The 58,033-nt window shown below is 37.8% G+C and overlaps 3 protein-coding genes across 3 annotated transcripts; 2 read left to right on the forward strand and 1 right to left on the reverse strand.

Moving 5' to 3' along the window:
• The first annotated feature begins 11,716 nt into the window (after positions 1 to 11,716).
• On the forward strand, positions 11,717 to 12,226 carry LOC147512111 (uncharacterized). Its single transcript, XM_086598651.1, has one exon. The coding sequence runs from the start codon at positions 11,717 to 11,719 to the stop codon at positions 12,224 to 12,226; it is 510 nt and encodes a 169-aa protein (XP_086454777.1).
• A 9,139-nt stretch (positions 12,227 to 21,365) lies between these two features.
• LOC147512112 (uncharacterized) lies at positions 21,366 to 22,490 on the forward strand. The gene has a single exon (XM_086598652.1). It carries the CDS (start codon positions 21,366 to 21,368, stop codon positions 22,488 to 22,490), a length of 1,125 nt encoding a protein of 374 aa, XP_086454778.1.
• Positions 22,491 to 36,865: 14,375 nt separating this feature from the next.
• Positions 36,866 to 37,933, reverse strand: LOC147512113 (uncharacterized). Its single transcript, XM_086598653.1, has 2 exons — positions 37,254 to 37,933; positions 36,866 to 37,130 (listed from the first exon to the last, which is right to left on the reverse strand). The coding sequence occupies exons 1-2, from the start codon at positions 37,931 to 37,933 to the stop codon at positions 36,866 to 36,868; spliced, it is 945 nt and encodes a 314-aa protein (XP_086454779.1).
• Between the last annotated feature and the right edge of the window lie 20,100 nt (positions 37,934 to 58,033).

The following is a 58,033-nucleotide window of genomic DNA, read 5'->3' on the forward strand; positions in this document are numbered from 1 at the left end:
ACAACCCAAAGGTGTGTTTCCAAGACAAGCGATACCTAATCCTAAAACACCAAACACAGCCTTTGAGGTAAACGGTAATACTAGTAACGAAAATGTAAATGTAGGTGAGATAAATTCCATCACCACTCTCCGTTTAGGCAGAGTGGTGGATAACAAAGTAACTATGTCTATAGTTACCCCACCAGTAGTCCCTACACTAGATATTACACTAGATACCGAAACAGAAACTAAAGATCCTACCCATGTAGAGGTACCAGTTAAACCACAACCTAAGAAACAGAAAAGCAAGGTTAACCATCCTGTTGATCCATATGCTAAATATAGAGAGAAACCATCATTTCCTCAGAAATTAGCTATGTTAAACAAGGATACAAATTTTGATGAGATTAGGGAAGTTTTTAAAAATCTAACGATAAACTTACCTTTTCTTGAAGCGATTAAAAAGTTACCTCACCATGCTAAGTTTCTTAAAGAGTTGTGTACTACTAGGCGTAAGACAAAGATTCCTAAAGACGCCTTTTTAACTGAACAGTTTACAACTTTAACGGAACACAACAAAATCGTTAAGTACAAGGACCAATTCGCCCCATCTTTGTAATGCACCTTAGGGGATACTCACACGACCAACTGCTTTATTAGACCTCGGGGCGAGTGTTAACTTACTCCCTTATTGTTTATATAAACAAATAGGTCTACAGGAAATGCAACCTACAACAATGACGTTGCAACTAGCTGATAGGTCTATCAAGTATCCTAAGGGTGTAGTGGAAAACGTGCTTGTTAAGGTTCAGGATTTCTACTATCCTTCGCGGATTTTGTTATCCTCGATATAGAAGTCGCTAACAATTCGTTCCGATCATTTTAGGGTGCCCTTTCTTGGCAACTGCCAACGCACTTATAAACTGCCGCGATGGTTCGATGTCCTTGTCTTTTGGCCATCTTTTCGTTGCGGTTAACATTTTTAAAACGAACAAACAATTGCCCTATATGAATATCGATGGAGAGGTTAACATGATCGAGAGCTTAGCTCATGATTATTTCAAAACCATGTTTCTGAATGACCAGATGCACAAATTCCTTTCCTTTGGAAGTTCCAACTTCAACAAATACTCCTTGGACGTAGAGGAAATTGAGGAAGATTTCCTTCAAGTCTTTTGCAACACTTCCTTGCCACCTCGCGAGTCCCACCCTGCCAACCTCCATTTATCCCTTGACGCTATGACGGAATATGAATTTTTCACCCTCTACTCCCAGTGATTCTTTTGACCCACCTATTAAGGAATGTCTGGCATATCTCAAGGCTTCTAATAATCTAGACCTGAGAGCTCTAGCTAACACTCATTCATCTTCCCTCACCAATATTCCCCACCTTCCACCCTTTCAAAGGAACCTGGAGTTTGCGCTTGACCCTTTTGTTTCTTCTATACTTAATGATTTTCTAAATCCTCTTAATACAGAAATAATTCCCAAGGGAAAGGCACTTGACACCTTCATTTTCAGAATTGAGACGGTTCCCACCTACACCATGAATGAGTTTTGTGCCAAACCTACATTCTCATTTCTTCTATTTCTTACGTCTAAAATTCATTCATATCCACCATATCTTCCACAAACATCCATTTTCTCATGATCATTCAATTGGACACCCTCTCGTTCAAAGGCAAAAAAGAAGGTGCATGCGCGGTTACATTCTAGATCCATCAGACTTCGCTTTAATTTCAATAAGTTGCGTTGTAGAGAATTTTGGGGCTTGATTCTGTTTGGGAGTGCATTCCATATTATTTATTTATGGAAAGACCCTCAACTCTTTAGGTTGTTGATATATGGAAAACTAAAAGGTATATATATATATATATATATCCAGTTATTTGTTAAAGTCTCGAGTATCTGACTATAAACGGCTCATTTTGTTGTTTGGTGTCCTTCCTTATAATTTCATATATTGGTAAGTGCACCACTCAGGTAACCGAGCCCTCCTTATGGAGTGTGTGGCTATAAATACCGAATCCTAAGTCCACGTTAAACATAATTCACATTTCCCACTCTTGCATGTTTTCTCAGATTTTGAATCATGTTCTTCTATGGTGTGAATTATGCATTTATTAATTTATTATTTTTCTTATATTAAATCTTATTCATAAAAAATAAAAATTGTTAAAATTATAAAAATAGTAATTTAGGAAGTCTCGGGAATCCGACTTTAAAAGACCCGCTTTTAAACCAAATTTTCTAAACTTCATTGCCAAAAATTTGTTTGGGGGTGGGGTGTTCGTTTCTGTATTAGATTGTTCAACTTTCCATTTGTGTTGCGTAGGCCGTTTAATTGTATTTTGATTCAAGTTGACATTATCTATGAAATTAGAGTTCATTCGTTTGCAAAACTTAGGTCACGCACGCACTATGAGGTATTCCCATCTTCTTATATGTCATCCACGGACGGAATAGAATGTTTTATGGATCATTGGATTGGAAATTCTCTCTTGATCATTTCCATAGCTCATTCGCAAAAATTGGACCGGCAGCGAAGCGGAAAATTTAGTTTGAAGTTGCGCAAAAAATCGAAAAATCAAATTGGGCTTGGGCCCAATCTCGCGCACACGTGCAACACATGTGTGTCTCCATCTTCAACATAACAGTCGCGATTTCACCTTCCAAAACCGCCATTACCAAATTCAAAACCATAACCTAAAATAAATATAAAAAAAAAAAAAAAAAATACAGCCACGCCCAAATTCAAAACCTTACCCAAAACACTCCCACCACCATCCCCAACATCGAAAATTAAGAGAAAAACCAAAAAATATTTGAACTGCCGCACAACAGCTGTCCCACCACCATCGTTTTATTTAAGTAGGGTTGTTTCACATCGTTTCCTACACCACATACAAACCCCCAAATCAATTCAAAACTTTCAATGGCTCTAAGAAGAAGAATTCTTCCGGAACAAGCTTTTACGGCCGACCGCTTCGCACCATTTTTTCATGATGAGATGATTAGGAGGAATTGGAATAGGTTGTGGTACTCAACAAATAATTTCTATCACTTCGATTTGGTCGAACAATTCAATAAGAAGAGAGAGTTAGATGGTCAGAAAGTTTTCATGAAGGTGGCTGGGGTTAGGAGAGAATTATCGAGAGAGAAGTTGGTTGAGATTCTAGGCATTACGCCTGAACAACACCTCGACGCCACCATGCAGGAATCCCAGTATACTGGAGTTCCTACAATGATGAACGACACTCTCATGGAAGGTCAATATAATCCGAATTCTCATTGTGCTCGACAGTCATCTCTGCGAACCAACCAACTGGCTGTAGCTCATTGGATTGGTAAGAACGTCATTGGGAAGGAGAAAGTGAGCGATATCGGTTTGACATGTCTGCACGTTATCTGGATATTCCAAGAGAAGAGGTATGAATTCGGTATCCTCGAGTTTTTGATAAATATGATTAGAGGAGTTGGGAAGAGTATTGCACCATTCCCTGCTTTAATTACGAAGATAATGTTGTCTTGAGGGGGGGAGGGGAGGGAAACCAAGAACTGAGCGGAATATGTTGAAATTGCATTCAAATGAAATTATTTATACGGAGTGCATCCAAAAGACTTGGATGTTGCCGGAGGATAGGGTGGTTGATTCGGATGAGGAAATGGAGGACATGACATGTTTGGATGAAGATGCCTTGGAAAAGTGTACGTATGAGTCAGAACGCATGTCAATGTTGCATACTAGCGTGCGTTGCATTTATGCTATTTGTGAAGATGTACGAGATAGGCAGATTATAATTCGAAATAAACAAAAGAACCTTCAGACGAGTTTTGAAAACCTCGAAAAAGGGTCAGGAGGATCTCTTGTATAACATGGAGACACTCCTTCAGACAATGCGCAATATGTAGAGATGAATGCAGCAATGGAAGCATAACGCCTGTTCCAAGTAGAGATTCTTCGACGCATGCCACCCCTGGAAGGTTCTGTTTTAGATGAGTCTGAGAGGCATGAACATCGTCGTCAAAGGACGGATGGCTCGGGCCCTTCTTCATCCCAGGCCCAATCTCCATCTCAGGGTCCATCTTCATCACGTGGCTAGGTGTTTCAAAAATTTGGTGTTTCGATGTTATTTAGTTGTTTTTATTGTTTTTATTAGTTCGGATATTAAGTTTTTTAAAATTCAGTAGTTAAATTTAAATTCGGTAGTTAAAATGTTGTTTGAATTTCATTTTTTAATATAATATGGTTCTTTTCAAATTGTGCATTATTTTTATTGTTAATCCCACCTTCTCGAATTGTTTGGGGGTGGTATTAGTTAGTCTAACATGATTTTTATATGATCCACATTTTTATTATATAATTTTGCAATGATTGTTGGGAATATTGTCGATATGGGCATGGCTATGAATATATATTGTGATATGATGAAATCCCATGAGTTAGGGAGTTTCTATCCTAAATTCAACCTAAAAGATATTAGGTTTGTTTTGGAATAGAGAATATGGGTTGTTTCCATTTTCGGTTTTGGAAATTTTTTGTTTCCGGCAATTGCCTTAAAACTTGTTGGTAACTTCCCGATTCGTTTTAGCAACTTAAAACCTATAAAAACTTCATTCATTCTACACTCACAACCCACACTACACCTCACTTTCATCTCTCACCTTTAACTCCCATGGTTCCCATCTTTCTTATCCATTTTAGCACTATCGGCATTTCGGGCTTCGGCGCCTAATGGAGCGACTGCGACCCTAGGCAATCGCCCGATAGAATTTCAACAGAGCGCGACCCGCGCCCTACCAAGCCCTTAGTTGAGCGTGACCTGCGCCCACAACACTGAAATTCCAGTTTTCATCCTGAGCACGATCCGCACCCATCCCAGGCCCAAAGTGAGCGTGCCCTGCACCCAAGTGCCTGGAACTCGAAAATCACCAAGGCGCACCCCGCGCCTTACCCAGGCCTAGGTGGAGCGCACCTCGCACCCAGAACCCCGGGGCCAAGAAAAATTCCACTTTTTTGTGGGTTGTTCCAGGATCCTTCACAGCTATTCCAGCGAGTTTATTGGGGATGACATTCCCTCGTATCATACCGGAACAATCTTTTGAAGACTTGTTCCAAAGTGACACCTACGGTGTGTGGTTTCGCGAAGTGATCATTCTAGCAGGATGGGAGCCGCTATTGGTAAGTCCTGATGAACTTTATTCTCCCGCACTTACATCTTATTTTTATGATAATTGTAAGTTCTTTGATAGACCAGATGGAGAACAAGTGTTCTCCATCACCATTGGGGATGAACCAATGGAAATTTCCAGGTTCTTGATAGCCTTTTGTGCTTGGACTTGCTATGCCGGCCGAAATACAAGACTCATGGGCCTATTTGGTAGATAATATGTACATGTATAACTATGATGATTTGCATGAGCATTACGGGGTAGGAATCTTTAGGATAGAGGACCAAGGGGATTATAATGTCGCCCTTGGTAGCCAGTCTATGAACGTGGGCACTGTTATGTTTTGGATCATGCTAAACATTAGAGGGGAATGGCGTTATTCTTTTATGAATGACGAAACTTGTGATATTTTCCTTGCTTTAGCTGGGGGACGTACACTCTATGATATTCCCCAGACCCTAATGTCTAGTTTAGCCCGAGCCCTAGCAAGAGGCAAGAGTACCTTCTTATGCCTGTTTTAATTTGCTGTATAATGCTATGTTTCTTCCCTATTTTTTGTGCCCGTTTCACGGATTGGGTTGGGGTCGACATTGCGAGACCCACCAATTGTATTATTCGATCTTTCCGTGCAATGACTTAGCAAGGGTGGAGGATACAACCTCATCAGGTTGCGCCTTACACCCCATCCGACCAAGTGGCGTTTGACAGGTTAGCTATAGTAGACGATAAGTGGCGTGAAGCCTAGAAAATTACCATGGGAGTTAAGCTTAGTTTTTATTTCAGTTAGTGTCTGCTTATATCCCAAGCAATTTGTTTCTCATTAACCCCATAACGGGTGGAACTCTTATAGAGTTGCATCGGTTTTTCTTTTCTATATTAGTATGTTTAACCTGGTTTTGCAGATGTTCCAGAATTTCACGCGTTTCCATGGTATTTCTCTACCCTATTTATTTAAATACTTTGAGGACAAAGCATGCTTCTTGTTTGGGGGGGGCATAGAAACACATGTAATTAAAGAATCTGTTAGGATATAGATATGTATAATATGCACTTGTTTTCTAGTTTAAAAAAAAAATCTAAAATTTTAAAAATATAAATAAAAAGTATGCTATACACTTAGGAATATTGGTATTGTTTTCTTTCTCTATGCTCTCAATAATCTAGAAGTCTCACGTAGCTTTTGCATTAGAATAGTTTTTAGAAACTTAGGCTAATATATAGGTAATAATCCTTGCATCTATCTATAAATATGTTACATAAGTATCTATGATTGTTGGTAGTAAGCTTCTGAAATCTAGGCTAGAGTACTTATTCTACAAATCCTGTGAGAATATAGCCTAAAGCCTTATATGAGTAAACATTTGAGAAATGACACAAGGGAGAAGTAAAATCCGGATAGAGAAATCACACGTCCACTTGCTTGATTACTATACCATATCCTAAGCGAGAATTTAGGCCCTCTTTGGATTGATATAGCCAGAAATTCAAACCTATGAATTATTTTCCGTTAGTCGCCTCTCTGAGCCTTTTATAAACCGCAAATCCTTTACCCTGTTACAAAACAAAACAAAATAAAAAAATCAACCTACCCAATTCTTTGAATAAGTCTGAGAATAGAGATGAAGAATAGAAAAGAGAAGAACCTTTGAAATCAAGAATTCGTTAGTCTCTTCAGATGAGAAAAGTAAGTTTCCATCCAAATAAAAAATAATAATAATAATAATAAAATAAAAGAAAATAAAGAGTTAGAACTCCAAAAATAGAATCAAGGAGTCAAAAGCCAAAGAAAAAGAAAAAAAATATGGCTAAGGATGGAAACAAAGTGTAGAAGCAAAAGTAAAGAACAAGGGTTTCTCTAGTTGCATAATATGAAGCATTTATTATTCAGACTTGTCCGTTTTGAATATCCATTCCCTTCCTTCTTAAACCATCTCCTAATCCCCGCAACACCTAATAAAGACCTCTAGCTCAATTAGGAATAGGATAGTGTGATAGTAAGTGGCAGATGTGTTTGATCGACTCCGACTTCCTTGTGTGTCATTGAGATTGTAAGATAAAGTGTGCCCACTGTACACTGGAGTAGCGAAACTTAAGCGGAAAAATCAGAGTGGTTTTTGTCTTGACATTTATGTGAGGACCTACTTAAGGACGCTATTCCGAGTTTTCAGAAACGGGCCTACTAGTACATCTCATAGTATTACTCATTGTATATATGTTTATTCGTAGATGATTGATTATTATGCATATATTAGCTTACGTTTCGACTTGATTATTCTGTATTCATTGCTAGTGAGATGTATAAATAATTGAGACATAGATAAGGAAACAATAGTTTTATTTTTGAGTCGTTGTAGTATACATGAAGTTTGTGAGTACCTTCACTGGAAAACTCTCACGAGGCTATAACTCATCCACTAGGAAATTCCTAGTGGTTTAAGGCCTTGTTGCATATGGTCAATCCAATCGCACTCGGTGAAATGAGATTAGTTAGAACTCCATTTTTGGTCACTTATGCTAATTTCTCATATTTGCTTGAGGACAAGCAAAATGCTATTTGGGGGGTGGTTTGATAAGAGCCCAAAACTATAGTTTTAACCCCTTAACAATAATACTTTTAGACCAATTATGCGAGTTATAAATAAGAGTTAATTACATGCTTTTATGTATTTTAGGCATTGAAGTCAATTATGTACAGAAATGTGCCACTTTGGCAATATAAAGGAGCAAGGGTTGGTTGCTAAGAAGTTCTGTGATTAAAGACCAAGCTTCAAGGAGAAAAAGCCTTTGTAAATTCCGGTCAGAAGCTGAAAAGTCGGAGTCAACGCGGGCAGAAACAACACATAAAAATCAGCAGAACTTCCAAAGACTATATCTTTGAACTCAGGTCTCGAAATTGGGCGTACCTTATGTCAAAACGACCGGCTTGGAAAGAGCTTTCCAATGGTTCAAAAGTTGGCCCAATCAGAGGAGTAGAAGTAGATGAAAAGTCTGTTGAAGTCAAAGCCAGCTGAAAAGGGCCCTGTGGACAGAAGAAATTGGGTTTTGGGCTTGATTTTCCGACCCAAAACATGGACCCTCACCTGATGCACGAAAATGTGGATCTGGTCTCCTCTATTTCCACACACAAGACTTAGCTCTTAAGAAATAAATTAGCTTAGGATAGAAAGTAGCCATGAGAGTAGCCATTAAAGCTTAGTTCTAGATCTAGTTTTTTTCAATTAATTAATTAGTTGTTATTCTTGTTTTAATTTCAGTATTGAATCATTGTTTATCATTCATTAGATAAATAAAATAGTTAGTTCTTGATAATTTTGATTTTGTTATTTAAAATTGCTTAGATCTAATTTCAATTCTTAGTCTTTAATGATTTCTTAGTTGTTAATTTAGATTTCAATTATTGTTTAGTTGAATTTAATAAAGTTAAATTTTTTATATTATGTCTTATTCAATTTCATATGGAAATGATAGTTTGATGAATCAAGGCTAAACCTCCATTAGAGAGGTTTGATGAAGCCTTGATGAAAACTTGATTGTGTAGTATAGAATCGTTGTAAGAGTCTATTCCACTCTAGAAGGTCGTTGATTCGCCATGAGAATGGGTGGGCGGGCGTCCTCACATGCTAGTTATGAATTGGTAGAGATGTCATGTATAATTAGGGATTAGAACTACCAATTCTTATCGTAAGAACATAATAATTAGATTACAACAATCTATGCTAGTTTCTTAAGTTGGATTCAAGGTGGATTCAATCCCATCCTAATTCTTATTCTAGATTCAAACTTTAGTATTCCGTAGCATTTCGTAGTATAATTCGTAAAACTCTCATTGACTTTGGTAGGATTGATAGTCGTAGGAAACTTGAATGCTAAAGAACTAGGAGTGGAACGAATCTTCTATTCCAACTCTACTTCAATAGTATCGAGAGTAGAAATCTTTGATAATCACGAGTATAGTTCAGTTTTAGTTTTACTTGCGTTTAGAGTTTCATCGCTTTATTCATTAGTAAAACTATCAATTTTACTATTATCATTCCTCTCTAAGGCGACTTTTCATATGACATCATTAGTCATAAACATTTCTTTTCATCAAATAGGTGTGGAGAGATCTAAAGGTGTGGGGGACACATTAAATTTTCACCGGACACTTTACACCGGATTTTAACATTCAAGAATTCTCATTTATTATAATATTTTTATCATAAACTAAACATCGTCTTAGCAATAGAATCATTACTAAATATTCCAAACCCAATAACCAATCAACTCACCTCATTATCAATTATATAAATCACAAATATCAAAATTCTCAATTATGAATAACACGTTAATTAAATGCCTCATGAATACTTTTTAAACAACCACAATCACGTACACAATTAAGTACTAACATTGTTCACATATAGTTATCACAAAAACTAATATATAATATATAATATAGTGTAGTGGCTGCACTTTTGCTCAAAGCTGCCTACGTATCCAAATCTTTCAAGATTGGAATCAAGCCTTCGTAGTTCTTATCAGCCACATTGTTAAAGTCAAAGTCCATCAGTGCCAACAGATATTATTGCATGATACCACGTTAAATCTTTATTAGATAGTGACAAACATGTTTATATAGATTTTGACAACATTCTATTATTAGATTTGTCCACAAAGTTCAATATGTCAAAAGTCAAACTTGGTCAACCAGTCAAAGGGTAAATCAGTTAATCCAAAACTCATCCCATAACCCATTAATTAAACAATGAACTCATAAGTCCTAAACTGACTTGGCTAGCTTGACCCGGTTCAATAACTTAAGTCTTAACACAGCCTATAAACAGATTAAGCCCAACTAGAAATAGTTTTTATAAACCGATCCAACCCTCACAACTTTAAGCCCACAATCCAAAAACTAAGACCCAAGACCCAACTAAAAGAAACTAAAGCCCAGCCCACTTAAAATGAAGGCTTGCCCAAAGAAACCAAAACTTAAAATTTCCGGTCCAAGCCCAACTAAAAAGACTTTAGAGCCTGGTCCAATTAAGAGGTCATCTTCTACCTCCTTCTTCCTCCTCAAGTGCCTACATCACCACTGAATCAACCACCACCAATCTCACTACCCACCACACCAAAACCGTTCGGTTTTTCTCCCCCTCAAAAACCAACTTTTGACACAACCAAAACTAAATTCCATCACTCCTCAAAAATCTATTTTGACGCCATTAACGCCCCCTTCGGAGCTTCAACAACACCCATACAATTAAACAACCAAATTAACATTCAACAACCATAGTTCACCCAACAACACAATTTACCTATACAAACCCGACAATTAAACAACCGATTCTAAACCCGACATCACCCATAAACCAACAATCCACAATCAATTCAAATTGAGAAATATCGCATAATATATAGATCGACCAAGTAAATAACAATAACCCTTAATCAATTAATTACTCGCATTTTATCAATAAATCTTGTCGAGTTTTCTTGAGACCAGATTTGTTCTTCAATTATGATGATAACCTTTATTTAAACATAGTTAACACTAAATAGTCGACAATACCAAAACCAAATAATAAATCAATATGTGGACAGTTTAAATATCAAGTAAAAATAATTTTTCCACATCATCGTGAAATCTACAGCAATGTGAAATTTATCAAATCCAGAAAATATCTACTCACCTCTGTCGTGTTTACGAGTGACACGTAAATGAATATAAACTTGAGAACGAAAAACGCCACGCAACAATCGTCAGAAACCAATCCCAATAATCTTCGCCTTTCTCTCTTTTTCACTCTGTGTAAAACTCTCTGTGTGAACTCCTCTTTGTGTTTATTTTTTTTTCCAAACGGAAGAGGGTCTATCCTCCATTCCCACATTTTCTCTCTCCACTAATCTTTATCCTCTTTTTGCTTTATTTTATGGGACTGGAATTTTCCACGCTCAGTTTTCACACTTCCCCGAATCGTTAAATGACATGACCAAATTACCCTCACCTTTTGTAAGCACCAGCTGTCTACCTATTTTTCTCCTTAATACCCCACACCACCCTTCTCGGTTATAGAGGTAAACATGAACCACGAAATCGAAAAAAAAATGTTTTCTCACCTTTTTTACCATTATTTCAAGGCGGAAGACAAAAAGACTCACTTTTCTTAGTCATATACGAAAGAATTTGGTTTCCATTTTAGCTGATTTTCTCTTGAAGCAACAACATTGAAGTGGTATAAAGTTTGTGAAGGATTGAAACTTGGTAAAAGGATAGTGAATTCAAGTAGATGAAAAGGTAAGTCCTTAGTTATTCTTTCAATTTGTGTTTTGGCATTTGGAATCTTTTATTAACCGTGTAATCCTTGTTTAAATCAAGTTTTCAATTTTAACCCATTTTCTCTTTCTTGTGTACTTAAAGTAGATAACATTTTGTAGATATTGAGAATTTAATTGCACGGGATTCAATTGCACTATTTATTTTGTTCTATATTATTTTGTCATTGTAAATGTAGTCAAATTGCAGACAAGAAAAATTATTCATAAGTATCGTCAAGGATATTATTTGCGTTGTTTATGAAAGAACATGGGCATTCAAAAGGTGAGTGCGTTTACAAACCACCATGAGAATGAAATGGAACAATCTGAAAGGGTAGTTGAGTGTGAAAATCAAGAGCATCATGTACATCGGGAGATGCTTCCACCACCGCCAAAAATGTTTATTAGTCGAGAGGACCTACTTCAGTATGTGCACAATTATTCTTTTTCTCAAGGATATGCAACAAGCATTAGAGATTCTAAGAAAGATAAATATGTCAAAATTGGCTGTGACAGAGGAGGCACTTATCTAAATAGATCGAATACCACAGCTAAAGAACGGCAAATGAGAACAAGCTCTCGTCTTATCAATTGCCCCTTCGAAATAAGGGGTAACAAACAAGATGATGGGGTGTGGCAACTCCAAGTTAAAGATGGATCCCATAATCATGAACCATCAAAGGATATGTCTGGGCATCCTTCGTTTCGTCGATTGTCACATGATGAGTTCTTGAGAGTTAAAGAAATGACAACGTCGGGTATACCACCTCGCAAATGATTACTTCGCTGCGCAATGCTAATCTAGATATTCTAGCAGTATCTAGAACCATTTACACTGCAAAAGCAAAGATTCGAAAAGATGAGTTAAAAGGTCGCACGCCGATTCAAGCTTTGTTAGAAGATCTTTCGGAGAAAGGGTTTATGCATAACATTAAATGTGATGCAGAAGATCGTTTAACTCATCTGTTTTTTTCACATCCTTTCTCAGTTACATTAAGTAAGAGCTACTCATATATCTTTGTGATGGATTGCACTTATAAGTCTAACAAATTCAAGATGCTGCTGCTTGACATTATTGGAGTGACAAGTTTTAACACTTCTTTCTATTCAAGTTGCGATTTCTTGCAGAAAGAGGAAGAAAGAGATTACATTTGGGCTTTAAATATGTTCAAGGAAATTCTAGGTGATACTTGTCAGCCTCTTGTAATTGTAACAGATAGGGAATTGGCATTGATGAACGCTATTCAAGTTGTTTTCCCGATGAGTACACACCTTCTATGTATTCGGCACATTGAAAAAAATTTATTGGATAACTGTAGGCCACTCTTTGGAGAAGACCAAGATTGGGCTAATTTTTTATCTGTATGGACTAAAGTTGTCACACCCCGAATTTTGACAAAATCGAAAAACAATATTTGTTCCTGACTCTTCTATTTTCGAGGTGTGATGCACTCTCCACTTCCAAAAACCCATCATCTATTTTGATTATTCTAATAATTTGAAACCAATAAATTTTTTTAAATAAACAAAAGTCCTCTTCATTACCAAAAACTTTCAAATATGATTAAGTTATAAATCTCCTTTCAACAACTTTTTAATTATAATTACAACTGAAAATACAAAGCAACATTGTCTCAATTGAAAATCTATTTCACCTCAAGGGAAAACAAAACATATCCTATAATGAGATGCTAACGCGAACTACAAGCATCAATCAACCTTCTTTAACACTAATCATGTCAAGACTTATCAACTGGGTTCATTTAATGAACACACTCGATAAGCAAACATGCAAATCGGGTCAGCATTATAAATAATGCTGATATGAGTAGCCCTAAAATACAAATCATACTTATATATATATACACAATCAATAAGGCAGTTAGTTCCTCCACCGAGGCACCTTAACTTCCAACGAATAATACAACATTCCTAAATTACAATAATTAAGGCAGGTAGTTTCTCCACTGAGGCGCCTTAGCTTCCAATTCAATAATAATAAGGCATTTAGTTCTTCCATTGAGGCGCCTTAAGTTCAAACCGTACTAGATCAACTACATCTAATAATAATAGAACAAAACTAAAACTTACTCTATACTTACACTGGTGTAAGCATAATCACAGAGTGGGTCACACTTGCATAAATAATCAATTCAACCCAACCTTCTGTAGAACTATTGTGAATGCAACATAAATTATAATAAATCATTTATTAGAGCTTTAACGTACACTTTGTTATATCATCACAATGATTGTTTGGAGTTTCTTCAAGTGTCTCTAGAATCACGTCATCTTTATGTTTTACCTAGTTTCTCTGGCTACCACAATCGCTCCCCAATGCCGAACATGTACATCCACATGCCTCCCCTCACATAATGCACCACTCCGTGCGTAGTTACCCTAAGCGGGATATCGCATACCAGGTAACCCTCACACGATCGTCATTATGTGAGTCCTGCCACTATTCGGCATAAAATATCGCACGTCTCGTTCTAATTTTGCGAACGAGATAATCAAGCCACTATTCGGCTATGCCAGAAGGGCCATTCAGATTCATTGAAACGCCAGAAGGGCCAATCGAATCACATACGCCCTTCACATGGGCCAATCACATGAGTTGTGGTAGCTAGGTTCTAGGATTTTCGTTACGTAAATTATTCAAGTATGATACGTATGTATCTCATAACAACTTTCATTCTTTCGCGTGCCAAATAAATTATAGCACTAATCCACAATCCTATGGGAAATATCCACACATATTATATTACCTCATAATAGCATCTCACAGATTTAATAATCGAGCGTTTACATTTATTTCTCAAAGTTATTGCATTTAATAGATATCCTAACATATTATATCATTTAACATAACAACAATTACAATATACCATAAAATTTCACAATTGCTCCAAACCTATCGCATAACCTTTTTAGCGTTTTAAGAATATTATGTCTCCTAAAATTTCAATCTCGTCACGTGTCAAAATTGTACAGTATCAACGTCAAATCTTTCTTAAATAATGACCAACCAGTTTATATAGGCTTCCATAGCATGCTACCATTGGATTAATCCATAAAATAATAATATAACAATGTAACACAATAAACAGTCAACACTCAACGATCAACAGTCCAAAACCAAGGCCCAAACCTTTGTATCATGGCCCCAAAAGTCTAAACAGATTTAAATGACTCAACTTGAACCACTTTAAATCATGTGAGCCCAGCCCAAACAAAAATAGAATCGTCCTAAAGAAACAAAACTGATGTGGTCCGGCCCAAAAACAAAAGAAAGGAACTGGGCCAAAGAAACAAAACTGATGTGGTCCGACCCAAAAACAAAAGAAAGGGAACTGGGCCAAAGAAACAAAACTGATGTGGTCCGGCCCAAAAACAAAAGAAAGGGAACTGGGCCAAAGAAACAAAACTGATGTGGTCCGGCCCAAAAACAAAAGAAAAAGGAACTGGGCCAAAGAAACAAAATTGATGTGGTCCGGCCCAAAAACAAAAGAAAAAGGAACTGGCCCAACAACAAACTAATGTTTAGGCCCAAAAACAAAAGAATAGATTTTTGGCCCAAAGCCCAACTAAGGGAACAGAGTCGCTAGGGCAGGGAATCGGGTCGGGTTTGACTCAAATCCGACCGCGAATAGTTTAGGTTTGGATCGATTTTTATATCCGTTTACTTATTCGGGTCGGGTTTGGGGTCGGGTCTGTCAGATTCAGATTCGGGTTTAGATATATTTTTTGGGTTTTTTTTTTAATTTTTAGTGTTATCCGATCGGGTTAGTCGGATATAATCGGGTTCGGGTTAGGTTAGGATATTAAATTTCGGATATAATTGGGTTCAGGTTCGGGTTCGGACATTATGAAACTATTCGGATTCGGATTTGGATATAGCCATATCCGACCCGAACCCGACCCGATCCCTGCCCTAAGAGTCGCTGTCTTCCTCACCAGCGCTCTCCTCCTCCACCAACTCAAGTTTCGGCCACCAACTCTCCTCTTCCTCCCCTCTCATCCAAGCGGTTTTGACCCTCATGAAAAACCCCATCTTTTAATACCATCAAAACCCGATTCCCCCACTCCTCACAATTCACGGTCGGCGCCATTAACAAAACTTGGAAGCTTCAACAACACCATACAACCCACCAAAATAGTTGGGTTTTGATCCCCAACAAAACCCAACCCTATGCTATACTAAAAACTCGATTCCTTACATCATTCATCAATTATAGAAAAAATCTCGACCTCCATTAACACATTTACAGAGCTTCAACAGCACCACTCCTCTCCAACACTCAATCACCCAAACCAATACTATATACAAGTTCAAATATAAATTAATGGACAATTCTTTACTTTTGGGGCTTTAGCCGCCATTTAACAACCTCCAGAGTTCGAACAGTTCCAACAGTTTCAACAAATCAACTTCCAGAGTTTTAGTAATTAAGCAAAACAACACATAACATTTAACAAGTTAACCATTCAACATGATGAGAGAAAAATAACGACATAGTAAAAGCAGAACAAAAACTGAGAGGAAGAAAAACTCGGCAGTAAATGTTTTTACTCGTAGACGTAAAACTCTAGTTTGGATGAAAAAGACAAACATAACTACTCACCTGTATCGCAAAAAAGAGTACATAGAAAATGACGCAGATAATTCGATCATAAGCTAGCTACAAGATGCACAATCCGCTCTGTCTCTGTTCTTCTTTGTGTTTTAGCTGTTTAGTTCTTGTTTTAAGAAAAAAACCTTCTTTTTTTTTTCTTTCCTGAGACCTTTCTAAATAATTTACTTACCATATATTTGTTTAACCTTTTAGAAACTTCCTATTTTACCAAATATTTCTATTCCTAATATAGAATATTATTTCCTATTAAAAATATTCTATTTATTACATACCTTATATTAACATCTTTTTTGAAAACTTTCCAACTATTAAAAATCTCTACACAAAATTCAAAATTCAAAATACTTGTTTTCCCTCTTTTCTTTTTCTATCAAAAAGTCAAGCCCACATTTACTAGCCCGTTAACCCAGAAATAAATATCAAATTCCGAAATGTTAAATATTATTACAAAATAATGTAAAAATAATTTAGGGGTCTCACAAAAGTGATACAATCTCCTACAGAATCGTTGTACCTTGATGCTTGGAAAGAATTTGAGGATGTTTACTCCCATCAAGTTGTCGCTATCAACTACATCAAAAGTACATGGCTTCCTTTAAGAAAGTGGTTTGTGAAGGCATGGACTGACAAGCATTTACACTTTGGCAATCACGTTACTTCTAGAGTAGAAGGCGCATAAGCAACGTTAAAGAAATATTTGCAAGATTCTACTGGCGATCTTCGTGTGGTGACACGTAAAATTATTCTTGCCATTGAGAATAATTTTAGAGAAATCAAGACTCAACTTGCTAGTGAAAATATTTGAATCCCTCATTTTATTTTTGTCCCTTTTTTTAAAGAACTATTTCGTTGTGTGTCGGTATTTGCATTGGACAAGCTTTTGAAGCAATACAAATCAGTTACAAGTGGGGCGACATTACCTCCATGTATAGGTCATTTTTTCGCTTCAATTGGTCTTTGATAAAAGCCCAAAATTGTAGTTTTTGCCCTTTAATAGTATTATATTTACACCAATTATGTGTATAATAAATAAAAGTTAGTACGGTTTACATGCTTTTGTGTATTTCAGGTATTGGAGTCAAATATATGAAGAAACATATCACTTTTGTGAGATAAAGGAGAAAAGGTTGGTTGCTAAGAAGTTCTATGACTAAAGGCCAAGATTCAAGGAGAAAAAACATTTTTAAAGCCCGATCAAAGCTGAAAAGTTAAAGTTAATGCGGGCAGAAATAGAGTAGAAAAGTCAATAGAACTTCCGTATGCCGTATCTTTGGTCTCAGACCTCGGAATTGGGTCTATTATATGTCAAAACGATCAGCACGGAAAGAGCTTTCTAATGGTTTAGGCTTTGATCCAATATGAGAAGAAAAAGTGGACGAAAAGGCAGTTGTAGTAATTTCCAGCAGCGAATCCCTTTTTGGACTTAAGTAATTAGGTTTTGGGCTTGATTTCATGGCCTAAAACATGGCTCCAAAGCCCATGCACGAAATTGTAAACCTAGCCCTCTCTTATATAAAAAGGAATAAGGCAAAACTCTCAATTACTTAGACTTAGTTATTATTTAGTTTAGACCTAGGATTTAATTCATATCACTCTTCATTAGTTTTAAGTTAGTTGATAATTCAATACTTAGTCTTTAATATAGTTTCAATTCTTAGACTCGTTTCCATTAGATTAATAAAAGTCAAGTTATTGTTCTTCATTATGTCTTATTCTTATTTCTCTATAAATGATAGTCTAATGACTTCTAGCTAAACCTCCATTAGAGGGGTTTGATGAAGCTATGATGAAGACTTGATGTGTTAGTTATAATTATTGCATTTAAGAGTTTCACCCTAGTAGGTTAGTTGATTTGCCATGAGAATGGGTTTAACTTCCTCACATGCTAATTATTAGTTGGCAGAGATTGCCATGAATAATTAGAGATCAATTACTTAATCTTTATTGGTTAGGATTGCAATAATCTACACTAGCATATTAGGAAATCATCTAAGTGAAATCAAATCCCCCTAATCTCTTCTCCATATTCACATCTTAGTATTTAATTGTTATAGTATAAGTTAAATCATCTTAATTAGTTAAATCACCATATTAGTATAATTTCAATCCATTACTCTCATTGCTTTTGTTAGAATCGATTAAACGAGTGAAACTTACGTCTAAGAAACTAAGAGTAGAACAAATTCTCTACTCCACATATTGCACGATAGACGAAAGTAGATAACTTTGATAATTTAGTAGTAATTAGCTTTAGTTTTACTTATTCATAGCATAGCTAGTTAAGAGTAGGTAAAACTATTGTTTTATGGTTTATCAAATGGCGCCGCTGCCATCTTAGTTTTGTTTAGATTCATTTCCGTTCGTATTTTCGTTCCTACCAAAATCCCATTAAACCCACCCACCCTTGTTTGGTTCTAACTGTGTTTGTTTGGTTCAGAAATAATTTTTTTTCAGAATTCTACCTTGAACGCGCCCGCGCCCTAGGTACGCTATTTTGTGAGCACGCACGCCTTCAAGTTACTGGAATTCTTGCCAGCCCGCGTCCGTGCCCGCGCCTTTGTAGGCCTGTTTCCAAGCTTCGCCCGCCCCGCCCCGACGAAAGCCCGATTTTTCACAGGTTAGTTTCCAACTCTCTTCGTTCAAGTTATTCAGTGTTTCCAACTTCATAAATACACTGGCATTGCATATACAAGACGCTATTCAAACGTGTAGCAAGGAGGCATTCATGTACTCCTTCTACCACTCTTCACCTTTTCTGTTAGAGGAGTTTTTAATTTTAGCATATCAGGGTTGTTTTGACTGCTGTTCATGGTTTATATTTATATTGGCCTTAGCCTTGCATGAGATTAAGGTCCGGTACTAGTAAACCATCTTCTGTTATTTATCGCAAGCGTTAACGCACACGCCTATCTAGAATTCCACACACTACACTTGCAACAATGGCTGATGAAATGGACTCCTCTCTCTAACTTTTATAAGGCCCTTAACGATAGCCCTAAGTCTTGCATCGTTCTTGCAGACCTAGTGGGGTGGGGTATTTTCAAATTCCCCCGAATATATTTAATTTGTTACTGGTTTTTCATGGGTTAGACCACGAGAAACCGTATCAGCATGTGTGTAGGATTGAAAAAGTTCTTACCACATTTCATCATCCTACCGTTAGTTTAGAACAAATTAAACTTAGGGTGTTTTCTTTCATCCTAGTTGATAAGGCGACATCTTGGTTAACTGCCCAATCGCCTAATTCTGTGGACTCATGGGCCAACCTCGTTCAATTGTTCATGGAGCAGTTTTACCCACCTCTGAAGACAGATGAAATGCTTTAAAAGATTCATTTCTTCCACCAGAATCTTCATGAATCCTTTTCAGAGGCTTGGAATCGTTTCACTGATCTTCTTATCGAGTGTCCACATCATAACCTTGCAAAAGACACGCTTGGTCGTGCCTTTTTCAAAGGGCTTTTACATCACCATAAAGAGGTTCTTGACATAATGGCTGGGGGTAGTTTCTTTAGTAAAGGTGCCTCAGAGGCTTATAGGTTTTTAGAAGATCAATCTAAGTGTCAAAATAATCTGGGGTAATGACATCCCCGGTCCAAGTAATCTTCTTCCACGATTAAAGTCAAGTATGTTGAAGGTTAAATTTGATCCCAAGCTTAGATCTCTAATCGAATCTCTCACTAAAAAGGTAGAAGCCATTTCCATCCAACATAAGCCTACTCCTGTCATGAACGCCAACACTCTTCCATGTAATTTCTGTTACAGCCTTGAGCATTTCGACTCCTATTGTTCTCTCCTCTATGAACAACCACTCGCACAGCCGAATAATGTTTGTTCCGTAAATAGCGAACCTAACCCACCTTGGAGACAACACCCCAACTTCAGTTGGCAAAATAATCATAAAGTTACACCTCCAGGGTTTAATAATCAAAATGTTAGGCCAGCGACCAATTACAACCAAACTCCACCGAGACAAGGACAAGGACAAGGTAATTATAATAATTATAATAATAATTATAATGCTAATAGAGGTATCATTCCGGTTAATAATAACTATCGTAACTCACCTATTAATAATCAACATGAGATAGTTCCAGTCATACCACCTGTGGCCACTACACCTTCACAACCGGATCGCTTCAAAGCCTACATGCAGGCAAACCAGCAGATTTTACAATCCATTAATCATTCCATACAACAGTTAACCTAAGAGAAAAACCAACCGAAAGGTGTGTTTCCAGGTTAAGCCATACCTAATCATAAAATGCCAAACACAGCCTTTGAAGCAACCGGTAATCCTAGTAATGATAATATACACATAGGCGAGTTAAATGTCATCACCACTCTCCATTATGGCAGGGTGGTTGATAACGCCGTAACTATGCATGTTGTTACCCCACCAATGGTCATTACACTTGATAATTTACTAGAAACTGAAGTAGTAACTGGCGATCCTACTCCTATAGAGGTACCAGTTAAACCTCAACCCAAGAGGAAGGAGGCCAAGGTTAAAACTCCTATTAATCCATATGCTAAATATAGAGAGAACCCACCGTTTCCACAGAGACTATCCATATTACACAAGGATACAAACTTTGATGAGATTAGAGAAATTTTTAAAAATCTAACGATAAACCTACCTTTTCTTGACGCTATTAAAAAGTTACCACAACATGCTAAGTTTCTAAAAGAGTTGTGCACTACTAGGCGGAAAACAAATATACCAAAAGACACCTTTTTAACTAAACAGTTTCCAACTCTATCTAAACATAATGTAATCGTTAAGTACAAGGACCCTGGTCGTCCTACTGTACAATGCACCTTAGGGAATACCCACACGACAACTGCACTATTAGACCTGGGGGGGAGTGTTAACTTACTCCCTTATTATCTATATAAACAAATAGGTTTAAAAGAAATGCAGCCAACTAAAATGACGTTGCAATTAGTTAATCGTTCTATTAAGTATCCTAAGGGTGTGGTTAAAAATATGCTGGTTAAAGTTCAAAACTTTTACTACCCAGCCGACTTCGTTATCCTAAACACATAAGTCGTTAACGTCTCTGTTCCTATCATTTTAGGGCACCCCTTCTTGGCTACTGCCAATGCGTTCATAAACTGCCACGATGGTTCGATGTCCATGTCCTTTGGCCATCTTTCTGTTGAGATAAATGTTTTCAATACGATGAAATAGTTACCAAATACAACTATCGATGGTGAGATTATCATGATCGAGGGCTTAGCTCAAGATTATTTCAACAACACATTTCCTGAGAATCAGATGCATCATTTCCTTTATTTCGGAAGTTTCGACTCCGACGTTTTCGTCCCCACACTAGTCGATACCCTTCTTATAGACGTAGACAAAGATCATAATTTCTACTCCTTGGACAAGATTTATGACTTTCTCAAAGATGCAGAGGAATACCATAGTCATGTGGATGCAACCAGTATCCCACGACCCAACAACATGCCTTTCAAGTTCTTCAACATGTGGTGCTCCCATCCAAAGTTCAAAGATGTGGTGATGGAATCTTGGCAGGAGCCATTATCGGGACACTTTTTATACATTCTCACTCAGAAACTGAAGCGACTAAAGGCTGTTTTGAAGAAGTGGAATAAAGAGACTTTTGGTAACATCAGGTTCAAGGTAGAGGAAGAAACCAAGAGGTTGGAACTGATGCATGAGCAGTTCGAGAGTGGGGATGTTACGGAGGACTTTGTGATGAACATGGTGGACCAAGAAAATCAAGTGGAACTACTGCTACAGCAGGAACAAGATTTTTGGAAACAGAAGTCAAGAACAAAATGGCACAAGGACAATGATCGAAACACAAAATTCTTTCATGCAATGGCCAATAGAAATAAAAGTAAGTCCCTGATCACAGAAATGAGGAATGAGGAGGGTGTCACCCTTCACACTCAAGAGGAGATCGGCAGGCACATAGTCAACCATTACTCTGCCAAATTCAGGAGAGTGGAGCATACTATGGATTGGGATCTTATACATGCTATGCCTCAGGACTTGCAAGCTGAGGATAATGATCTCCTCACATCCATTCCAACACCAGAAGAAGTGAAAGTGGCTGTCTTTCATTTGAACCCAGACAGCTCCCCAGGTCCTGATGGGTTCTCCGGATATTTTTTCCACCATTGTTGGGATATAGTCGGGTATGATCTTACAAGGGCCATCTGCTATTTCTTCTTAAAATCTAGACTGCCATTTGGTATCAATACCAACTTCATTGTTCTAATCCCAAAGGAGAAAAATGACAATCGCTTAGGGCAGATTTCGCCGATATGTCTCTCGAACCGTCTTCAAGGTCATCACAAAGATTCTTGCCGCAAGGTCAAACCGATGCGAGAGCGAATCATCGACAAAGGAACAATATGGCTTCATCCCTAACAAAATTCACAACAAGCCATTGGCCTAGCATCGAACCGGTGAATGATTTGCGACTCTTAGACATGGTGGAAGCATTGGGATAAAACTTGACATCTCTCAAGCCTTTGACCGATGGACTGGGACTTTTCTACGTAGGCGGTTTGCGGCGGGTGGGGTTCAATGAAAGATGGATCAGGTGGATTCAAGCGCTATTCCAAAGCAACACAATGTCTATCATGATAAATGGTGGACCACAAGGGAATTTTTCTGCGAGAAGAGGTCTTAAACAAGGGGACCCTCTATCTCCTCTGCTCTTTGCTATAGCGGAAGATTGCCTAAGCCGAAGCATAAGTAGATTGGTCCTGGAGAACAAGATACAGCCGATGGTGATAAACTCTAAGTACTGCAGTCCCTCACACTTGATGTTTGCTGATGATATCTTTCTTTTCTGCAATGCAAATATGAGATGTCTTAAGCAAGTGGGGCAGATTCTTAACAGGTATCAAGACACCTCAGGGCAGCTCATAAATAAAGAGAAATGCAAGATTTTTCTAAGTCCGATGCAAAGCAGAAAGAAGAATTTGATTTAGGCAACTATGGGAATCAAAGAAGGGAGCTTACCGGAGAATTATCTAGGAGTGCCTTTGATCATGGGTAGGGTAACAAGGGCGGCATTGGCACCGCTGGTGGACAAGATTAGGAAAAGGGCGGCAGGATGGGCGGAGAAAATGCTATCTTTTCAAGGAAGGGTTGTTTTAGTGCGACATGTTCTAAATAGTATCCCAGTCCACAATATGGCGATCTACAGATGGCCACAGTCAGTGATCAAAGAATGTGAGTGAATCATCAGGAATTTCATTTGGAGTGGTAACCCGGCTGAGAGAAAATCTTTTACGGTGTCTTAGGAAAAAACATGCAAACCTTTAGAGGAAGGTGGTCTAGGCATTCAGAGACTTAAAGATATCAACCTATCCATGCTAATGAAACAAGCGTGGGGACTGCTCACAGAGGAGAATGACTGGTCGAAGTTTATGAGAGGAAAGTACACAAATCGATCCGGGCGCTGGACCAACTACAAGACATCGACAGTTTGGGGGCATCGGATGGGCACTTAAGGAGATGACTGAACTCCATGGATGGATAGTGGGGAATGGCTCCTCTATTAATATCCGGGCGAAAACCGGGCTCTGAAGAAACCCATTTGCGACTTCTTCCCAGAAGAAAGTGACGATATCAAGAAATTCCAAGGAAGGCTACAGGAGCGACTGGGAATTCTCAGGTAACTTTTCACAAGTGCTTCAAGCAATCGGTATCAACCTTCTCTCTCTCCAACATCCTGATGATTCCAAGGCCGATGAAAGAGTATGGCTTTCTGATGGAAAAGGAAAATTTTCGGTAGCAGCAACACATGAAGACATCAGGAAAAAAGCGGTGAAGCACATGGGTTGCAGGTTCATATGGAGCGCCAAGATACTCCCTAAAACGCAAGGAATTGCATGGAAGCTAGTAAGAGGGGCATCGCGAAAAGATGATCAGTTGCAAAAGAGGAAGATACAGCTTGCTTCGCGATGTTGTATATGTAAACAAGAAGAAGAAACCATCGATCACATCTTGTACCACTGCCCTCTAGCAAAACTAGTTTGGGATCAGATGCGGCAAATTTTCAGCATGCGATCAGGTATAGAATCCTTCAACGATATTTTGCAACAAAGCAAGCATCATAGCGCATTGATCTTGGATATGTGGAAAGCTTGCTCGCTGACTTGCATGGTCAGTTTGTGGAAAAATCTAAACAAGGTGATTTATGAAGAGAAGAAATCCAGTTTTTTGGATATTTGCTTTCTCACAAGGAGAGCCATCATCAGAGCCTACCACTGTTCATCAGGTACTATGAATAATTGCATGACGGACATGAAAGCTCTGCACAGCTTCAATCTTCCACATAAAGCGAGAAGAGCCCCCCAAATTATTGAATGCTACTGGCTTCCCCCAGCCCCGGGGATTCTTAAAGTGAACGCAGACGAGAGCTCAAGGGGAAATCCAGGTATGGCGGGATGGGGCATAGTTCTAAGGGACTACAAAGGAGATTTCTTGGGGGCAGCAGCAGGGGGGTTGGGTATTGCAACTAACTATATGGCAGAAACTATGGCAGTTGTTGAAGGAATTCAGAGAGCTTTGGACTTGGACTGGAAATACATTTGGATTGAATCAGATTCTTCCTCAGTGGTTAAAGCCTTTCAAGAGGACACAGTACATTGGGAAGTTAGAACTAAATGGAGGCAGCTGAAGGAGAAAGCCACATGGATTAATGTAACTGCAACATGGCGAGAAACTAACTTAGGAGTGGACAGTTGTTCGAGGCATGGAGCATCATTACAAAGGGGGGAAAGTAAATGGTGGGGCACAAGGCCTCCTTTCATGAGAAACCTGGAGAATCAGTTCACTACCTACTTTCGTTTCTCTAACTAATTTTGGGCTGTAATAGGTGGGTACACATATGATGATACTCACACTAGGCAACTTTTACTCTACTTATTATTTTCCTTTGTACCTTTTCATTTTATTCTTTTAATCAATTACCTTTAAGCAAAAAAAAAATGTGGATGCGACCAAGCTAGATGAGGAATTCAATGAGTTTCTTAGAGCCTGTGATGATCCACCCTATCAAGAACTACCTTGCACACCACCTGCCTCGATTGTTTTCCCTCCACCTTTTCAAAGGAACCTTGAGTTTGCACTTGGCCCTCTTGTTTCTCCTGTGCTTCATGATTTTCTAAACTCTCCTAGTAAGAATATACTACCTAAAGAGCCACCTGATATTTTCATTTTCAGTTGTGTGATTATACCAACCCACTCCTCCAATGAATTTTATGCTACACCCACACTCTCATTTCTTCCATTCCTTACTTCTAAAATTCATCCATATCCACCATATCTTCTATAACCATCCATTTTCTCACAATCATTCACTTGGCCACCATTTCGTTGGAAAAACAAGAAGAATTTGCATGCTAGGTTAGGTTCTAGATCCATCAGTATTCACTTTCATTCCACTAGGCCACGTCATGGGAAATCATGGTGCTTGATTGTGTTTGGGCGTGTTTTCTGTGATAATTATTTATGGCAAGATTCACAACTATTTTGGTTGTTGATATATGGTAAACTGCAGGTTATATATATATATATTAGATAAAGTCTCGAGTATCTGCCTATTAAAGACTCATTTTCTTCTTCATTGTACTCTATTCCACTCTTATATTTTGGTTGTGCACCATTAAGATAACCGGGCCCTCCCTTTAGAGTGTGTGGCTGTAAGTACCGGATCCTAAGTCCACGTTTAACATAATTCACGTTTTCCACTCTTGCATGTTTGCTTGGTTTTTTAGTCATGTTTCTCTATGGAGTGCATTATGTTTTTATTGCTTTATTGTTTTCCTTTATATTAAACTTATTAAAAAAAATAAAAAATATTAAAACCATAAAAATAGTAATATAGCAAGTCTCGGGAATCTGACTTTAAAAGACCCATGTGTTTGAACAAATTTTCAACACCCTGTTTTCAAAATTTTGTTTGGGGGTAGGGTGTTTGGTCTTTCCATTCTTGATCTCTCAACTTTCTATTCTTATTGTTTATGCCAGTTAGTCGTATTTTGATTTGGTTTGGCACTATCTATGAATTTAAATTTCTTTTGATCACATAACTTATGTCATTTACGCACTTTGAGGCATTTTTTATTTTCTTATATATCAGCCACGGTTATATTTGAGGTTTTTTTATAGATCATTGGATTGTACTCTCTTTGTTGATCGTTTTCATAGCTCATTCGCAAAAATCGGACCGTTAACGAATCGGGTATTTTAGTTTTAAGTTTACGAGGCATAAGGACATGATGGGTATTATCTGTATTGTTTTGGGCTTGGGCCTAAAAGCTAATAAACCCTACGCGGTCACGTGCCTCGCACGTGACCCCCTTTTAAACACTAAATCAAGTTTTCTTCTCTCTTCTCCGCCTCCACAATGCTAAACCTTACTGACATTGTAAACCCTTACGCACACACATCCTCTGTCCACGCGTATTACAAGCGCACCCGCGCCCTTACCTCTACACAGCTGCCCCCCAATTTGAACCGAGTCATTTTCATTCCTAACTCACCCGCACCATCCCCAAAATTTTCCATTCCAGATTGTCATGAATCCTCGAACCCCTAAAATCCTTCCAGAACAAATTTTTACCAGTGCTTAGTTTACACCATTTTTGATGTAGAAATGTGCATTAGGAAGTGGGATGGGTTGTGGTATTCAACTGAGGATTTTTATTATCCGGATTTGGTCTTGTCTTTTAACAAGAACAGGAAGGTTGAAGGTAATAGGGTTTTTGTGGATTTGGATGATGGTCGGAGGGAATTAACGAGAGGGAGGTTGGCTGAGATAACTGGCATTGAGGAAAGAAAGGTTGTCCTCACGATGCAGCAATCTCAGTTCGGGGGTATAACACCGCTAATGACAGAGACAGTCTTGGAAGGACGTTACAATTCGAGTTCGCATTGTGTTCGTTAGTCGTCTTTGAGGAGGAACCAGCTGGTCGTGGCTCAGTGGGTTGGCAGGAACATCATTGCCACCACGAAAGCCAGTGACATTAGTTTGAATTGTCTCCATGTTCTATGGACCCTGCAGACCAAAAGGTATGGGTTTTGTTTACTTGAGTTTATTATTAATGAGATTATCGGAGTTGGTGGTACTACCGTCGCTTTCCCTGTTTTGATAACGAAGGTAATGTTGTTGTGGGGATGTGTGCCGGGTTTGGATAAGATTAAGTTGAAGGTGCATGAGAATGCACGGATTTATAGAGATTGTGTTCAAAAAGATTGGAATGTGCCTGAAGTGTTGGCTGCTGAAATGGAGTTGGAGGAGGAAGACGATGCTGCCTGTTTTGATGCAGGAGCTTTGGAGTTGGCTACTACTGATAGAGCCTGCTTTTCCTTACTTCATAGGGGCTCGTGAACTCTCCATACTCAGTATGAGACGATTCGAACAGGCCATCATTCTATTGATGACCTCTGTGAGGCCATTCAGACTAGGCAAGGCACAATTATCAGTAACCAAGCCAAACTTCAGGAGAATATTTAGTTGCTCAGTGATAGTCACCAAGATGTCTAGGATAACATGGAGTCTCTCTCATCTAATAAGGAGCATTGGGAAGCCATGGATGTGTTAATGGAGCAACAACGCACATTTTAAGTCAAAGTTTTACGACACCTGCCACCGCATGAGGGTTCTTCTTCTGCAGACTCTAGAAGGCATGAACGTCGTAGACGCAGGAGGGATGACTCTAGCCCATCCTCGTCTCGTGGCTAGTTTTATTGTATTATTGTTGTTTTAAGATTATTTTCCCTGCTTTTAGTAGATTTTAATTCTGAATTGTTTTAGTTAAGTAGTTAATATTGAATTATGTATTTGTTATTTTAAATTTGAAGTTGTTTTAAATTCCGGCATATGTTATGTTTGTATCATGAATCCCACCCTTCCAACTTGTTTGGGGGTGGACTTATTTATTTAGCATGCCTCTACTCATATCCACGTATTTTTTTCGTAATATTATTGCCTGCTTGATAAGGATCGGTTTAGGTGCGTATGTTGCTAAATTGGTGTAGCTAGAATTAGCTAGTGTTGTTTGGTGCAACCTCAAGGAGTAGTGATTAGATGATTGCTATTTTAATTCCAGCCAAAAAGCTATTGGTTTGGTTTGGGAGTATGCATCTGGTTTGTTTCTATTTTGGATTTAGCAATGTTCTTTTTCCATCATGTTGCCTTAATTATTTGGGCAACTTGTCGAACTTAGAAACTAGTCCTCTATAAATACAGGGTTCACTTTCAATTTAACACCACACCTCTCACTTTGCACATCTCACATTTATAAGGATTTTCACTTCAGAGCACATCTATTACACGGAGCGCGCACGCCCCCTATTTTGCCTATACTCATAGCGCACACGCCCCTAAAGTACTAGAAATCTTGTCAGACAAGAGTGCACCCGCGCCTTCACCTCAACACGACTTCAGTTCTGATTTGTGGGATCTTTCGCAGTCACTTCCATGAGTTCCATGGTGAGTTTGTTTGATATGAAATCACCTAGAATCATTCCGGAGCAATCCATTGACGAATTTCTCGATAGTAACACGTATGGATATTGGTTCCGCGATAGGATTGTGTAGTCCGGATGGCATAATCTACTGGTAAGTGCAAATGACACTTATTCTCTTGCGCTTACTTCGTATTTCTATGACCATTGTAAGTTTTTTTATCAACTGGATGGGGAACAAGTGTTATCTGTCACTATTGATGAAATAACAATGGATTTCAGCAAGTTTTTGGTAGCCTTTGCTGTTGGGATGCATATCACGAGCACCCCCACTTCCAAAACTCATGGGGTTATATGTCTGATAATATATATAACTATGAGTATTTCCAAGAGACTTATGGGGCAGGGAATTTTTGTATAGAGGACCAAGGGAATCTTAACGTAGCCCTTGGTAGCTTGTCCCCTAATATGGGCACTATGATGTTTTTTATCATGCTAAATATCTTAGGGGAATGGCAATTTTCTTCTGCGAATAACGCTGCTAGTGACGTTTTCCTTGCTTTAGCTGAGAGACATATGCTATATGACATTCCCCAAACCTTAGTGTCCAACCTAGCATGAGCCCATAGTATGAGGCATAAGTACCTTTGATAATTAGTAAATTGATTCTTAATTATCTATAGATGAATATAAATAACTAATGATCAACTACCTTATCAATATTATTCCTACTCTCAATTCATTATACAATATAGAGAGTCAGGATTCGTTCCACTCTTAAACTACCAAGACTAAATAGAATCCAATTAATCAAACAAAAGGAACAATGATGAGAGTAATATGTGATATGAAAACAGTAAATAAGATGTCAAAACAGTAAATATAATGATGATAAAAGGGTATAAAGAAGATTTAATCCACCACGCAATTCGATTGACCATTAGGTTGATTATCGAATTGCCTATTGATCCCTAGTGAACACCAAGTCCTCTCGGATCAAGGCTTCACTAGCATGAGAGTTTAACTCCACCACAAATATCTTTGGTGGTGGCTCTAAACTCTAGTTCAACTATTATGATCTTTATCTCTAAACAATCATAAGAATCAAACTTAAAACGCTAATACAAATCCACAACCATACTAATTACCAATCATCCTCACATGGCTTCATAAACCTCCTCTAATGGAGGTTTAGCCTTGTATCATAGGAATCATATTAACTAAATATTGAATAGAAGACATAATTTAAAGATACTTGAATTGAATAAACTAAAGCTTTTATTAATAGGTTCTAATGGAGGCTACAAACTAAACTAATTAACTAAACCTAACTTAAACTAAAGAGAGAGAGAGAGAGAAAACCCTAATTTAAAACTAAACTAAATAGGGGAGTAGCCAAATTTTGTTTTAGCCTTAACCCTCTTTATATAGGAGAGGGTTAGGTTATAATTTCGTGCATGGGCTTTTAGGCTAGATTATAGACCCATAAATCAATTCCATAACCCAATTGGTTAAATCCAAGACATCCAATTCTGGTTGTGTTACTGTAGAACGTGTTTTCGCCAACTTATATTGCTTTGATTGAGTCAAGGCTTAGACCATTGGAAATAGCTTTCTGAGCCAGTCATTTTGATATAAAATGGGCCTAATTCCGAGGCCTGAGTCCAAAGATATGGCCTTTTGAAGTTTCGTTGACTTTTCTTCAGCTCTCTAATCCGGTTTGACTTTCACTTCACAGTGTTGACTTGGGCTTTTTAAGGGTTTTTTCTCCATTAAACTCGGGATTTCTTCATGGAACTTCTCTAGCAATCAATTTAGCTCCTTTTAGCGCCTAATTAGTAACGAATTGACATTTATTCAACTCCGAAGCCTGAAATACTCAAAAGCACGTAATTAGTGATAAACTTATATTATTAATAACATAATTGGCTAAATATAAATACTATTAAAGGGTTTAAACTACAGTTTTGGGGTCTTATCAAACCACCCCCAAACAGTATTTTGTTTGTCCTCAAGTAAATATGTGAAATTAAAATATGTGGCAAAAAATTTATTTTTAACTAGTCTCGTTTCGCTGAGTACGACTGCATTGACCATATGCAATAAAGTCTTAAACCACTAGGATTTTCCTAGTGGACGAGTTATAGTGTCATGACAGTTTTCTAGAGAAGGTACTCACAAACTTCATTTATACTACAACGACTAAGAAATAAAAGTAATTGTTCCCTAATTGTTCCCTAATTTTATCTCAGAATCTATACATCTCATTAGTATTTAAACAATGATGATCATTCTAAAACTTAAACTAATACGTGCATAATAATCAAATCATCTTAAGATAAACAACTATACAATGAACTATGATATGAAATGCAATGGCAGGTCCGTTTCTGAAACTTTTGGGTAGCGTGCCTAAGTAGGTTCTCACAAGGAATGTGTCAAAATACATAACACTCTAATTTTTCCACTCAAGTTTTCTAACTCCAGTGTGCAGTGGGCACATATTTCCTCATAATCTCAATGACAATCTAAGAAAGCCGAGGCCGATCAAACACATCTACCACTTACTATCACACAAGCCTATTCCTAATTGAGCTAGATGTCTTTATTAGGTGATACAGGGGCATAGGTATTGGTTAAAGAAGGAAGGAAATGGATATTCAAAAAGACAAGTCTGAGAAAATAGGGTCTTCATATTATGTAACTAGAGAAAACCTTGTTCTTTTGCTTCTACACTTTGTTTCCATCCTTAGCCTTTTTATTTTGTCTTTTTGACTCCTTTTATTCTATTTTTGGAGTTTTTATTTTATTTCTATTTCTATTTTTCTTTTCTTTTCTTTTCTTTGGATGAAAACTTCTTTTCTTTTTCTTTTCTGAAGCAACTAACTAATTTTTGTTTACACAGGTTTTTCTCTTCTCTTTTCTTCACTCATCCTATTTCCCATACTTATCCAGATAGGTAGGCTGCTTTTATTTTTTATTTTGTTTTATTGGGTAAAGGATTTGTGGTTTGTGAAAAGGCTAATGAAAGGCTCAGTGGGGCGACTAGCGGATAATAAATTTCATATAGATGTGAATATCTGGCTATATTGATCCAAAGAGGGCCTAAATTCTCGCTTAGGATATGGTGTGGTGATCAAGCAAGTGGATGTGTGATTTCTCTACTCATAATTTACTTCTCCCTTGTGTCATCACTAAGATATTTCACTCTTATGAGGTTTTTAGGCTAGATGCTCACAGAATATGTATTAAGTACTCTAACCTAGGTCTCAGAAAAATACTGCCAAGTACAATCAAAGATGCGTATACAAGATGTTCATGAAAAGATGTAATGACTATTACCTATATATTAATCTAAGTTTCAAAAATTAAATCCTAATTCAAGTACTACGTGAGATTTCTAGACTAATATCATAATGGAGAAGGGAACAATACTATTATCACTAAGTGCCTAGTATAAACAATATTTATGATTTTTAATATGTTATAAAGAAAAGTGCGTAATTCACATCCTAAAAGTGCCTAATTTTTGCAAATGTTTCTATCCCACCCCCAAACAATCGAACGCTTTGTCCTCAAAGTGTAAAGAGATAAGGAAAGAATTTACCATAGAAATGTGGCAAAAATTGGCAGTACCTGTAACAGAAATATTGTAAAGATGATATAATAACATGAAGCACAATTAAACTGTTACGTACTAACTAAATTAGAGTAACATGACAGGCAAAGGGTGGAAAAACGTTTTGAAATGAAATACCAAAATATACCACCCCCAAACAAAATTGGAAAACTCTTTTTAAGTTTGAAAATGTTTGTTTGGCCCATACTCTAGAAAGGTGGTATTATACAAAAACTTGGGTCTTTTAAAGTTAGATTCCCCAAACTTAATGTGATATATATGTATTAACATGCAATTTACCATATATCAATAATCTAAATAATTGTGGATTTTTCCATAAATAGTTAACACGGAATACACCATCAAATAGAATCAATCACCAAGATTTTCTATAACGTGGGTTAGTGGAATGGGAGTGAATTCTGATGGATCTAGAACCTAACTGAGCATGCACCTTCTTCTTTTTCCTCCAACGAAAGGGAGGCCAAGTGAATGAGCGTGAGAAAATGGATAGTTTTGGAAAATATGTGGGATGTGGATAAGTTTTAGAAGGATGGAATGGAAAAAATGGTTGGATTCTATGAGGGATTAGCTCATGTGAATGGTGGTCGGGTGGTGCTTTAGGTAGTGTTTGAGAGGGATCATCACAGGCTCTTAGAAACTCATAGAATTCCTTTTCTAGCTTGATCGCATCCACATAATTATGGTATTCATTTCCATCTTTGAGGAATTCATCTATCTCGTCTATTGTGAGATTGACTCCATCTCTCATAGGGTCGAAAGGCAGGGTGAAAAATTCTTTCTTTATTTCATTTATGATCAAGGAGTCAAAATTGTGATTTTTGTCTTCTACCATAAGAGGGGTATCTACTAGTGTGGGGACGAGATCGTTGGAAGCACTAATGTGATATACAAAACACTCAATGAACTTCACTTCTTTTCTACAGGCAAACCTAGTTGTCTCTGCTTTTGTCTAAACATGTTAACTTCCACAGAAAGATTTCCAAAATAAAGAGTCATTGAGCCATCCCGACAATTGATTTGGGCATTGGCGGTTGCCAAGAAAGGAAGCCCTAAGATGATGGGAATGGAATCATGAGCAACTTCTATGTCGAGAATAACGAAGTCTGCTAGATAGTAAAAGTCTTGAACTTTAACGAGAATATTTTCAACTATGCCCTTGGGGTACTTAATAGAATGATCAGCTAACTGCAAAGTCATTTTGGTTGGTTGAAGTTTTGTTAGACGTAATTGTTAATATAAATAAAAAAAGTAAGTTAACACTCGCCCCCAGGTCTAATAGAGCAGTTATTATGAAGTAATCCCCTAAGGTGCATTATACAGTAGGACGACCAAGGTCCTTGTACTTAATAATCCCATTATGTTCAGATAAAGAGGGATATTGTTCAATTAAGAAGGCTTCGTTGGGTATGTTGGTTTTCTCTTCTTGGTGCACAACTCTTTTAGAAACTTAGCGTGTCCAGGTAGACTTTTTATAGCATCTAGAAGAGGTATGTTTATAGTCAGATTTTTAAACACGTCCCTAATCTCATCAAAATTCTCGTCCTTTTTAGACACAATTAGTCTATGGGGATACGGTGGTTTATCTCTATATTTAGCATAAGGGTCAAAAGTATTATTAGTCTTTGCTTTATCTTTAGCCATTTTCCATCTAGGTGTCCATATTGGAACCTCTACAGGTGTAGGATCATCAATTTCTATGGTGGTATTCGGTAAAGTTTTGCCTTTTGGTTGTGGTTGGACTGGAACTTCTACAGTTGTAGGGTCTTCAGTTTCTATGACAGTATTTCGTATGGTTTCATTTTCAGCTTCTATTTGCGGGCGATCTTTAGGCATAGTTACTTTGTTATCAACTACTCTCCCTGAACAAAGGGTAGTGACTGCCTGTAGGTCCCCTGGGGTTTTTTTTTTTTGATGAAGCTAGGGGTTCGGCTGACCCCAACCTGTATTAATCATAATCTCATATACATTCTATCTAGCGCATCCTCCATTACAAGTTTAGATAGATCACCATCCAAAGGAGGTAGGAAAAACAGCAATGAGTCATGTAAAACATTACATAGCTTTGACAAAAAGTCAGCTACCCGATTGGTCTCCCTATAAACATGTTTGAACTCCGCTACTTCGAACTGATCTTTCAAAGCAATAATGGAAGCGACGATATTAAGGCAGTACCAAGGGGGTTCCTCTTTGCCTATGATTGCCCGAATAGCACACTGTGAGTCAGACGCAATAGTTACTCTTGTAGCTCCAATGTCAACCGCACCCTTCATACCAATTTCAATGGCTAAAAGCTCCTGTGTCATAACTGACTTCTTAGTAGAACTGCCTGTGAATGCCAGTTTCACTGCCCCTGTTTCATCTCTAATCACTCCCCCAAATCCATTTGATTCCTCTGTAACCGACCAATCAGTATTTATCATCAGCTCACCTAGTTTAGGCCTAAGCCACGAGCACCAGCTGGGGTTCGTTTGTGTAAAGGAGACTTGTATACCGATTTTGTCAATCAGTATTCTAGCTGCTACAGTCTCTGGAACTTCCTTCAACACAGTTTGTAGATATATCTTCATCTCCTTTTGCACTCTGCTGAAAACTTGTTCTTCAGTACGTTGTTGCTGCTGAAATCTCCTCGCATTCCTTTCTCTCCAGATGGCGTAAACTGTTGCGCAAACAATAGCTTTTATAATTTCAGCTTCCATAGTAGCAGGACGACATAGCCGCAACAATCTGTACCATTCAGAGGTTGACGCTCTAACACAACAGCTCAAACCCATCCACCTCTTCACTTTTGCCCACACTCCTCTTGTAAACTGGCAATCAAAAAACAAATGTTTCGAATGCTCTCTTGAGGTGTTGCAAAAACAGCAATTCGACTGGGTTAATACCTTCCTCTTAACCAACCTGTCCTGAGTCGGTAATGCATTTGCAAAGAGCTGCCACCCTGTAAACGAATGTTTCGGAAGAACAAGCCTGCCCCATATCAACCTGTACCACTTCACCTTGTTTGGATCTGCTTAGAGCACGGTATCTTGCCGACCGGATGATGAATCTACCCGATACTGTTGGCGTCCAAATTACTTGGTCTAGAGAGAGTAGAGGGTTCAAATCAGTTCCTTCTATTTTCCTCTTGAGCTCACTGTCAGGCAAACTGGTAATGATCTGGTTCCATCTCCCATCTGTAATAAGCTCACTCACAAGCGCATTATCCGGAACATGAAGTAGTTGAACTGCTTCTGCCCACTGAATTAATGGTGCGTCATGACACCACGGATCATGCCAGACATAGGTCTGCCCACCCTTCGCTATCTGATGCCTTACAAACTTTTGAGTTGCTCCCCTGTACTTCAAGACATTTCTCCAGACCCACGAGGCATCGGTCGGTACTTTCATAGTCCAAAAGTGTTGGTTTCGGATATGATTTTCAACTGTCCACTGAACCCATAAGGAATCTTCATAGCTCGCAATTTTGAAAACTAGTCCACAATAGGCAGCCTTATTCCATGTCTTCGGATCCACAATGCCCAAGCCTCCCTGATCTTTACCAAGTCTGAGAGTAGCGTGACTTGCATGATGCATTTTGGAGTTCATATCTGGCCCTGACCAAAGGAATCTATTGCAAATCTTTGCGATGTCCTTCAAAGTTCTCTGGGGTAGGATGAAGGTTCTCGCCCAGTAGACATGAAGAGAGGAAAGGACAGATTGTATCAATTGGAGCCTTCCAGCATGTGTTAGAGACTTATTCTTCCAATTTGCTATCCTCTTTGTCACCATTTCTATCAACGGCAGGCACTCCTTAATTCCCATTCTAGAAGCAGTGAGAGGAAGGCCTAAGTATGTTACCGGTGGATGGACTAGTTGCACTTCCATTATATCCGCTAATTCCTGGGCTTCATGCTGACTCATACTACCCGCAAGCAGTGTAGTCTTCTGACTACTCAACTTCATACTAGTACATGCAGAGAACTCCTCAATGGTATTCTTCACAGCTTGAACCGTATTGGGATCACCTTTACAAAACAGCAAGATGTCATCTGCAAAGCTAAGATGTGTAATGCTCAATTTCTTACATTTAGGATGGTAAGAATATTCCTTCGCTGCCACCTTATTCCTCAACATACCACTGAGCACTTCCATTACTAAGACAAACAGATAAGGCGAAAGTGGATCCCCTTGGCGAAGACCTCTAGCACCAGCAAAATAACCTTGAGGCGTTCCATTTACTAAAATGGAGAAATACGGTGAGGAGTAGCACATTTTCGTCCACACAATGAACTTATCTGGGAATCTAAACCTTGCCATCACCATCTCAATAGTTTGCCAGCTCACGGTATCATATGCTTTGGTAATATCAATCTTGATAGAGCATCGTTTAGTCCCATGAGCCCCTGTGTATCCTCTAATAAGTTCATGAGCTAATAAGAGGTTATCCTGAATGGATCTGCCCGGAATAAAGGCGGATTGTTGCATGGAGATGATATCAGGCATAAATAGCTTCATTCGGTTAGTGAGCATTTTGGAGACACACTTATAGAGAACATTGCAGCAAGCTATCGGTCGAACTCTTCCACCCTGGATGGTGTTGCACATTTCGGGATGAGACACAAGTGAGTTGAGTTCACTCCTCTATGCACTGGTGAAGAGAATATAGAAAGAATAGCTTGAACAACCTCATCTTTCACCCATTGCGGTTCTTCTTAAAGAAAAATGCATTGAACCCATCGGGCCACAGGGCCTTATTATCCTCCATCTCAAACAGAGCTTGTTGAATCTCGGCCTCTGTAAACTCCTGTATCAATGTCTCTGCTTCATCTGGGGACAGAACCCTAGAAAAGTGCAGCCTCTCAAGGTATTCAGGATCACATCTAGCTGGGGACGGTTGTCCCAATAAGGTCTTATAGTAGTCAACAAAGGCTGCGGAGACTTCTTCATGCCCTTCCCTTCTAGTACCAGTTTCATCATTAAGAGCCTAGATCAAATTACGACCTTTTCTCTCTTTAATCATCTTATGGAAAAACTCATTACATTTATCTCCATATTTCATCCAGTCACATCGAGTACGGTGCCTGAGATCCTCTCCTTCCATGATGATAAGCTGACAGAGTGTTGACCGTGCCTCTTTTTCCCTAGTACATAGTAGAGCATCCATTGGATTACTTTGTTGTGCTCTCTGTATATAATTGAGTTCCTTCCTAGCAGCCTCAGTCTGCTTAGTTAAGTCCGAGCAGAAGAATTTTGCCCAGCTTTTCAACTTGCTTTTCAACAGTTTGAGCTTTTGCGTCAGAATGAAGAGAGGGCTGCCATTCACTTGCACCCTCCAACATTGCAAAAAGGCGCCCAAGAACTCTGGATGAAGGACCCAAAAGTTACTAAACCTGAAAGGAGGACTAGCGGCAACTCTGTTGATGATAGCGATAACTATCGGAGAGTGATCTGAAGTACCCGAGGGCAGGTATTCTGCATAAGAGTAGGAGAATGTAGTACTCCAGGCACTATTCACCAAACATCGATCAATTTTAGACCACTTCCTATCAAAATTGGTCCATGTATAGAACGCTCCAATAGCTTTGAGATCATACAGCTCAAATGTGACAAGACAATCCCTGAAAGGGGTGGTTTCCCTAGGGTGCACCGCTTCTCCACCAATCCGTTCAAACGAATAAAGAACATTATTGAAGTCTCCTGCAACGCACCACTCTCCTTGAGTGCCATTGTGAATATTGCAAATTTCAGCCCATAGCCTCATTCTATCTGCACTATTGTTACTTGCATATATCACAGTAAAAAAGAAAGTTTTCAGAGAAGGGAGCATATCAATCTTACAGTGTATAAGTTGCTCAGTCTCCTTTATTTTCGATAGTGCTATAACCCCCGGATCCCATGATATCCAGATTCTGCCACTGTCACTGCTACTGTAGTTGTTTACAAAAGGCCACGAAGGACAACAGAGACTACTGATAAGCTGAAACTTCTCTATTCGAAGGCAGTGTTTGTTGACTTAGGATTAGGCACTGCTTGACCTGGAAACACGCCTGCTTGGTTATTATTTGGGTTATATTAGGCATCGTTTGTTTTTTTTTTTTTTTTTGCTAAAAGATAATTGATTAATAAATAATAAAGTTTACAAAAGTAGAAGTTACAGATTAAGAATTGCTTAGAGAAGGTAACATCATTTGTGTACCTTTCCTAAAACATCAATGATCTAGTCGACAAATCTAAAATAAGTGGTGTAATGATTCTCTAGATTTTTCATGAAGAGTGGTCTACTGTCCCACTATTTTCTTTCACCTTGAGCTAAGGTTGCCCCATGTTTAGAGCACCCATCGGCTCCAAGGTTAGTCTCCCTCCAAGTGGCTGTGACGTTGATCCATGTTGCCTACTCATAGTTTGCCACTTTTCTCGAGCTCTCCAATGTATTTTATTTTCCTAAAAAGCTTGGACTACAGATTTCGAATCACTTTCCACCCATATATATTTCCATCCAAGGTCTAGCGCCTTTTTTATAGCTTCCACTATAGCAACTGTTTTAGCCATGTAACTAGTAGTGACTCCCAGTCCCCCTGCCACTGCACCTAAGAATTCACCCTTATAATTTTGAATAACCATTCCCCAACCTGATCTCCCAGGATTCCTTCTCGAGCACCCATCAGTATTTATCTTTAAGATTCCAGTTGGAGGGAGAGTCCAGAAACATTCAATGATTTTCGGTGCTCTTCTCAGCTTGTGTTGAAGATTGAAGACTCTAAGAATCTTTAAGTCATGAACCGAGTTTTCCATATGCCCTATAGATCTGTGGTGAGCTCGAATGATTGCTCTTCTTGCCAAAAAGCAAATTTGCGAGAAGCTTGAGGCTTTATTGTCCTATAACACTCTATTTCTGTTCTTCCAAAGACTCACCATCATTGTTAAAGAGCAAGCTTTCCACATATCAAGTATGAGAGAGCTGTAATGTTTCCCTTGCTGCTGCACATCCTGAAATGATTCTGGATCCTTGCGAGTGCTAAAAATGTCTCGAGCATATTTCCATACTCTTTTGGCCAAAGAGCATTGAAAGAGAATATGGTTCAGAGTTTCTTGATGATTGAGACAGATGCAACATCTGGAAGCCAGCTGCGTTTTTCTCTTTTGAAGTTGGTCATCTGTTCGAGTTGCACCGTTTGCCAACTTCCATGCTATCCCTTGTGTTTTCGGCAGAACTTTAAAGCTCCATATATACTTACACATGATGGTTTGGCTGCTTTTTTTCTGATGGCTTCATGAGCCTCTGAAACTGTGAAATTCCCTGTAGAAGAGGCTATCCATATCCTGGTATCATCTCTTGAGCTATTAGGCTGCGGAATAGTGCCCAGATCAATACCCATTTGTTGCAACACTTGAATCATATTTTCAGAAAAATGCCAGTTTTCGCCCTGAATACAGTCACTGAGCTTTGACTGGAACTTAACAATATCCTTTCTTTCTTCCTGAAAGAAGTCACAAAGTGGTTTCTTCAACATCCAATTCTCTCTCCAGAGATTAATAGAGGCGCCATTGCCCACAGTCCATCCATGTAGTTGTTTCATCTCACTTAGAGCCCATTTAATACCTTTCCAAACAGTGGATGTTTTGTAATTTGACCATCCCCCTGTTCGATTGGTATATTTACCTTTCATGAAGGACGCCCAATCACAATCCTCTGTTAAAAGGCTCCACTCTTGTTTCATAAGCATTGAGAGATTTATATCTTGAAGTCTCCTTATCCCCAGTCCTCTTTCCTCTGTAGGCTTGTATGCTTTCTCCCATGATACAGTGATATACTTCCTTTCTGTCGGGTTTCCACTCCAAATGAAATTTCTGATTATAGCTTCACATTCCTTTATCACTGATTTCAGCCACTTGTATATAGCCATGTTGTGCATTAGGATGCTGTTTAGAACATGTCTTGCAAGGACTACTCTTCCTTGAAAAGATTGTAATTTTGCGTCCCATCCTGAAGCTTTTCTTCTGATCTTATCCACCAAAGGAGCAAGTGCTATTTTCGTTACTCTCCCTATGACTAGAGGTACCCCTAGGTATTTTTCTGGCAGGGTTCCTTCCTTGATATTCAATGTCTCCTGTATAAGATTTTTCCTTCTGGTGGTCATTGGGCTGAGAAAAATCTTGCACTTGTCCTTGTTAATGATTTGTCCAGACGAGTCTTGATATCTATTAAGAATCTTGACAATATGTCTAGTGCATCTCATGTTAGCATTACTAAACAAGAAAATATCATCTGCAAACATTAGATGTGATGGACTACAGTATTTACCATTAACCACCATATGCAGAATCTTCTTATCTTGGACAAGCTTACTGATGTTCCTGCTTAAGCAGTCCTCTGCTAGCGCAAAAAGCATTGGAGATAGTGGATCACCCTGTTTCAGCCCTCTCTCTGCAGAAAAATGACCTTTCGGACCTCCATTGAGCATAATAGACATTGAGTTGCTAGAAAAAGCTCCTTTTAGCCATTGAATCCATACATCACAGAATCCCACATGCCGAAGGATTTCCCATAGGAATTCCCAATCCATTGTATCAAATGCTTGAGAAATGTCGATCTTGATTGCTATACTTCCCCCATACCAATGTGTTTGGAGTTCATTGATTAACTCGGATGCTAACCTAATGGCTTGTTGAGAGTTTCTATTTGGGATGAAACCATATTGCTCCTTGCTGATGATCTTTTCTGCAATTGGGCTCAATCTTGTGGCAAGAATCTTGGTGATGATCTTGAACACAAAATTAGATAGACAGATAGGCCTGAATTTGTTAACCTGATTGGCGTTTTTTTCTTTCGGAATTAACACAATGAAGTTCGAGTTAACTCCCATAGGCAGTCGAGATTTGATAAAGAAATATCTTATAGCTCTGACTAAATCATATTCCACAATGTCCCTGCATTGTTGAAAGAAAAAAACCGTAAAACCATCTGGGCCTGGGGAGCTGTCAGCTTTGAGGTGAAAAACGGCTGCCCTCACTTCTTGTGCAAATGGGATGGAAGATATCCTTACATTATCTTCTTCTGAAATTACCTGTGGCATATTATGAATCAGGCTCCAGTCGATCACATGCTCGGATTTTTTGAATTTATCCTCATAGTGTTTGACCAAGAACTCTCCAATGTCCTCCTAAGTGCTGAGTGTGTTCCCCACATAGTTTTTCAGTTCAGAGGTCAGAGATTTGCTTCTATTATGATTCGCCATTGCGTGAAAGAACTTGGTGCTTCTATCATTATCATTATCCCAGCTGGTTCTTGATTTCTGCCTACAGAACATCTGTTCTTGTTCTAACAACTGCTCCACTTTGTTTTCCTGTCTCACCATTTGCATGATGAACTCCTCGTTCATGTTCCCTTGATCGAATTGTTTTTGCATCTGCTCTAGACTTTTGGATTCATCTTCAACTTTAAATTTGATGTTACCGAAGATCTCCCTGTTCTAAGTTTTCAAAGCACTTTTCAGTCGCTTTAGTTTTTGTGTCAAGATATAGATTGAATGGCCTGACACTGGAACATCCCAATTTGCTTTACCAGTGTCTCTGAAGGTTGAATGTGAACACCACATGTTGAAGAATTTGAAGGGAATATTCTTTGGTTGAGGAATATCTACGCATCGACCAACTATAGGAGAGTGATCCGAGCATAGCCAGTTGCATACCTTATAGTTCCACCCCGGGTATTTGGAGCTCCAAAGAATATTGGAGAACATCCTGTCTAGTTTACCCAGAATTTTTAATCTCCCGACTTGCTTGTTCCACCAAGAAAAGTGAAACCCATTGCAAGGAACTTCCATCAAATGATTGGAACCAACAAAGTCTCTGAAATCAGTCATCACTGCTGTAATTGGTCTATGTCCTCCCTGTTTGTCTAAGTAACTCAGATAAGCATTAAAATCCCCAAGCATTAACCATGGAAGATTACTGAGACTTAGCTGTTGCAGATCATACCATAATTGCCTCCGACTCACATATATGCAATGAACATGAATAATAGACAAAAGTACTCCATCTATCTCCACTGTTAGTTGTTGATTAGAGCAATGTATCATATTTGGAGTAGCTACTGTTGTCTTCCAGAATAGCCAAATGTTAGGAACTCTATTTTGACTAGTATTGTAAAATAAGCAAGAGCTCATTCCCAGAGATTGGAGATAAGACTTGGAGATATCATCAGGACTGATCATAGGTTCTGCAATACCTACTATTTCAGGATCCCATTTATTAATGAGCATAGAAAGCCTATTTTGCGACTTGTCATTCGCAATTCCTCTTATGTTCCAAAAGATGCACCTCATTGAGATCAAGGTTTTTTATTGTATTTTAAGGTGTAAACCACCTTTAATTATCCCTTTTCCCAGTCCTAGATCGTGATCTGGACCTGGTAGCTGGGGGATATGTTTGTTGCATCTACCACTGTGGTTTGTTTCGACTCCTGAAGATTAGTTCAGATTCTTGAGTGTCATTCACCATCAAGCCCACATTTTGATCTTGTTCCTCTTGTTCATCATCCTCCGCCATGTCTCCCTATATGGAGGGAGGGGTTTCTAGGTCAGGATGTTCTTTTTCTTCCGCTCCATTATGCTGTTTGCGTATTAGCATTTGAAAAACTTTCTCCGCTTCAGTCTCGGCCAAAGTTTTTTCAGCATAATCTTCATGGACTTGAGATATTGATATGGCACTGCTTCCTGTTGTGTTGGGACTATGTTCTTGCTCATTCCTTTCTTTTCCAGCACTGTAAGTCACCTTGCGTTTCTCCAAAGGAAGTACATCCTCCTCCCTGACTGGCTCAGCAATTTTCTCGTGGATCTGAGTATGCATACTCTGATCCTGTTCTACTTCCTGAACTAATTCTCTTTCTTTGCATGTCCCCCTATTTGCATCATGTTCTTGTTCATCTACTAGCTCCTGCTCCTCTATATTTTGTATTTCCTCAATCACTAGACTCTCAAATCTATTATAGGTTTGAGTTTCCACCGGTTTCTCATTTGCTTTTGGTCTCCATATTGCCTCTCCGTGCTTACTAGTTTCAGGTTGTGTCTGTTTTCGACCTCTTTTCCTTTTCGTCTTCCCTCCGAGAAAATCTGCATCAGGTGTAAGGTCTATCACGACTTCTTTGTCTTTATTTTCTTTCCCCCTAGAAGTTTGCATATCACCTTTTAGTTTCCTACATTCAGTAACTAGATGCCCGACAATTTTGCAGTGGGTACACATCTTTGGTAACTTCCCTATCTCCACTGTCTGCCAAAACTTCACCGACTTTGTTTTCACATAAATCTGATCAGGGATGGGTTCAGATAGGTCCACATCTACCAGAATCTTCGCATAATATCCATATTCTCAATTAAGAGTTTTCTCATCGATTTGTATCGGATAGCCAACCCCTTTTGCAATGGACATAATGGTTTATGGTTCCCAGAATTCTTGTCCAAGTCCTGGAAAATGAAACCATACTAATGCATGAGACTACCTCTGGCTATCCGGACAAAAGTTCAGTGTCCACTGGCTAATTCTCATTGGACTTTTATCAAAGTCCCAAGATCCTTTCACCCAAACCCTATTTAGATCCTCAGCATTGGAAAATCGCAGAAATAGATATCATTTACCAATGGGAGTAATAATACACTCACCCGAGGGCTTCCAGATTTTCCTTGCTATTTCCCGCACTTTTTCGATTGGTACTTTCTAAAGATCAATTCTACCCACTAGACAGAACTTGCAATAAAGCAACCCTTTTTCATACACCTTTTCTGGAATGGTGATGGCTGGATAGTCCCCCATCTTCTCAGGGTTTGGAAGCTCTTGAATTTCCACCTGTTGTTATGTGGCTTACTTTGCTGCCTCTGCATAAGAGATTTTTGGAGCTGTTCCCTGTACCGTAGGCTGGTTTTTTTTTATTTTGTTCCTTACCAATGTCGATTCCTTGGGTAGTTCGCAGAGGATCTTGGTTGCTTCTTTTGTCATTAAAGGAGCTTTCGAATTCATAAATATCCATTCTTATATGTTTCTTTTTGGAACTCGGCACTATTCACAGTGGAGGATTTTACCCTAGAAGTAACAAACCATAAAGATTGGAGATACTAGCCTTTTCAGAACTCTCACTGTTAGCAGTGAATGATTTGACCCAAAAAGGCAAGAAGAGAAGAGATTTTCGGAACTCACACTGTTGAGCAGTGCAGGATTTTACCCGAAAAAGAAAGGAAATAACGATTGAGAAGATAGAGAGGAGTCTTTTATCTTTTGTTTTTGCTAAAAGCAGCAAAAGAGAGGTGTACAAGATCATAAGCGCAGCTTATGTAATAGCACACCCAGTCGCCCCTAATTTGGTCCCCATTTCTACCCCATTGAAAGGTTATGACACTCTTTTTCAACAATAACTCCATAAGCACATCGTTTGTTTCATTATATTAGAGTTTTGATCATGTTGATCTTTCATCAAGTTAGAGTTTTGTTGCATAATTTGATTTTGTTTTTCCAACAAGGTCACTACTAGTTTGTCTGTAGATGGTTGGACTGGAATTAAGGCTTGTTGAGCGTTCATGTCTTGATGTTGATTAGTTCTGGGTCATGGGCACTAAACCTCTATTCTGGTCACCTAAGTATCATTGCCCTTGATGTGGAGTTAACTGGTTGAAGTTTGATGGTTGTGGTGGTGGTTGTGCATAGACAAGAGGACAATAGAAATCGGAATGCTTAAGACTAAAACAGATATTACAACGAGTAGAGTTAATGTTCATGACAGGAGTGGGTTGTTGTTTAACAGAGATGACATCTACCTTTTTAGTGAGGGCATATATAAGAGTTTTAAGCTCGGGATCAGGTTTAACCTCAAAAGAAGAAGGAGTGGAGCGGGAAGAGTCATTAACTCCCCCATTGTTGTTCCTTTTAGATTGATCTTCTAAGAATTTATAAGCCTCCAAGGCTCCTTTACTAAGAAAACTACCCCCAGGCATGATATCTAGAACCTCCTTATGATAATGTGAAAGCCCCTTGAAGAAAGCACGAACAAGCGTGTCTTTCGCAAGATTATGATGCAGGCATTCAATGAGAAGATCAGTGAAACGATTCCATGCCTTAGAAAAGGATTCATGAGGATTATGGCGGAAGAAATGAATCTTGTGAAGCATTTCATCTGTCTTCAGTGGTGGGCAAAATTGTTCCATGAACAATTGAACAAGATTAGCCCATGAGTCCACCGAGTTTGGCGTTTGGGCAGTTAACCAAGACGCCGCCTTGTCGGCTAGAGTGAAAGGAAACACCCTAAGTTTAACTTCTGGACTTAAGCTAGGATGATGGAATGTAGTGAGAACTTGTTCTATCCTACGCATATGTTAGTAAGGCTTCTCGTGGTCTAAACTGTGAAAAACCGGTAACAAGTTAAATATATTAGGGGGAATTTGAAAATCCCCTACTAGGTCTGCAAGAACGATGCACGACTTAAGGCCATCGTTCAGGGATTTATAAAAATCAGAGAGAGGAGTCTCTTGTTCTTTTGCCATCGATGCAGGTGTAGTGTGTGAAATTCTAGATAGGCGTGTGGTATTTATGTCTACGAAAAACAAGCCTGATTATACTAGAATTAAACTCCTCTGACAGAAGAAACGAGGAGTGAAAGAAGGAGTACCTGAATGCCTCCTTGCTACGCGTTTGAATAGCGTCTTATATACGCAATCTAAGTGTATTCAAGAAGATAGAAACACTGAATAACTTGAACAAACGAAAGTTTGAATTACCTGTGAAATCGGGATTATTAAGAAGAGGGCGCGGGCGCGCTCTTGCTTGACTCGAAGTTCAGGCACTTGAGGGCGGGGCGCGCTCAAGAATTACCTATGGATGGTGTGGGGAGCGCTCTTGCTTGACTCGAAGTCTAGGCACTTGAGGGTGGGGCATGCTCAAGAATTGCCTATGGAGGGCGCAGGGCACGCTCTTGCTTGACACAATGTCCAGGCGGTTGAGCGCGGGGCGCGCTTGGAAATAGGCTATCTGGGGCACAAGTGCGCACTCCAAAAAATTTGAAATTTTTACAGTTTGTTACTAAGACAACCAGTAAATAGCCTGTAAAATTTTAGAACAATCGGAGATATGAAAGTCCTTCTACTGCCTTGCAAAGTTTGTGAAACAGTTTTCGGACACAATACAAACAACCGAATGGTTACCCAATCAAAACATAACCAAAAATTGCTAAAATATTACTGGAGACTTTTGACAGATCATGTGTATTCCTGTAACACTTTTAGAGTAATTGAAGTTCTACAAACCCTCCTTATCGGCTATTGTTCCAAAAATTAAGTGTTGCAAAACTGCAGAAATACACTGGAAACAATCCACTAGTTAGGTGGTCAAAACAAATCAAAAACTCGTCAAATTTTTACTTCAAACTCTTGACTTATGATAGATACTCCTGTAAAAACTTTAGAATTTTTAGAACTGCCTAAGTAACCCTACTCATCTGTTTTTCCAGAAACTTATAGTTTGAAAGCTAAAATGCAGCACTGTAAAGATGGTATTAGTTTCCTAGGTAAAATAACTTGGAAAACTCTGAAAATATTTCAGTAAATCAATAACACCTTAAGAATTATGTCTGAACAATTTTAGAATTTTTCAAAATTTACAAATACCTTTACCGCAGTGTTCTTCACTGTGACTCCGCAGATACAAGGGAGGGCAGGCCGCTCTGAACAAGGCAAAATGGAGGCCATGCGCCCCTATGCTTAAAATAGTGAACAGTAACAAAAATATGAGAAAAAAGAAAGAAAAATGAAAAGGGTGGGTGGGTAGAGAATGGGGGATTGCTCCTTGAATTCAAGCAATTGAATTCTTGTCCTGAAAGAGTTTAAGATGGCAGCGACGCCATTTGATAATTAATAAATTGATTCTTAATTATATATAGATGAATATAAATAACTAATGATCAACTACCCTATCAATATTATTCTTACTCTCAATTCATTTTACAATATAGTGAGTCAGGATTCGTTCCATTCTTAAACTACCAAGACTAAATAGAATCCAATTAATCAAACAAAAGGAACAATGATGAGAGTAATATGTGATGTGAAAACAGTAAATAAGATGTCAAAATAGTAGAGATAAAAGGGTATAGAGAAGATTCAATTCACCACACAATTCGATTGACCATTAGGTTGATTATCGAATTGCCTATTGATCCCTAGTGAACACCAAGTCCTCTCGAATCAAAGCTTCACTAGCATGAGAGTTTAGCTCCACCACAAATCTCTTTAGTGGTGGCTTTAAACTCTAGTTCAACTCTTATGATATTTATCTCTAAACAATCATAATAATCAAACTTAAAACTCTAATACAAATCCACAACCATACTAATTACCAATCATCTTCACATGGCTTCATAAACCTCATCTAATGGAGGTTTAGCCTTGTATCATAGGAATCATATTAACTAAAGATTGAATAGAAGACATAATTTAAAGATACTTGAATTGAATAAACTAAAGCTTTTATTAAAAGGTTCTAATGGAGGTTACAAACTAAACTAATTAACTAAACCTAACTTAAACTAAAGAAGGAGAGAGAAAAAACCCTAATTTAAAACTAAACTAAATAGGGGAGTAGCCAAATTATGTTTTAACCTTAACCCACTTTATATAGGAGAGGGTTAGGCTACAATTTCATGCATGGGCCTTTAGGCTAGGTTATGGACCCATAAATCAAGTCCATAACCCAATTGGTTAAATCCAAGACATCCAATTCTAGTTATGTTACTGTAGAACGCGTTTTCGCCAACTTATACTGCTTTGATCGATTCAAGGCCTAGACCATTGGAAATAACTTTCTAAGCCGGTCATTTTGATATAAAATGGGCTTAATTCTGAGGCCTGAGTCCAAAGATATGGCCTTTTGAAATTCCATTGACTTTTCTTCAGCTCTTTAACCTGGTTTGACTTTCACTTAACAGTGTTGACTTGGGCTTTTTAAGGGCTTTTTTTCCATTAAACTTGGGCTTTCTTCATAAAACTTCTCTAGCAATCACTTTAGCTCCTTTTATCACCTAATTAGTAACGAATTGATATTTATTCAACTCCGAAGCCTGAAATACTCAAAAGCACGTAATTAGTGTAAACCTATATTATTAATAACATAATTGGCTAAATAGAAATACTATTAAAGGATTTAAACTACAGTTTTGGGCTCTTATCAACTTTCTTATGCCTGTCTTGGTTTGCCGCATCATGGTATGTTTCTTTCCTGATTTCGTATTCCGCTATACGGATTGGGTTGGGGTTGATATTATGCGACCCACAAATTGCATTGTACGTTCTTTTCGTGTAATGATTTGGCTAGGAGGCTACAACCTAATTGGGTTGCCCCTTATACCCCATCATACCGAGTAACGCTTAACAGATTAGCACGAGTTGATGATACATGGCGTAAGGCCTGGCAAGTTGTCATGGCATGGCAGGATGCAAAGGAGCCTCACTTCTTCACAGAAGAAGAGGACAATGCGTAAATGTTGGATATGAGGTAAGTTTTATTTTTTGTTAGTGTCTGCTTATGTCCCAGGCAATTTAATTTTTATTATCCCCATAACGGGTGGAACTCCTATAGAGTTGCATCTGCTTTTATTATCTATATTAGTATGTTCTAAATTTGTTTTGCAGGTGTATTCTTCAATTTTCACGCGTTTCCATGGTATTTCCTACCCTTCTTATTTTAATACTTTGAGGACAAAGCATGTTCTTCTTTGGGGGTGGCATAGAAACACACGTAATTTAAAGCACCTATTAGGATAATATATGTATAAGCACTTGTTTTCTAGTAAAAAAATAAAAAATATTAAAATCATATAAATAAAAAGTTTATGATATACACTTATGAATATTGGTATTGTTTCATTCTCCATGATGATATTAATCTAGAAGTTTCATGTTAGCTCTTAAATTAGAATAATTTTTAGAAATTTAGGTTAATATGTAGGTAATAATCATTGTATTTTTTCATAAATATATTGCATGAACATCTATGTTTGTATTGGCAGTAAGTTTATGAAATCTAGGTTAGAGTACTTATTCTACAAATCCTGTGAGAATATAGCTTAAAGCCTTAAATGAGTGAAATATTTGAGAAATGACACAAGGGAGAAGTAAATTCTGAATATAGAAATCACACGTCCACTTGCTTGATCACTATACCATATCCTAAACAAGAATTTAGGCCCTCTTTGGATCGATATAGCCAGAAATTCAAACCTATATAAAATTATTTCCAGCTAGTCGCTCCACTGAGCCTTTCTTTAGCCGTTCATAAACCACAAATCCTTTACCCTTTTATACAAAACAAAATAAAAATAAAAATCAGCCTACCCATTTGTGAATGAGTCTGAGAATAGAGATGAAATGAAAAGGAGAAAAGAGAAAGACATGTGAAACCAAGAATTTGTTAGTTGCTTCAAATAAGAAAAGGAAGTTTCCATCCAAAGAAAAGAAAAAAATAAATAAAAAAAATAAAAAGTTAGAACTCCAAAAATAGAATCAAAGGAGTCAAAAGCCAAAAGAAAAAGAAAAAAATGCCTAAGGATGGAAACAAAGTGTAGAAGCAAAGTAAGAACAAGGTTTTCTCTAGTTACATAATATGAAAACTATACTATCTCAGACTTGTCTTTTTTGAATATCCATTTTCTTCATTCTTAAACCATCACCTAATCCCCACAACACCTAATAAAGACCTCTAGCTCAATTAGGAATAGGTTAGTGTGATAGTAAGTGGCAGATATGTTTGATCGACTTTGACTTCCTTGTGTGTCATTGATATTGTAAGGTAAAGTGTGCCCACTGCATACTGGAGTGAGCGAAACTTGAGTGGAAAAATCAGAGTGTTTTTGTCTTGATATATATGTGAGGGACGCTATTCCAACGTTTCAGAAATAGGCCTGTTATTGCATTTCATAGCATAGTTCACTATATATATGTTTATTCGTAGATGATTGATTATTATGCACATATTAACTTAGATTTCGAATTGATTATTCTATATTCATTAATAGTGAGATGTATATATATCTGAGAATAAATTAGGAAACAATATATTTATTTCTTAGTTGTTGTAGTATATATGAAGTTTATGAGTACCTTCTCTGGAAAACTCTCACGAGGCTATAACTCGTCCACTAGGGAATTCCTAGTGGTTCAAGGCCTTATTGCATATGGTAAATGCAATCGCACACAGCGAAACGAGATTAGTTAGAACTCCATTTTTGGTCACTTATTTTAATTTCTCGTATTTGCTTGAATGACAAGAAAAATGCTGTTTGGGGCTGGTTTCATAAGAGCCCAAAACTGTAGTTTTAGCCCCTTAATAATATTATATTTAGACCAATTATGTGTATAACAAATAAGAGTTAGTACGGTTTACGTGCTTTTGTATATTTCAGGTATTAGAGTCAAATATGTGAAGAAACATGTCACTTTTGCGAGATAAAGAAGCAAAGTTTGGTTGTTAAGAAGTTCTATGACTAAAGGGCAAGATTCAAGGAGAAAAAGCCTTTTTAAAGCTCGGTCAAAGCTGAAAAGTCAAAGTCAACGCGGGCATAAATATAATAGAAAAGTCAATAGAACTTCCACAGGCCGTATCTTTGGACTCAGACCTCAAAATTGGGTCTATTGTATGTCAAAACGACCGTCTCAGAAAGATATTTCTAATCGTCCAGGCTTTGATCCAATCAAAGGAGCATAAGTGGACAAAAAGGCTATTGTAGTAATTTCCAGTATAGAATCCCTTTTTGGACATAAGTAACTAGGTTTTGGGCTTGATTTCATGGCCTAAAACATGGCTCCAAAGCCCATGCACGAAATTGTAAACCTAGCCCTCTCTTATATAAAGAGGACTAAGGCAAAACTCTCAATTACTTAGACTTAGTTATCATTTAGTTTAGACCTAGGATTTAATTCATATCACTCTTCATTAGTTTTAAGTTAGTTGATAATTCAATACTTAGTCTTTAATATAATTTCAATTCTTAGACTCTCTTCCATTAGATTAATAAAAGTCAAGTTATTGTTCTTTATTATGTCTTATTCTTATTTCTCTATAAATGATAGTCTAATGACTTCTAGCTAAACCTCCATTAGAAGGGTTTGATGAAGCTATGATGAAGACTTGATATGTTAGTTAGAATTATTACATTTAAGAGTTTCACTCTAGTAGGTTAGTTGATTCGTTATGAGAATGGGTTGAACTTCCTCACATGCTAATTATTAGTTTGCAGAGATTGCCATGAATAGTTAGGGGTCAATTACTTAATCGTTATTGGTTAGGATTGCAATAATCTACACTAGCATATTAGGAAATCATCTAAGTGAAATCAAATCCCCCTAATCTCTTCTCCATATTCACATCTTAATATTTAATTGTTATAGTATAAGTTAAATCATCTTAATTAGTTCAATCACCATATTAGTATAATTTCAATCCATTACTCTCATTGCTTTTGTTAGAATCGATTAAACGAGTGAAACTTATGTCTAAGAAACTAAGAGTGGAACAAATTCTCTACTCCACATATTGCACGATAGACGAGAGTAGATAACTTTGATAATTTTGTAGTAATTAGCTTTAGTTTTACTTATTCATAGCATAACTAGTTAAGAGTAGGTAAAACTATTGTTTTATGGTTTATCAGTCTTCCTTGTGCACACATGATGAGAAGTATGAACAATGAGTTGCGCCTTACTGACATACACCCGCAATGGAGAATCGATGAGTGGTCGTTTGAACTCATGCCGCACAGTCAAGAGAACCAACTGAAAACACTATTTTAGGATTTAGAAAGTAAGTATGAGCGGTGGCCTATAAGCCAAAGGGAAGCTGCAGAGAAACAATTGTTTCAGCTTATAAATAGTCCTACTCCTATAGTATTTGACCCAATTGTTCAGCCTCATAAAGGACGACCATTGGGAGCCAAAAGAAAGAAAGCAATGAACAGTACCACTAGAGACCTTTCAGCATTTGAATTTGTGGACAGATCGCGAAAGTGCAGCATTTGCAAAGTATTTGGTCATAACAGCCGAACATGTCCACAAGCAACTTTGAATTCTAATGTTGTTATGCTCAACCTTGCTGAAAGTGGAAGCTCCTCACATGCTGTAGACTTGAACTCATAACCTGGCGACATTGGTTGCTTTAGATGATTGAAGAAGCTGGTAAGATTATGTATATATCATCTCTTCAAAAATTTACATCACATCAAGTTAGACTTGCGATTACATGTCGTTCTTGACTTGGTAATATTGTCTGATTGTCGCTAAACTTAACTACATTTTCTTGTTGTTCATGTGTTTTCTAAGCAGGGTGCATTTGGGATTATGACCTGCAACTAAAGTTTGGTTATTACATTAATTTTTTTGTGTGCCGAACTGTTGAACATGGAGGAATTTTCAACATAAAGCTGTGGGTCTCTGGATGGGTTTTAGGTAGTGTTATTAGTTGCTTGATCATGGTTTTATATATAAGTTTTGAGAAGGGGATGAATGTGTATGGACTGGGGCACTTATAGAGGATGTCTTCATTTGTGTCCTGCATAGTGCATACTTTTTGTTGGGTAAACTTGCATATTCGCATAGGGATCCCTTGGCATATTGGTTGCTCCATGACTGTTGGTACTTTTTTTGGGTAAAAATTCAGTTGCTACTTGAATTCTACACTTGTATGAAGAACAAGATATATAATTAAATTGAATGTTCTATTTGAATTGATTCGGTTATTTTCAATTGCCTCAACTAGAGTGTATTATTTACAAATCAGAGCAAATGTTGCTGCTTTTTTTTTTTTTTTTGGTAGGCAAGCGGGCTTTTTAACGAGGTCCCCTACCTCTTCATTAAAGAAATAAATAGTAACTGAGCTGTTTACAATCTCACATACTCTATGCCAATGGCATCCTCATATACAATCTTCCTAATATCCTCTGAAAATGAGCTAGGGATTATATCAACATTCCTCACATTGGGTACATTATCAGCTTAACGCATCAGCCAATTTATTCGCTTCCCTATACACATGAATTATATTAAACTGCTCCAAGTGTCTCACCAGCTCTTCAATGCTCCGGATTAGCTTCCTTGCGTGCCATGTGTACTGCCCTTTTGTGTTTATGAATGAGACGACATTCACTGAGTCTGTCCTTGCTTCAATTCGCCGTATACCTTGCTGCCTTGTCATTTCCAGCCCTTTTTCCAATCCTTGTAGTTCGATCATGGCAATGTTGGGATGTTTTGACTTTCCTTTACTTGCCGCGATAACTTCTCCCTTGTCTGTTCGAATAACTGCTGCCCATCCTCCCAAGTCTCCTTGTAAGGTCCCATCGGTGTTTAATACAAATGTTTAATACAAATGTTGCTGCTAAATTGTCCTATTTGCAAAAACTCTCACAATATTCGAGTTGTATACAGATGTGTTTAGGACAAACCCTTAAATGAAAAAAAAAAATCAGCTTAAATGATTAGTGTTTAGCAATCTAGATTAATGAACATGAGTTTTCTGGAAGTGAACCACGTATTACACCATATAGAGAAACCATCCTGTAAGCTAAAATGGCATTTTGGGGTGTTAAGGAAAAAGGTGGGCAGAGAAATAGCTGGCTTTTTGATGTATAACAGTTTGCAAAAAGGTGAGGGCATTTTGGTCAGGGGTGTTAAGGAAAAAGGTAGGCAGAGAAACAGCTGGTTTTTTGGCGTATGACGGTTTGCAAAGAAATGAGGGCATTTTGGTCACGTCACTTCACAATCCAGGGAAGTGTGAAAACTGAGCGTGGAAAATTCCAACCCCTATTTTATTTATTCTTATTATTAATATTAATCATATATTTTAAAAATAATAAATAAAAACAGCCGGGTGTTATATATAGTATCATAATGACACGAACACATTCAATTTAAATGTCAGAAAACATTGGTAACTCTGTTGTAAAAGTTAGTGTAGATTGTAAAATACTAAATTTACATGTGTTCATTTCATAATGACTCGAGTGGCGTAGCCACGGGTACAAATAATACTATATCTAAACGTTTAACGAAGATCACAATAAAAAGAGCAATGGCAAGAAATTTGGAGACTAAGGGCCCTAGAATTACAACTTTATGGAGAGTAGTGGTTTGTGAACATTAATCATTTCCTAGAGGTTGAAGCGAGGAGTAACTGAGAGAGATATATATAGAATTTCCTTCTTTAATTCCTTACATTTAAAACTAAATGAATCAAATAATTTCTTTTCCAAATAGACACAGTCTGCGTAAAGTCAAATATGTGAGTGATCCTATCCCAAAATTGTGGTCATCTATAATACAAAACAGCTCAGTTTTTAAACAAGTTATAAGGGCTTAAGTGGTGGTCCTGATTTTTTCGGGATTTGTGCTAATACTTGAAGAGTCCTATTTACCTAATACTCTAATGCTTGGAGAATCTTATCTACCTAATACTCTTATGCTTGAAAAGTCCTATTTACCTACCATTTTCTTCACGCCTAAAAAAACTTCACCAAAAAAATTCCCCTTTTCTTCATGCAAAATCTTCAGAGAACCAAAAACTTAACAAGGATTCCCCCTTTCTACACACAAAATCTTCAGAGAACTAGAAACTCATGGAGAATCCTTTCTACCTAATACTCTAATGCTTGAAGAGTCCTATTTACCTACCCTTTTCTTCACACCCAAAAAAACTTCACAAAAAAATTTCCCCTTTTCTTCACGCAAAATCTTCAGAGAACCAAAAACTCAACAAGGATTCCCCTTTTCTTCACGCAAAATCTTCAGAGAACTAGAAACTCAACAAGGGTGCTTCTTCTCCACCACTCCAAGCCTCTTCAACAGGTGTAATTATTTCACATATTAAATTATATAATTGTTTCATTGTTTACGAAATAAACATTACATGGGGGTCAACTTTTCAACTTTTGAAATTAAGATTAAATAAACAATTTTAATTGCTATGTAGTTGCGTATAAGTATTTAGTTACTTTGTACTTCAGACAATTGTTGGTTTGTGAGAATGGTCTTAGCCACTAAGTTGCCTCCAATGTTTTGTTATGCTAGATGCAATCTGCTATGTTCCGTTCTTCATTTAATAGTTATAAGGTGGAGTCCAAAATAGTTATAAGCTACAAGACAGACTAAAGAGTAGCACCTCTAGACAGAGCTAGACTTAAGTAAGAGCTAACAACCTCTAAACAGATCGAGCTAGACTTAAGCAGGCTAAGAGCTAACAAAGCAAAGAAGAGAACCTAATGCCACATAGAGCAGGTTTTCCAGGTGGAGTCCAAAATAGTTATAAGCTAAGGTTAAAAAAAAATGGAAAAAAATAGTTTCAAAATTTTGAAAACGAGATATCTCACATAGTATAAATATAATGGACATGGTTATTTCCTAAGGTCTGCAATCATTTCCAATAAGAGAGCATTATGTATTTGTATAAAGTTTTCATTGTAACCAAGGATTTAGTATCTAACTAAAGTGTTGTTGTAGCTTGAGTTGCTTTTGTTAGGTTAATTTGGGCCATGATTATGATTCATAAAATGGTTTAGTATCCAAAAATTTGAATGCTGCTCACCGTTTGAGAAATGTGTATAAATTGAATATGGATTACACAAGGAATGAACAGTGAAAGTTGTACGTACACTCCGCTTCTTCTTTTTTTCGATGCAAGTACACTTCGTTTCTGGATGAAGCTTCTAGATGAACAAATTGTTCTCAATACATATACTCGGCCAAGATGATTTTCTAAGGCATATTCAGTTAAGGGTATCACACTAACACTAACAAGTTCAATTTAAATGTCAAAGAAAAAAAAATGGTAATACTACTGTAAAAGTTAAATTTACATGTATTCATTTAATTATGACTCGAGTGGCGTAGCCACGGGTTAAATTCTAGTCTATATAATAAAACAACTTGGTTTTTAAGCGCTTTGTGTGAAGCCTACATCCGACGGCTAAAAGTTTATATAATTAGTACATCTTTGACGATTAATATAATACAATTAAGAGTTAATAGTAAGTTGATTTTAATTAGAAAACGAAGACCCTCACAAAAAAAACCGTTCATTTCAAACTTATGAAAACGTACTCTGGAGTTCCATGAAAAGCATCTATCATGAAGAAATCATGAAGACTTAGACAAATATCACAATTACGTCATGGATATTCAAGTTCAATATATGATGGTTTAAGATGTATATAAACAGGTATGGATCTGTTTTGTTGGGAAGGGAACAAGTGAGCTTTAAATCAATCATGAAATCCTTCATGGTATTAATAGTAACTATAGTATCAATGGGTGAGACACTGGCATTGGCTCTGGATCTCCTCAAGGGAACCAAATGGTAGCTTTAGTGTTTGAATTGTTAGATAGAAAAACAACGGTGGCAGGGGATGTAGGAGATGAGTTGACTAAGGTAGATGGCACCATTAAGATGAAGAGTGTTCATTTCAGTTACCCTTCACGGCATGGCGTTCTTATCTTCAAGGATTTTGATCTTGAAGTATCAGCTGGTAAGAGCATGGCATTGGTTAGGTCAAGTGGGTCTGGTAAAAGCTCGGTGATTTCTCTTATATTAAGGTTCTATGATCCAATCTCTGGAAGTGTGATGATTGACGGTAAGTATCAGTTCATACTAAGTTCAGTGTTCGAAAGTGTCCCACCTTATTTTATGTTATACCTTATTTCTAATTTCTTACAGGGCTGGATATCAAGAAACTGAATCTGAAGTCCCTAAGAAAGTTCATTGGCCTTGTACAACAAGAACCATCACTATTTGCTACATCAATCTATGAAAACATAGTTTATGGTAAAGACAATGCATCTGAATCCGAAGTAATTGAAGCTGCTAAGGTCGCCAATGCACACAACTTCATTAGTAGCCTCCTTGAAGGTTACTGAACAAAGGTTGGTGACAGAGGGGTCCAATTGTCTGGTGGAAACTCAACAAGGGTGCTTTTTCTCCGTTGCTCCAAGTTCTCTCCACCGTTACAAGCTTCTTCAACAAGTGTAGTGACGTGATTTCACATATTAAATTGTATTCTCCACTAATTTTTATTAATGTGTATGCCTTTAACACTCAATCTTCTCTGCATATTGCCTATTGCAAAAAAATCCCTAAAACAATTACCAAAAAGAAGAGGCCAAACTCTTCAATAAACTTCTTCATATTGTCATTTCAGTTTGAACAGAGGGTAAACTCCAGTGACGTACTCCTCAACACTGACTCCTCACTTTGATTGTGTTGTAAAAGAGAGGGTTACGGAAGAAAACCATTACTAGACTGCGTATTTTGCATTCGATAGTATATCTTACCCAATCTCCAACTGATATTGACAGGTGTTAATGGGAATGAGTTTTTTTGGATATCAGCTTCTATACACTATGAAAGAAACATAGCTTTTCATCACAGATTCACATGTTGGGAATTCTTCTCTTTATTGATTTTTAAAGTAGGGCTCAACTGTTTTGTTAATGATTTTAGTGGTAACAAGTTGTTGGCATATCTACACAATTTATAGTTCACAATATCATGTAACGAATTGTATCAAAACTACCAGCAAAAGGTTATTAAGGAAAGTGTAAGTATTACATTGGCTTTTCATAATTTAGTTATCAACATTGGCTGGCTTATTTCAAATATTTATCCTAATGTTGTATTGGTTCAAACATTTTTTTGTGTCACATCACTCTATTGTTGAAACCACATGTTTGGGGTCAATATAAAGAGAAAATCAAGGTACAATATAATTCGTGGAGTCTCCCATTTAAAAGCTGGGTGTTGATACAATAACAAAGTATGACCATAACAAAGAGTCTTGCTAAGGATATTCAAG

Source organism: Coptis chinensis, chromosome 3 (assembly GCF_015680905.1).
Source record: "Coptis chinensis isolate HL-2020 chromosome 3, ASM1568090v1, whole genome shotgun sequence".
NCBI classification, from domain to species: Eukaryota; Viridiplantae; Streptophyta; class Magnoliopsida; order Ranunculales; family Ranunculaceae; genus Coptis; species Coptis chinensis.

Excerpts from the sequence above, each read along its gene's own strand:
- LOC147512111 (XM_086598651.1), top strand. The coding sequence starts at position 11,717 with ATGGGCATTCAAAAGGTGAGTGCGTTTACAAACCACCATGAGAATGAA.
- LOC147512113 (XM_086598653.1), bottom strand. The coding sequence starts at position 37,933 with ATGAGGCTATGGGCTGAAATTTGCAATATTCACAATGGCACTCAAGGA. Across the intron at positions 37,131-37,253 it reads ATGGAAGGAGAGGATCTCAG|AAGGGAAGGGCATGAAGAAG; the intron begins GCACCGTACTCG and ends AACTGGTACTAG.
- LOC147512112 (XM_086598652.1), top strand. The coding sequence starts at position 21,366 with ATGCATCATTTCCTTTATTTCGGAAGTTTCGACTCCGACGTTTTCGTC.